The sequence below is a fragment of the Phragmites australis genome, chromosome 19 (assembly GCF_958298935.1).
Source record: "Phragmites australis chromosome 19, lpPhrAust1.1, whole genome shotgun sequence".
Lineage (NCBI taxonomy): Eukaryota > Viridiplantae > Streptophyta > Magnoliopsida > Poales > Poaceae > Phragmites > Phragmites australis.
In genome coordinates, this window is record NC_084939.1 from 24,555,263 (window position 1) to 24,616,210 (window position 60,948).

The 60,948-nt window shown below is 42.3% G+C and overlaps 4 protein-coding genes across 7 annotated transcripts; 2 read left to right on the top strand and 2 right to left on the bottom strand.

Moving 5' to 3' along the window:
* Positions 1 to 13,236: 13,236 nt before the first annotated feature.
* On the bottom strand, positions 13,237 to 16,146 carry LOC133900770 (heavy metal-associated isoprenylated plant protein 33-like). 4 transcript variants are annotated; one of them, XM_062342001.1, is made up of 4 exons: positions 15,988 to 16,146; positions 15,602 to 15,688; positions 15,323 to 15,398; positions 13,237 to 15,089 (listed from the first exon to the last, which is right to left on the bottom strand). In XM_062342001.1, the coding sequence occupies exons 2-4, from the start codon at positions 15,629 to 15,631 to the stop codon at positions 13,723 to 13,725; spliced, it is 1,473 nt and encodes a 490-aa protein (XP_062197985.1). In that variant the 5' UTR covers positions 15,632 to 15,688; positions 15,988 to 16,146; the 3' UTR covers positions 13,237 to 13,722. The 4 variants fall into 4 exon arrangements, with proteins under 4 accessions (XP_062197985.1, XP_062197986.1, XP_062197987.1 ...); XM_062342002.1 differs by having other exon boundaries at positions 15,602 to 15,769; positions 15,988 to 16,145; XM_062342003.1 differs by lacking the exon at positions 15,988 to 16,146 and adding an exon at positions 15,837 to 15,981.
* Positions 16,147 to 31,190: 15,044 nt separating this feature from the next.
* LOC133900457 (meiotic recombination protein DMC1 homolog B) lies at positions 31,191 to 36,620 on the top strand. Its single transcript, XM_062341608.1, has 16 exons — positions 31,191 to 31,267; positions 31,352 to 31,473; positions 32,595 to 32,686; positions 32,827 to 32,898; positions 32,990 to 33,028; positions 33,447 to 33,504; positions 33,599 to 33,644; positions 34,344 to 34,389; positions 34,507 to 34,568; positions 34,671 to 34,737; positions 34,830 to 34,922; positions 35,006 to 35,074; positions 35,188 to 35,266; positions 35,358 to 35,524; positions 35,742 to 36,045; positions 36,129 to 36,620. The coding sequence occupies exons 2-15, from the start codon at positions 31,374 to 31,376 to the stop codon at positions 35,784 to 35,786; spliced, it is 1,035 nt and encodes a 344-aa protein (XP_062197592.1). The 5' UTR covers positions 31,191 to 31,267; positions 31,352 to 31,373; the 3' UTR covers positions 35,787 to 36,045; positions 36,129 to 36,620.
* A 15,534-nt stretch (positions 36,621 to 52,154) lies between these two features.
* Positions 52,155 to 54,890, top strand: LOC133899979 (structure-specific endonuclease subunit slx1-like). Its single transcript, XM_062341034.1, has 3 exons — positions 52,155 to 52,425; positions 53,143 to 53,249; positions 54,307 to 54,890. Exons 1-3 carry the CDS (start codon positions 52,220 to 52,222, stop codon positions 54,498 to 54,500), a joined length of 507 nt encoding a protein of 168 aa, XP_062197018.1. The 5' UTR covers positions 52,155 to 52,219; the 3' UTR covers positions 54,501 to 54,890.
* Positions 54,891 to 55,798: 908 nt separating this feature from the next.
* Positions 55,799 to 60,366, bottom strand: LOC133900796 (protein TRAUCO-like). Its single transcript, XM_062342042.1, has 2 exons — positions 59,231 to 60,366; positions 55,799 to 56,181 (listed from the first exon to the last, which is right to left on the bottom strand). Exons 1-2 carry the CDS (start codon positions 60,231 to 60,233, stop codon positions 55,907 to 55,909), a joined length of 1,278 nt encoding a protein of 425 aa, XP_062198026.1. The 5' UTR covers positions 60,234 to 60,366; the 3' UTR covers positions 55,799 to 55,906.
* Between the last annotated feature and the right edge of the window lie 582 nt (positions 60,367 to 60,948).

Sequence of the window (60,948 nt, forward strand, 5' to 3'; positions counted from 1 at the left end):
ACTAGGACTCTTAGGTTATTGTATTGTATACCTTGTTTAGCAGAAACCAAAAGGCCCTATTTTCTGCCACCCTTGATTGCTCTTTGGGTGAAAACTTATGTCTAATTTACCGGATGTATAACGGCAGCGTGTTTGACGCCGTACTCTCTTCTCTTCAGTGGTGTCGCTTTGAAGGTTTAGCTCCGCGTCGGGAGACCGTACACTTGGGACTTGCGTGCTGGTGGTCGTGGTGACTTGCGTTTTATGGCGGCGACGTCGCCACACAGGTGGATCGATTTGCATATGTCTACCAGTGTGCTTAGGCCAACTCCAGAAAAGTCAGTATCCAGTGCTACAGTACTCCGCAAAGTACTGTAGCACTGAGACCTGAATTCCACCAGATACCTCATCCAGTACTACAGTGCCAAACAGTGACGCTACAGTGCTGCGGAGAGGACGGTACTGTAGTAACACTGCTCGCAGGGACTAACAGGGGCCCCGGAGACAGAAAAACGCGTCAGGTACTGTTGCAATACTGTAGCACACACTGTTTACAGAGGCTAACAGACGGGTCCAGAAAGAGAAAAAGAGGAATAGAAGATAGTAAATAGGGTAGCTGCTGGAGATGAAAAAATAAAGAATGCTGTAATAGTGATAGAAGATGCTGTAATAGTATTTTTGAGGATAAAAATTTAAGGTAGCTGTTGGAGATGGCCTTAGTCCCCTTTTGCAGTTGGGGTCGTTTTACGATGCTATGAGTCTAGTTAAGCTACTGTATATGTTTAAAATAGATATTATAGTAGAATACGTGCAGATGAATTTTAGAAACTTTAATTATTAATATATATAAAATTATTAGGATTTAACACATAAAAATGATAATATTAAATTTATCATGAAAAATACTTTAGCATCATCTAATTTTTATAAAAATTGGTTATCAAAATTAATAATAAAATATGTTTATTGAAGATTATGTTAATATTCTAAATGATAATTAAAAGAGAACAGAGATAGCAGGTCGTATGTCCGTCGTGGTTTTAGCTCGGTTTGAACCAAGGTATGTAAGGGTTGGCCTCATTTTCTTTTTTAAAATAAGGCATCTCTTTCTTACCCCCTCGTTTATAGTTTAAAAAAAAGCAAAAGGGTAAAGTAGTCTACTGGTAGTAGTTTGTCGTAGTTCCATGGACCAGTGCATGTCAGCGCCTTGACAACATTTGACTATTTGAGTACAACCTGTTGTTGGGGAGATTCTCCTGCTTCATGGACTTGGAGTAGCCAGCTGCATAGATGTGACGTGTACAGTCACTATGTACACCATCTTAATCATCAGATATTTTTCACAATGCACTCACATGCGCTGTCAGGAATTTACCTGCAATCCATTAAGCATGTAAGCAAGTGTAGACCTCTGTAGTTGGGAGGCTGTTGAATACTACTTTAGATTGAGCCAGTGGCGGACCTAGAATTGAATCAAAGGGAGGGAAACGAGAGTTGCTCGGTGATCGCCAATCTGTTTCTCAGTGGCTCGGTTCTTTTCTTCAGTCTTCAGCGGGTCAGCACAGCACCGGTCGCCCGGGGAGGAGGGGAGCCGCCTAGCAGGGAATAGGCGCCGGCAGCTAGGAGCCGTAGGCCGCAGCCTCAGTCCCAGCCTGCGCAGTTATGCCCTACAGGGTAAGGGCGTAAGGCCAACACTAAGTAAAAAAAACTTAAAAATAATTAGTCATAATTATAATAGACGATAGGTATTGTATATGTTATCTTCAACGTGTCACTAATGATAAGTTCTTAATACCAAGTAAAGACTCGTCACTAGTAAGATTATTATTAACGGGTCAAAACTTAATCCGTCAATTATAACTTATCGTGACTCGTTACTTATGATTTGAAGTACTTTTTTCATATTTTAAAAACGAAAAAAGTCTAAAAATTATTTTTTAAAGTCGACCCAAGCCAACACGAGCCCATCGCATTATTTTAAATACTTGCGTTCCGCGTGAATCGAACACACCAACTCTCTCACGCTCAACCTACTCACCAACTCAACTATCACGTTGTTGTAATACGAAGCATATGAAGCAGATATTTTATCCTTTTAAGCTTTACTACCGAAGGTTATAGATGATAAGTTATAACCATTATCTGTTACCTAATAAGTCATAGGTGATGAATATTGATTATGACCCATATATTATGCTTATGTTACCAATTTAAATTATAGGTTGTTCTAGAGTTTAACTGCAAAGAAAATAATAACACTTTTAATATTTCAATTCAAAGTTTTAGAATCAGAGAGTGAGATTAAAGTTCAATTGAGCTATTCACTTTGACTGAAAGCAGCTACAGAATTAAAATATGCAATATAACTAATGTTTCAAATAAATGACATGTAGCGTCCTCGATAAAATGAGCATAAATTTTACATACAGACTCCGAATTTGATATTTTTTTACTCTATGAATATCTACATAAAAAATTTCATCCGTTTCTCCCCTACTTTATCGGTTCGGCAAATTTTTTTGCCCAAAAATGGTTTGAAATATTGAGTTGTGCAGAGTCGCCACCTTTTATATCAAACTTGAGCATATATATATATACATATTTACTATATACACAAATTATTAAATGTGCATTATTTCTTTTACCACACATTTATAGTCTGCAAATAAATGCTACTAGTTGTTATTCTTAATTAATAACTAGTCCCTTATTTTTAATAAATAGTAGCCGGAGGTCGAGCAACAGTTGATCTAGAGCCTGAAGGGAGCCGTCCGCCGCCGGTCTAGTGGTCTAGAGCACTGGGCTTGGCACTAGGCTCGACCTCTGGCTCTCTGCCGCCCTCTCTAGTCTGACTCTCACGGGACACGAGCAGCTGACGAGTCTGACTCACTGGCCGATCGAGGACACTACTGCACAGGGCATTGCTGCATTGCATGGGGTACCTGAGGAGGGGGGCTATACATGGGTGCTTTGGACCAAGCCAGTGGCTCTAGCACGGGTCATAGTTCCACCCTATTGAGCATTTGCATTATCAGAAAAGATTCAAGCAATTTTTATTTTTTTAATATTCACCGCTGAATACAGCTATAATACCTAAATATAAACGCACGCACTCACTCCACACACACCTAACGTACGCATATGCTAGCCTTACAGCTACACACAGCTTGAACAAAACGTCAATCCAAAAATCACTAGATCCAACAAAAATCAAGCCCGGGTGGGTTCGTTCCAACACTCGGTCCTTACCACCGTGCCTTCGGCACGTTCGCAGATTCAAGCAAATTTGTTGTTTGTGGTGACTGGTGAGACATCAGGCATCGCTTGTAAAAAGCATTCGATCTACTTACTCCATCTTCGTCAACAGTGTCAAGTCTGAATCAAACATGTTATTCAATACAGATAGCTGCATAGAGCTATATGCTCTCTTTTTTTTGCGCGCAGGAATTTAACAGGCTTAGGGCGGGAGTCTCGCAGTGTTTGACACGATGTTCCTGCATTTTAATCAGGCACCAAGGACGGAATGAATTTTATTTTCTTTGTCTTTAAAGAATACTTTTGTGTAGTTGCATTATTCGATGAATGAATGAATGAATTCGATTGCAACCTTTTTTAGAAAATACTTTGAGATGACTTTATTGAAGAAAAACAGAAGGAACTTTTTTGAGACATTCAGACACAACTAGTTGGAATCTTGGAATGCCTAGCGGGAGCACTTTGGAGAAAATTCTTTATTTACCCTCGGAAGATAGGTAATTTTTCATTTGATATTTCACGAAATAAACTTTCTTATTTACCACTGTTTTCAATTATCATTCTTTTCTCGTCACTGTTCTCTATTTAACCCATAAAAAATGTTTTTTCTATAGTCAAACAGACAACATTAACAAGAAAATAGTAAAAATTAGAAACCGTGACAAATAAATAAGTTCATTATGTGAAATATCAAATAAGGAAATAACTTATCTTTCGATAGCAGATAATGATTTTTCTCAAGTTTTTGCCAAGATTCTCTCTGTCAAATAAGGAAGCGCGGCCCAAACACCCACACAGGAGAAGCGCGCGCGACATGGTGATGTGATCACGCACTCTACATTTGATCGACACCATCGTTTTGGCAGCACCGTGGATGATGCGATGTAGGCGCAATGGCAACGAGCACCATAGTCGAGGTCAAAGAAGGCAAAAGTCAAAAGGCAAAAGGCACCACACCAAACCCAAATTCTTGGGCCTTCTGCCTTGTTTGTCTCCCTCGCTTTTTAAAGTCTTCAACTGTTGGAGATAGCAACGTGGTGATACGTCATGCGCTGCAGACTGCAGATAGATTGTCTTGCTGGAGACAATCCATACTAGATATTACTTCCTCCTGTCAAAAGCCTCGCGTGGTTTTTTGAAAAAAGTTCGATTAAATTTTTAAAATTTTGATTAACAATAACATTAAAATATTTAGTTTAAAAATCTTAAAATCATATAGGTAGGTTTGTCTTGAAAAAAATCTTTCTTAATATCATAAATTTAATAGATTTTATAGGTATATTTTAAAAGAAAATAGCGATCAAAACAATACATTAGAGATCCATGTCTCATCTAAAATGAAATGTATTTACTAGCTTGGGATCAAAGTGAAGAGAACAGAAGCTCTCCCCGTCATCAAATCGCCCTGACGCAAGACATACAGTGGTCACTTCACATTTGCGAAGATGAACTAGCTAGTCGTAGTAAAAGCCAGTCATCGACAGGGCAAACTCATAGGATGTGGTGCGTCTGCCAGTCTGCCTTTGTAGCGTGAGTCTACTACTACGTACGTAGTACTGTACGTTTCATTCGGTGATGAGGGTTCGATTGTGTCGTGTGCACGACAGCGATACAGACACTCGTGGAGTAGGTCCGTCGCCAGATGCCTGTGGCCGTGCACACTCTACGGCCTGTACCATGCATTTTTTTGACGAACGAGGCTCACACCCTCACCTACAGAGGGCTGGTGCGTCTCGGGGATGAACATGCTCACCAGATGCAGGAACACGTTAAGAAAGGGTAGCGTCCTGCATGCAAATACCGGAGTTCGAATCCACGGTAGCAGGCAAGGCTCCTTACCGCTGGGCTACGAGCCCGTTTGCATAATATGCCATGGTTTCAGATGATCCATTCTCGCACGGTGTGCATGCGAATCCGGCCGGCCGGCCGGCCGTTCATGGTGTTTGGAGTACCCTGCAGCTTGCGCTTGGGTCTCCGTGCATGCGCCGCGCGCGTGAATTGGCCAGCGGGAGCGACGAGCCAGTGAGCGAGTGTGACTGGGGGTGAAGAATCTCGCGCCACGGAGAGCGCGGAACCGGTGCACCGGCCGGGCCGATCCTCTTCGATCTCACTGGGTGCAGTGCACAGTGCAGGCCTGCCAAGGTGAGCACGCGAGAGTCCAGATGCGACGGATTCGTGCGACGCATTCGTATTCTCTGATTTCGTCAAAGTCAGAGATACTACAGTAATGTACAGTTCGGATAATTTTTTCGTCTATCGGATTACGAATGGATGGTTAGGATTTCAGTGATATATTATTAATATAGTACCTTTTTAACAGTATTTTCACTACAGTCAGAGAATGGGAATCGAGACGTGACGCACGGGCACTGGCGTGTTCTCGAGCGAGTCACATGCTCCTCTGGCTTCCTGTCGATGCTACTCCTACTACTGGTAAGGAGCAGTATACAATAATCTCGCCGTCAGGCAGGCTTGTCCTGGCCAGCATTCCGATGCGCGTCGACCAACACTGCCCACGCCCGCCCTATACGTACGGTGCTCACTGCACGACGCCAAGCATCTCGTATGCATTTCTGTCTCTTCCTCTTTCCATTTTGCTACGCATTTCTGCATTTCCGTCGATCTCTCTCTTAGCATGTTTACACCAGGGTTTAGTTAAATTCACAGTTATCTAGCTTACCACTTAGTTATTAACTCATGTTAAAGAAAAATTTAACATACAAATATTTTTTTTATGCTACATGTTACAATAACTAATTTATAAGTTTATGTATTTTTAAAGGACATAGGATTATATAAGAAGACTAACAAAATTAGTTTTATGATTTTTGGATTAGCAAATAGTAAACTATGCATTTAACTTGGTTTCACAAATACATTTTCTCACAGATTTTTTTTTAACTTTTTTATGAGTATAAATACTTTTATCATGTGGATCATGTTGCAAGAAAATCAACAAAATTTGTTTCATTTAATTTGAAACTCAGATTAATTAATTATTGATTTTACAAGATTGAGTTAATTTTTAAATTTGTTTTGAACTTTAGACCAAAGGCAATGGTCCAGCTTTATAGAAAGCAAATATAGTCCATAAACATTAAATTTGCGAGCAGAAAAACAGAACTATCGAGTTCGAAACCACCTCTACCAAACATCTCTACAGAGAAACAACTCAAAACAACCCAAAACAGCAAGCAGCAAGGGCTTCCTCTCAGTTTTTATACAAAAGAGGACACAGACACTATTCTAGCAGAAACGAAACTAGCCGATCCCAGAGGGGATCCAAGTCAACAAAAGGTGTAAATGGATATCATCTACCTCCTTCTTCAGTTTTTGCACTACATCATCCAAGTTGACCCGAGCTCGCTCCTTGACCAGCACCATCCACCTTTTCATGAACGAAATCGCCCTATATACGATCGCCTGAGGGGAGGCGCAGATCTTGTTTTGGAAGACAATATCGTTACGAGTTAGCCAAAGGGTCCAACAAATAGATCCAAGAAGAAACATAAGAAGCAAATGATCTTTATAACTTATAGCATTAAGGAGTAACCCTCTAAAGCGCATCAGAGAATCTGGCAAATGAAGCCATTGAAGAGTATCTCGACAAACACACCAAACAAACTGAGCAGTAGGGCATTGGAACATAATGTGGTCCGCAGTCTCTTTAGCACCGCAAAGTTTGCAACAATCACCACCCTTCCACCTTTTTTAAAAAAACTTCACTGAAAATCGTGAAAACCGCTCGATAAATCGAGAAAATCGAGTAGTTACTGATAAAATCGAACGGTTACCGATAATGCGAAAAATTCAAAAAAACCGTTCGATAAATCGAGAAAATCGTTCGATAACCGGTCCGATTCGACCAGTTACCGAACGGAGAATCTGACATTTTTTTTTTAAATTTAAAATTTTATGCAAATTTTGACCGAATTTCGAACGGTTACTGTGATACCACGCATTTTTGTTACCGCTCGGGAGTGGTTACCGTTTGAAAAACGGTAAATTGAACCCTGGTTTACACTGATCGATCCAAACAGGCAAACTCGGTAGAGATATGGAGCACCGCTGGCCTATTTTCATGCCGGGATGCAGAGTGCAAGTCACGTCGCACTTTACACAAAGCCTCCGATGGTGTCATGCGAGCTTCATTTGCCAGCTTTTCTCTGCATCTTCGTGCTGGCCTGAGCACCTGCCTTTGTTGGCTGGTTGCTGTAGAGCCTTGCATGCATGGTAACCTGTGTCGTCGGTGCGACCTCTCGATCGTGTGCGCCAGGCGATCGTTTGATCGATCGGCTCAGGGACGACCTGGACCGGAGGCCAAAGAAAAGATGGCGTCACCAGAGATGCCGACGCCACCCTTGTCCGTCAGTGGGTTCGTGTGATTGCCCATATATCGTGCGTGCCCAACTCTCCATCGATCAAGAGAGGCACATGCATTCCTAATCCAAGCAGAGGAGAGCAGAGCAGATCAAAAGCAGCATCGCCATCCCTGTCACCGGCAGGTCCAGATAAACGTCTCTATCCGATGGTCCTGCATATGCAGTTTGCCTGAACAAGAATACATACATCCAGATTAAGACCGGGTTCCTGCGCTCCTCTGCACGTAATCCAATCCAGTTTTTTGCTTGCACACTTTGCATAACAGAAGCGACGTCAGTTTATTGGATCTGAAAGCTATCGCGTGCAACTGGTAGTCCATCCGTTCTACAGTAGTATGACGCTGTGCCTGAATACTGCAGCAATTTGCACTTTTCTGCGTGCGCGCACTCAAACGATGGCACTGCTTTGGTCTCTTATGCAACTTATTTTACATGTCTGTTTGGTTGCTTGAATGAATCCATTCATATATGAGTTGGTATAGGATTTGAGTATATCTTAGTGTTTGATTAGTTGAATTACATCATTCCGTTTAGGATAAAATAGTTTAGATTTTTAAAATATACCGAGAAGATGTTGTACCGAGTCGTGCGGCAAAATCGGCGAAACGATCCCATACAAGTTATGTCAACACTGCTAATCACTTGCGGTTAGTGATGATCATTAGTTATTAAGAATTTTTAGTTAAACATTAGTTACAATTAGGTGTTATTAACCATAACTAATCATTATTGTGGATATTTATCTGTAGGATCGAGATTGACGACTAGAGAAGGGTGAATAGGTAACTCACCAAATTCTTTCAAATCGGATGCCTTCTGCTTTGTTTCACCCAACGTACCTCAAAAATTCAAATGGAAGCAAATAGAGAGAAACAAAGAAAAGAACTGATAACATGTGACTCCATAGATGATATATGAATACAATATTCCATTTAAGACTACTCCATGACCCTAATAAAAAAAACTCATAACTTCGAAAGAAACTCAAAAGGATGATCATCGGGTGAAGAAAACTCTCCAAGTTGATGACTTAAAAGGCAAGGGGATATAAGACCCAAATTTATACTATTATACGCGTATTTTATGCCCCTAGCAACAAAGAGATCAACCTCACAAAGGTAAAAAAAACTGCAGTTTAAAGAGAAAAACGAAAATCACAACCGAAAATGAAAAGCTTGCAGGAGAAGCGAGAGAACCAAAAGAAGGAGACAAGAAGGAGATAAACACAAGCTCATGTGAGAAAATCAATTTATTTAAGCACAGAGATCAGCCATATTTTAGATAGATTACAAAATATTTTTCTCTCACAAAAGCTCTAACCTAATACAAACACTAAGCATATCATTTCCTATCCTCAAAAATCTATCACTAGGCTCTTAAATTGCTAGCTCAAGTCTCTTCTACGGCTCTACCTCTCTATTTATAGGCACAGAAAGGTGTATTAACCCTTAAGTTTTTTGGTTCCCAAAATATCCATCGCTTACAATGACTTACTACCTACCACTAAGGTATTTTGGTCTATTTTTTGTTTCATCCACCGAACAACCGTGACATCTTCACGATTTAGCTTCGCCTTGATGCTTGCTTCGTGATGATACCACATGCACTCCATCCCTTCACAATTTTGAGACCAAACCGTGAAACCGTCTCGTACGCTTCTCAAAGCGTAACTCACTGCTGCTTGCTTTGACCCAAGCAAACATCCCGATGTTGATACGTATACTCCATCTTGCGATCTTGAGCGCCAGCAAGTCTCTCCCGCTCCTGATCGCTCGGACCGCCTTATCACTTACTCTGGCATCTCTTTCACTTAACTTAGACACCACGTTATTTTCATTCTTCCTTCCGTGCTTTACTTGAACCTTATGTGCACAGCTAGGATCACTCTTGACTCTGCACGGTCTTCTTGATCATCCAGCAGCAAACTCCCCGCTTAGTCCTAATCATCCAACATTCGACCGCCAAGTTGTATCCATCACTTGCGTAATATTAAACAAGCAAACATGTTTCTCCAATTCAATTATGGGTTAGTCCAACACCAAAATGCTCAATGGAAAGCACATATTGCAAAAAAATATGAACACCGGATGTTTCGGTGTGTTCACCCTCTGAATATCTGACCATCCGGTGAGAGTAACACCTTCCACGCTCTGAAAAATTTGCTCTTTGCAAGAAGTAGTACGATGCAATGCTCCGATCTTCACTTCTGCACTCGTCGGACCATCCGGTGTATTATATTTCCTTCGTCCACAGATGCAACTTTCTCTAGAGGAATTGGTCCGATGAATGCTCTAGTGTTCACAAACATCAATGTCAGACCATCCAGTGTATTCATCTTCCCAATACTGACCATCTGTAATCTCTTTGCTAAATGGTCATGTGTATATTGAGCTCCAATGTAGGACCATCCGGTGGGTCGAACTCCACCTAGCACCAAAAACATACTTTTCTGAAAAATGCTCCGGTGTTCACATCCTCTGAACACCGGACCATCCGGTGCATAGTCTAAGTTTTACCTCTGTATAGAAAAAACTCTAGTGTGCACTGCATCTGATCACCGGACATCCGATGTGTACAATTTTCTACATAATGGACCACCTGGTGAGTACGTTTCTTTTCACCTTTGGCCAGATATGATTAAATTTGCAATATATAGACATGCTTATGCAGCCCAAAACTCATCAAACAAAGATTATAAATTTATCAATCACTCATCACAAATAAATAAAGGCATATTTATATTTAGTTTCTCATTAGTGATGATTATTGACAACTTAAGTTATTATTATATGAAATTAGTAATAATTAGTACTATTAGTATAGTTTGATGATAATAACAAATGTGAAAATTATTATTTTTGTAAAATAATTAAGTTATATATGAATATAATACATGGTTTTTAAGCAACTAAATACATTCTCATATCATCCAATACATACAATTAAAATCAAACAACCTCCTTACACCACCACAATCCCATCCTATTTAATTTTGTTGGACCAACCAAACCTTATCTGGATCAATCTGCCGGTGCTTCGGATGCGCATCTTGAGAGAATGAGAGGAATGTAACCGAGTTCTTTTTCGTTATGGGCTTATCACTGCCTTCGCTTTGGAAACTTCCTGCACTTGACAACTTCAATTGGCTCATTACTACAGTACCAACATGATCACACACCAGCTAATTTAGGCAGCAAGTAGGGCGGTCCACGAGCGGAGCTCGAGCGAGGTTGGCATGTCAAGCTCTATCTCGATAGAAACTCGAGCTGAGCTGAGTTATCGATTGAGCCTAGAGACTGGCTCGAGCTTGGCTCAACCGAAGCTTGATTAAGCTCGAGTAGGCTCATTGACAGTTAAAATTCATAAATTCTCTTCTCTATTTCTGATAAGCATATAAACTATCATATTATTAAATAGAATAAGAGTTTCGTGAGCATTGAACCAAGCTCGAGTTCAGCTTGTTTAGGCTTGTGACCTTTGAGCCCGGCTCAAGCTCGACTAGAATTTTAGACGAGCCAATCTCGAATATCTTTTTTTCACTGCCCTAGCAGCAAGTAGGACTGAGCAGTAAACATTCCCTAATGACTAATTAACAATCTACAAGTTGCTTTTGGGCATGCTCTCTTCTTTCGATCGACAATCATCTGACCCCAGCCTATCAGCCTATCTTCTCAAAAAATAAACTACAATATCTGCGCAAGGACTACTGACTGTTCAACATACTATTTCGGCATCCCTCCTCGTGTCCTTCCTGCCGTCTCAAAACACAGCACATAGTTCATGCCAAGCCATGGCAGGATCATGGCAGTGCATGAGACGATCGATCCATCGATCTATCGGGTCCCAAACGTTGAAGCCGAAATAATTGCGGCACACCACACCATCTGACCATCCTCCTGCCGCCATAAAGCTACTCCATTCAGCAAATGCAGACAGCTATCGTAACACAGATAGATGGCTTTGAAGCAAGAAGCAACAACTCCCCCAGCAATGATTCAGTGAACCCCCCAAAACATGGCCCGGAACTCGATCGCAGCTTATTTTCTTTTGACCTTGCTTTTGCCACTCGTAGCGTAATTGTAGCGTTCCATCCACTCCATCACTTGTCAGTCCCTTCTTTAGATTGTAGTGCCGCCTCTGAAAGCTCAGTAGTGAGAGGGCGGAGAGTAAATTAGATCATCCTCAACCATATTTCCTTTATTTCGTTTTTTTCTAGATTCTCCTTCTCATTCTTATTTACTTTATTTTCTCTCATCTCCGATAACTTACTTTAAAAGGAATTTGTGAACGGCAAGAAGAGAATCCTGTCATGGAGTAAATGAACTTGTTAATCCTTTCGTGACGGAATCGTGAAGTAAAATCATTGAAACGCTAAAGAGAACGAAAATCACTCCGTGAAAAGATTCTAAATCTGATATGAATCGGTTGGGAATGATCTTAGACGACTAGTTAGATCTGGGCTAGTAGTGTTCTTTGTTCACACGGTGTAACTTCCCCTTTCAGCATTCGTGATACTATTCACCGTGTTCTTTGTTCACACGGTGTAACCCTAAACTCTAAATCAACTCTTTTTGCTCTCCTACTCTATAAATTTTTGTAGCATCCCTCTTGCCTCAGTTAAAAAAAAGAAAAAAAAGAAAAGAAAGCTCAGCAGCAGAAGCAACGCAGACGGCAGAGGCGCAGAGCATTACAAAAGCAGCAGCAGCCTGCTCATTCCAAGCTCATGATGGCAAGCACGAGTCTTAAGTTTTCTGCCCAAAATTTCTTCTAGTTTAAGCGTGGGGTGTCCCATTTGGGGGCGTGGTTACTGATAGTAATCCACGGCACGGCATGTCTAGCTTCGATCCGTGCCTCCTGCAAATAATCTAACCCGATGGCCGATCATTGCAGCTCATGCATGCCGGTCCCAGCGATTAGGCGCCCTGACACGGAACAAAGCGTGAGGCTCCGCGCGAAATCCAGAGGAGATGGATCCTCCATTCACGACGAGCGACATCGAATCTCAAGCATCGAATATACAAATACCAGTACCATGCGTCTGAATAAACATGTACTCCCGAGATATACTTAGTACACTAAGACGCATCCAGATCCTAATCAGTCACAGTAGTATAATTCAGGAGTCAAGACTTTGCAGCGGGTGCCAAAGTTCAGAGCTTGTTTGCCCTGTTCTCTACACGACTGCATTTGTATTTTATTGTGGTTGTTGGGGCTGGGATCAATTCAAAATATATCAGCGGCATGGGACCATGCTGCCTGCTGTGAGCAACCCGAGCGGCGTTACTGTTTTCAGAGGATTGAAATGTGAGGCAATTCTGGCAGAAGCCAACCTGAATGCAGATGAATAATGCAAGTGCGGGGTGCAGGAAAAAGGCACCACCGTAGCCAAATTAAAATGCAGCAGCTGCACCACCATTGCCCTCCTCTCCTCTCACATGGACCACTACCATCACCATCACCATCGCCACCAGAACCATCATCATGATCGTCCCCTCCATTGCCGCCACAGTTATCACCCTCATCAACTCACTCTGGCACAGAGTATTGTGTATCTTCTCCCTGTTTCACGCCAAAGCAGGAACTTGAGTCGGTTGACAACATTCCATTCCACTAGTATGTATGTAAAAAGTGCATAGCTCTACCATTCATGCATCCACTACACAAGAGAACTGCTACACTGCCTTTTAACAAGATCGACACATTGTTTTGCATGCACATTGTTCTACAATCCAACATTGGAGCAAGAAGGAAAGTCACCACCAGCACCACCTTCTTGGGATATAAAAGCATCATCATCTCTTATGACAACTATAGATAGTTACTATACCTACCTTCGCCTTCAAGGAAGTTGCTTTTATGAAAGAAAAGGTGAAAATAAGCTAAGTAAGAAGAAAAGAAAGAGAAAAAAGAAAAAGGAGCAATCCTAAGCAATCCTAGCTGGGATTCATTTCGCATGTATACCGAGTTGCTACTGACTGATCCAGCCAGGGTGTTTCAGCCATGGTCACGTTGACTGATGATCACCTGTGACCTGAGTTCCTTCCGGTTGGTTCACTCCGAACAAAGCATCAGCAAGAGGAAGCAACCGGCAGCAGTCAATCTTGCCTCACATCACCAAGCAGCTGTTGGGGTTCTCGTCGCTGAAGATGTTGTCACTCGGGTGCGGCATCGGGTACGCCATCGGGTAGTGCATCGGCGGGCGGCCGTACCCGTAGCCCATCGGCGGGTACCCGCCGCCGCCGTGGCCGCCCATTAGCATCTGTTGCTGCTGCTGCTGCTGCATCAGGGCCATGTACTGCTGCTGCGCCATGGGGTTCCCGGCCGCCGCGGCAGCCTGCAGCATCTCCGGCCCGGACGGCATGCCGCCACCGCCGGCACCGCCCTGGTAGAACCCCACCCCAGGCATGCCGCCAGCCGGCATACCATGAAAGGCACCGGCACCACCCTGCTGCATGCTACCCATGTGCGGGTGGCCCTGGCCCATCGGCATGCTCATGGGCCCGCCGCCCATCTGGGCCATCCCGGGGAAACCGGCGCCGCCCATCATGTTAGGTCTCATCATGCCCGGCTGCAGCGACATGCCGCCCATCGGGCCGCCGCCGACGGGGCCTCCGGCGGCGCCGCCCTTCTTTCCCTGACCCGGGTGGTTCCCGCCACCCGGGGCGTTTCCCTTGCCGTTCTGCGGCGGCTGCCCACCGCCTCCATTTTTACCGCCGCCGTTGTTGCCGTGACCGCCTCCACCACCTTGATTCTGCTTGGCGCCTGAGTCTTTCTTGCCGCTGTTGTTGGCGTTTCCCTTGATCTGCACCGGGATCTCGTTCCCGCCGCCGCCCTTCTTGCCACCATTGCCACCCTTCTTGTCGGCCCCGCCGCCTCCCAGCGGCATGGCCACGGGCTTCATCATCATCTTGGGGTCGTCGTAAAAGTCGTCGTCGTCGAGGCCGTCATCCTCGAAATCCTCCTCGTCATCAAAGTCGTCCAACTCGTCATCGAACTCGCTGCCGTCATCCTCGAAGTCGTCCTCGGGGAGGTCGAACTTGACAGACTTGGGGTCCTTCGCCGGCGCGGCAGCCGGGAACGGCATCTTGCCGCCCATGAACTGAGGAGGAAGCTTCATTCCCTTCATCTGCATCTGTTGTTGCAGCTGTTGCAAATGCTGTAGCTGTTGCGGCGTTGGCTGCGGCATCACCATCTTTGCATCTTTCCCACCGCCTCCGCCTCCGCCTGCTCCGCCCTTCTGGCCCTTGCCGCCGGCGTCCTTGGGCTGGCCCTTGCCACCGGCATCCTTAGGCTGGCCCTTGCCACCGCCGCCAAGCTGGAGCTTTTGGAGCTGGCTCACCACGCCAGGCTTGGAGCCCCACAGCTGGGCGGGCTTGCCGGCCTTGTTCAGCTTCTTGATGACGGTGTCCGGATCCATCAAGCCGGACACCGTCACCTTCCCCTGCTCCGCATCTATGCTGCTTTGGTACACACCTGCAGATCAAGCCAACATATTTCTCTTAGAAAAAAGAGAAATTCGGGCAAAAAAAACTTTTTTCAGACTGCACAGAAGAAATGTCCATCTTTCCATCAACAGAAGGAGAAGAACGAATTGCTCAGCTGTACAGACCCCAGTGAGCAGGAAAACGATCACAGAATACGGGAAAAATAAACAGGAAGAAAAACTGAAGAAATATGCTGTTTTTTTTAATAAAAAACTTGCTTACCATCAATCTTGTGGAGGATCTTCTTGACCTTCTTCTCGCATCCATCACAGTGGATGTTCACTTTCAGCACGCAGGTCTGGGAAGTTTTGAGAAGCAGAGGAACACAGGTTACCATAATAAAGAAACAAAAGAGGTTTGAAAAAAGAAAACAGGAGACATGGAAAGAAACACATGTTGAAAACAAAAGCAAGCTGCCTGCCTCATGAAAATGGCAGCAAACACAGGAAGGATTACGGAATGCATGCTCTACTGCTTGAGTTGAGAAGAAGCAAAACTCACCTGCACTTTGAGGACATCCTCCTTACTCATCGCTGACCACCTCGAATGCTGCAGCCCCCACCACCAAAGTCTCAAGGAGCTTCAGATCTGGTACGCAGAGCACTCAAATCAGGGGGAGGAGAACAAGAACGCAGCAACTACGAAACATTTCTCTCTCAGAGAGATGGCCTGCAATATAATACTATCTCTTCACACTCGCACAGGGAATAAGTGATACAGAGAGAGAAGAGCAGACCCTTATTAGAGTTTGTGTTTGCAGAAAACCAAGAGGAAGGCTAATAACCAAGCTTGTGGTGTGGTCCAGAGAAAGAATGGAGGCAGGGAGGAAGATGAGAGCCTCCTCCTCTCTATCTACAACAAAGCTAAAGCACATGCAGTCTGTTTACCCTTATACTATCTCCTTTCGCCTTTGGCCCTGGAAGCCTTTCCTTTCTCTTCAGAAGATTGTGAAATGGAACTCTTGCAAAAGACTAGCCATAGAGGGCTTAAATAACCCTTTGTTACTTGTCAGTGAGTACAGGGAGATGTTGAACATGTGAAGTACTACGTACTACTCAGATGTTATACTACACTTAACAATGTCGGTTTCTACGTTTTTGCAAAAGTGTACATGGAGGTCCTGTTCTCCTGCCAATTTCATACACCAGTCCCATTGTGAGTTTAATAGTCTTAGTATTTTTCGGGAAATGGAAACAACTGTTCATCAAGGAATATTCCGTTAAGTATATAACGATATTTGTCCAAATGGCTTGGCTTGACATGAACAAGCTGTACGAAAAAATTGTACCACTCTAAACCTAACATACATGCTAGAGTATACACGATGGGAGATGGGTTTTATGTTTAGCGCGCAACTGAATAGGCAATTCGTGTAGAGATTATACCAATATCATTATATGTTTCGCAAACTCCACACCAATTATTTAGGCATTTAGCTAAAGATTATGTCATATCGCTTTGTGTTTCATGCGAGATGTTATATCGTGCATGAAAAAACATGTGCAAAAATATGCAACATAAAGACTACGTAATAGAGAAGTTAGCTCAGTGTAATAGACTAACACATTTCATTTACTACATTACTAATCCTATTTGATACGAGCATATGATATCTTTTGCAATCGAAAGATTTTTTTTTGCGAAAAAACAGAAAGATTAGTGGTTGTATGTGGTATGGGTGTAATGTGCTTCTAGCAATAACTCTGCATGACAAAAGCAGTGTGGTATTCCGACAAACACATTATACATGCTAGCTCTACGTTTGCAACATCGATTGCCAGAAATTGTCGAAGTAGACGTTACACGCTCTCATTGGATAACATATACAACAGTTAGTCAATGGAGGAAAAGCCATAAACGTTTACTGTCATGTGACATAGTCGTTACACTTCATCACTGAAAATGATGATTATTTTATCTAGTACACGACAATAAGCAGTCAATGTCGTGACATACCAATTTATTCAACAGAAAATAGATTGAAAAGTACTGTAAACTCATTCTCACTTATAGTCATCACTGTCTTGGTACATGTAAAAGAGTTTTTTTTTAATGGGGTACATGTAAAGGAGTATGTTTGCTTCAGCCTATTTTCGATTTCTGTTTGTTTTCTGAGGAGTAGTATGCTGAAAAGTAAAAAATATTGTAAAATTCAATAATTAAAATCCAAAAATATTTTTTAAAAAAATTAAAAACACAGTTTTTTTTAGAGAAGACAGAATTAGAAAGTGAGTTATGACGAAAAGTGGCCTCTGCGACACTACATTTAGCAGACGCCGTTACATGGACTTCATCTGTTAACCAAGGTGCTTGATTGGGAATAATCCTGTGAAGAGGGGCTTCGATGTAAAGGCTGAAGAACGGCCGCCAAATACACATGTCGATAGCACCCCAGTGCACCTCTTTAATCGTCATCGTCCTCTGGTGGCGCTGCCTGGAGACGCGCCGCGGTCACCGAGGCCGTCCTCGCCGCCCTGCGCCGCGCGGCGCCGGCGCGGGGCGGCTCGCTGCCTCGCGTGACGTGGGAGCCGTGGACTGCGCAGCCCCGTCGCGTCCGCGTCCGGCCAGGTCCAGCCGAGCTCACGCCATCGATCCTCGCCGGTGTAGTGTAGTGTAGTGTAGTGTAGTGTAGTGTAGTGGTGTAGCGAGCGTGGTGGAGCAGGCCGCGGGCGGGCGCTCTCCATGTGTGCCAGGCGGTTGGTGAGTCAGAGGAGAGGAGGGTGGTGAGCACATTAACTCACTGATGTGTCAGTCATTCATGGCCTCTTGCTTGCTGCCTAAAATCTGCTCTCTTTTTTCTGTTAGTCTGCCACTGTCTTTCGGAGTAGTAACTCTTCTTCTCCTACTCCATCAACGTTCACCTCGCACCAAATCAAACGGAGAAGAAAGAACGGATCGCACTGGCTCGCTCCAAGAACAACGTTTGAATCGTTTCGATGGCGAGGAGCATCGATCCCAGTGTTTTGACGTTGCTAACCAACACGAAAATTTCACTATACATATGGATGTATGACTTATCAGGATCACTTATGTTAAAATTCGTATTAAAAATAGTTAAAAAATTATATAGATGAAAGAATAACAGATAGATCTGAAGTGGTATTTCCCGTAGCTAACGTGTGCATGATAACTGCCACGGAAAGGGAAAGGGGCCGGGATGGTACGTGTCAGTTTGCGTGTCACTGTCGCAGGTCCAGGTTCATCCATGCACAATGCTGAAAGCAGAACAGGGATTCAGTGGACGAGCAGGACAGATAAACATCAATTGTTACTCGGAGTTATTTGTTTCTCATATATCAGAAAAGATAAACCAAGGAAGCTAGTATTAATTTGCATCTTCAAATTCAAATTCAACCGGTTCTCTTGTAAACTAGTAATGCCAGTAAATATAATCTTTGCAGATCCGGCATTCATTTGCAATTCATGCAAGGATATCAGCGAAGAACAGTTCACAAGCGAAACCACCAAATGCATTTTTCGCCTACAATTTCATTGCTGCCGCTAGAGATATGCATGCATGGTCTGCTGTAGCTAGACTGATATCATCGTGTCTTCAAGTGCTAAAAGAGAACAAAGTAGAGGTTGTGGACGGTTCACGCTTCTTATTTTTCAACTTCAGTTGCTGATACAGTACGCTGGCATCCATGCATACATTTTTTTTAAAAAAGAGAGAGCATGATGCATGCATTTGAGCTTCTTTGTATGCACCTATTAGTAATTGGAAGCACAAAATCTCGACTACAGAAATGAAATCTGCGTGACTCCTTCCATTTATCAGCCATGCAAATCAAATACATGACTCCACCGCTCCAGGATTAATACTCAAATATCATCTTATTCCAAGCATTCGCAATAGCAAAGCAGATCGACATATATACCTTGCTGTGTATCTTGTAAATTATAAACTGATGTAGTTAAGATATACGCTTGAAACAGAAAAATACACAAAGTGGCGCCGGTCTTCTTCTTCTTCTTTTGCGGTTTAAGAGAGATTTCATTAATTAAAAATCGGTAGGATTACAATCTTGGACCGCTAATTGCTCAATACAGTGTGGGATACCAGCCAATCATACTGCCGAACTTTGGACACAACGAGCATGTCGAGCCAGTTCATGAGCTTCCCTATTTTGATCTCTCTTCACCTTCATAACTTTGCCTTCGCCCAATGCAGCCATGAGCTCTCTTGAATCTTGAACAATCGCCGCATAAGGAGAGCGGTCAATGCCAGGATACCGCAACGCTGTAACACCGCTTGCACAATCAGTCTCCAAGGTAACTGGGCCTCCTGCCCATTGTTGAGCCAACCTGAGACCCTCACCTCTCACGAGTCACGACAAGCAGTTAGCTCCGCCCCTTCGGCTGAAGTACACGCCAAATTAGGCACCATCCGGATACTAGCACTTCCCCGGTAATTGATAGATCTAGGGAAAAAAAAGTAGATATCTTATACATATCATTATGACATAATTAATAATACTCTAATTATCAGATAATATTATATTTAACTAGTGTCACATGCGCGGCTACAAACGATGAATCTGAGGTGTTGACCCGAAATATTGTCACGCTAGACACACCGAGCACCTCGTGCGTAATATCCGACAAGCAGCACCCAGCATGCCCTGGTTGTGGCGCTGCGCCGTCAGACCTTCATTGTCATCCACGCTCGGGAGGGACCCCGTCGGAGTGCGGGTGACCGGTGGTTTGTTCTTGGTCGTCGATATCAAGAACAGAAAGCAATATATAGATGGGAAAAAAACGAGACTACAAGAGCTAGACAAAAGACGAAAAATATTGTAAATTGTGTTTGATCGATTGGTTGATGTCCTTAATCGGCTATGACCCTCTCATATTTAAAGGGCAGCAGGTCTTGATATCTACCCGAATACGTTTTAATGTAGTTCGGTTTTTTTAGATTTGACCAACTCTTCCATCTGTTCGGAGACCAATTACAAGAACAAACCATGATCAATGATTGTCTGGTCATTGGTCATGGCCACTGATCGTGTTCACTGGGTTGAAATTACTAATCACCGGTCTGAAATCACTGATAACTTATTTGAAATTATTGTACACTAGTCGGAGTTACTGTTTACTGATAGTGATACTGTTCATCTACTCGTGGTGCTGTTCATCTGGTCATTAAGCCGATTGTTATTGCAATAGTCACTCTAAATACTAAATATTGTCATCAATAAGAGGAAAATGAAAATTTAACCGATGTTTTATACACATGTAGTCATAACGTGGATCCACCGTCAACATTGATTTTACCAAACCAGGAGCGGGTTTACTCTACCGTGCCACGGTCTTCTTCTTCACCAACACCAAAAGAAGCCGGGCGATGACGTTAACATGTCTACTTGATTCTACAGAGGACAATACAGTTGTAGACACAGACGTACTTGAATTTGTACGCATGTAGTAAGTGCCTGCATGCAGACATACGACAAGAACTTCTTCTCCGTAGAAAACAACTCAAGTCGGATTCATGGCTTGCTCATTGGTTTGCAAGAAATCGGCTCGACGTATTTCCAGACATGGACACATGGTTGCGATTAAGCGGTGATCCAACGGCAAGCTCCAGATTCAATTCTGGCGTGCATTCCGAGTGAAGATTAATTTGGAATACTATGATGCAAAATTTTTCTCGAGCGGATGATGCGCTGCAACATGCCAAGACTCGGATCTAAATCCTCTTACTTCAGGAACAGTAATTCAATCATTTAGTAGGAGGCACTGTAGGTAACATTACTGTTCATAATACTGTTGCTTCAAATCTTATTTGTCCATCTTAGATCTAACGGCTCACAGCAATTTGAAGTCCTGAGTCAGAGCATCCCATTCCCCAAGACTCGAGAGCTGCTGATTAATTCAAGTGAAGATTAAGTCCTGAAGCTCCAGTTCTTGTGTGCATTCCAAGTGAAGATTAATTTGGAATACTATGATGCAAAAAATTTCTCGAGTGGATGATGAGCTGCAACATGTCAAGGCTCGAGAGCTGGAGGGAAAGAGATGTGCTGCTGATTGGGGGCCCGATGTGTGGGGTACTGTGGGTTTGGAGCAGTCTGGGCCATCTGGTCCAGCCTAGCTAGTAATTTCGTACAAGTTGTTTGGATCAACTTTGAAGATGATACTTGGGCGCAGGGATTTCAATTTAGCTTTATAAATTTTTTACTAGCAAAAAGATCAAAATTCATGAAATTTGATTATATTTTGTCATCTGCTCTACGAGTCTCACATGTCAGTGAATTTTTTTTTCAGAATTAGATATTTTATACCCTTTGAAATTTCCAAAATTTCAACAAAATTTTAATCCCTGCATAGGCGGGCCTGATGCATAGCTTGATGTAGAAAAAAGAGGGCACAATCACCAAATGTGACTTATCCGTTGAGACACACTTGAGAGCAACATATCATGCATTTTGGTGCTATATATTGTCTACCTGGTCCTCACATCATTTGGTCAATGCATGCCTTATGATATGTTGCCACCGCGGGAACCCCTCTCATGCTTTTCTTGCACAAGTAATGATTCTTAAGGGGTTTTTTACCATCCTCTAAGAGGCAACGGATAAAAAAGGAGATACCACTTAGAGAAATCACTCACATTCACTGAATTATACGAGGTAGGATATACTAGGATTGGTATTGGCAGCCAATGGAATTTGGTAGGTTTACAGAATCAGATGACCCCAATGGAACTTAGCAAATCCCGAGAAAGACATGAGGAGGTTGCATCGAGGATATATGTTCAGGGTCATGACGGCATGGTTGAGGAAGACAAGGTTGGTCTAGACATTTTTCCGGCGAGCGGCCGGGGTGATGGCGAGGACGTCTGAAAGGCAACATTTGAATAGAGGATGTGCGGTTTTGAGCGAGGATCTTAGAGAGATAGGCTAGGGATAGGATGGAGTTGGGAAGGAAAATTTGCACAGGGCATGCAGATGCAATGTTTATCAGGACTGTTTATTTATATTGGCATTTGTATTAGAGGGGTAGTAAAAAAATTATAGGGTGAGTGAGAAAATTATTAGATAAATAAGTATTAGGTAAGAGAGATAAACAGTCAAGATAAATTATACGTCCACAATATATTGCGAAGTTATATTTTCGGATAGAGCACGGCCGTAGTTGGAGGGAGCACTACAAGAGGTGTGCGTTGGAGGATAGGATGTTGGTGTCGGGTCGTGCCATCTCATCAAGTATCTTTCAACTATTGGTGTCTCCTCGACCACCATTGTTTGCCAAAAGTTTCTAGCCGTTAGATTTGATTGCGATGGATCGATGACTTTAATTTGGTGCCAAGAGTTTTAGTTGAGACTGCTTCTTGAGCAAATCTGAACCTTTAGACGGAGTTCAACTGGCACCGGTCAGTCATAATTTGAGCGAGCGAGCGAGCGGATCTGTACAAAATATTAGGCTAGACTGAATTATTGGGGTCTGCAGGTTCAGGCAAAGCACGGTGGAAGGCACTTCTCGAATCCCAGTGCTACCAACTGAACTCGAATGCACTCTTAGTTAAATCCAAAGTTCCAAACTCGTCGCTTGGAGCTACGACTCTCACGATGAGCAAAGCGGTCATTTGTCCCATCCCAATGGTTGGCAGCATATTTTCAACGTTCCCTAGCTACGAGAGGTAGACGACGACATGCATGTCGGCACTTCAGGTTCAGGTTCTTGCACCACCTTCCATGTAAAGATGGTAAGCCATGGCGTGAGCAATAATTCCACGGCATCGTTAATTCGTTATCTTGGGCTGCCTGTGCGCCCCGCATCTCATGAGATTCTGCTCAAGGGACCTCTAGACATGATTACATGAGCTAGAAAAACATGATGGTAATACGTGGGCCTCGTACAGGATAGCTACGTGCATAAGTGCAGAAGTCTCTCATGCGATGCAGCCATGCAGAGAAAACGTTACAGGAGACGTACGTACTACTGTTACTGTCTCTCCAACCGAACTAAGTGAGGGCAAAAATCCAAAAATATACTCGATCGTATTGATCGAAATAGATAATATGTCACTGTATTTACAAATTTAGCATTCGTATTTGTTACATTATTTACCGAAAATAGTGAATAGTATCATATTCGGCATCTCAGTTGCCGAATACAGTCAACCTCCATCAACTCCGTTTGCCATGAACAGTAACCGCGTTGATTAAATTTTATTTCCACTCTCCTTCAAAACGGTGGTCTTCTGTTACTCTAAAAATTTTATAACTTTTTGTACGTGTTTCATAATCCATATACAACATATTTTAATTAGATTCAACTAAAATCCTTTGTATATTTTAAATTAAATTCTCAAAAAAACTACTTTTATAACTTCTAACAATTGTTAGGGCCTCAAATAAAATTTTAAAAATCTAGGAAAATTTACTAATATTTTTCTTATGTGATGGGCTAATTTCTAAAATTATTTCTAGCCCTAGAGTATATGATGAAAAAATGAATTCTTTTGTAATGCTCCATTTATATGTATTTTTATCATTTCATGTGATATTCTTCTTTTAATTCAATTTGAATTTAAACAAAAAAGTAACTATCTCATTATTTTTATCCCATTGACATGCTAACCATTTAACTACATTTCTGAAGAACGGTGGGCGAGCTGGCGTGTCTCTCGAATGGTGTAAGCAGTAGTTGCTTAAAATATGATTATATTATACTTTAAACAGTAACATGATTTTCCAAACACAATTTAACTACTATTTTCAGTATAATATATTTATAAAAATATAATTATATCAATTATGAAAGTAAATTTAATGGCGAATCTAAGCATAAATTATCGTGTTTCCATCTGAATATTTATAAAAATAACAATATATATAGTAAGTTTTAAATGTTTGACTACATATACATACGTCTAAAATGATAGTGGAAGTGGTCAAAATAAATAGCTCTCCCTTCTTATATAGTCTATAGAAATACCGTGATTGTATTGCACTGTTCAAGAGACACGCCAGCTCACCCATCGTTCTTCAGAAATGTAGTTAAAATGTTAGCATGTCAACGGAATAAAAATAATAAGATAGTTGAATTTTGTTTGAATTCAAATTAAATTAAAAGAAGAATATCACATCAAACGATGAAAATACATATAAAAAAAGCATTATAAAGGAACTCATTTTTTTATCATCTAACCTAGGGTTGGAAATAATTTTAGAAGTTATTCCATCACATAAGAAGAATATTAATGAATTTTTCCAAATTTTTGGGAATTTATTTGAGGCACTAAAAATTGTTAGAAGTTATAAAAATAGTTTTGTTTGGAGAATTTTAGTTTAAAATATACCAAGAATTTTTAGGTTAATTCAATTAAAATAGGTTAGACATGAATTATAGAATACGTATAAAAAAATTTAAATTTTTTAGAGTAACAAAAGATCACTATTTTGAAAGAGAATGAAAACAAAATTTAATCAATATCGATACTGTCTATGTCATTGGGAGTTGACAAAGGGTTGTCTGTATTCGTAGGGTGCCGGATATAGCACTGTTTATCATATTCGATATCTTAGATATTAATATTAGCATCTTAGATGTCAAAAATTATAAACAATATCATATTCAGCACTTGAAGTGTCAAATATATCATTATTTATCATTTTCGATAAATAAAATATCAAATACACATACTAAATTTATAAATACGATAATATATTATTTATTTCGATAAATATTGCCCCACCGATTGGTCAACGATGAACAAGAAGATACCAATACTAGCATCATACCGTACGAAAAGGGGCTCGATGGAGATTGATTTGAAGTATGGCATCACATCAGTAAGTAGGTTCAAGGACTAGCCTATACAGGCATGAGATGATGTGCAAGCTTACGGATAATAAGGAAAGCAACAGGCTCGTGAAAGATGTCCGTGTCAATATGTGCAGATTTAAGAAGAGTGATCGATCTGCATCTCACGTGGACCACAAGCTCATAAACTTGTGACTTTGTGAGCAGTGGTGGTGGTCGATCGATTACAGAACTACTACTGATCGATGCGATGTGCGTGCTGCCGCCGTGCCCGTGCAACGTGCATGCACAACCTTCATGCGCTCTTTTGGAAAAAGGATTCTCAAAATAAAAGGAATTAAAAGTATATGATTAAAATATTCTAGCATCTTGAATCCTAGGAAATAGAAAAAGCATAGGAAAATTACAGAAATGACTGTTTGAATAGAACATAGAAAAACATAAAAATCAGATGAGAGATAGACATAAAGAAAATTTTACATGAGGTTGGACCTCATGTTACAATTCTTCTGAAATTCTTATGAAAAAAACCTTTCCATAAAATTTTATAGAAATTCGACAAGTCTGTTCTTTTGTTCCGAAGAACCCTTATAAAAAAATTCCTAACGATCGAAATCCTCTAAATATACCGTCCAAAGAGGTCTCGAACTTTGACATCACAATTAGGGTTCCAAAATGCGATGAAATGCGGTCGCATTTCACGAGATTCGAAGAATACAAGCGACTCGATTTCTTAATGCGACCGAATTTCAATTTTGAATTCAAAAAATCCAAAAAATTAAAATTAAATAAATAAATTCACAAAAATTTCTAAGAATACTAAAGACAATTCTAAGTCTTCTGTGATTTTATTTTAAATAATGTTGTTGCATCATATTTTATATGAATGAAGTTTGAAAAAAAGAAAGAAAAATGCTGAAATGGGCCGTATGAATAGGATGATTGGCTCATCACGTTAAGACAAAAATTAACATGTAAACACATATTTTTTTTGTGTAGGACGTATCTTAAGAGGATATTTAAAATTAGTTTCACTTCATTTAGAGTTTTATTAAATTTTTTCATGATTTTTACAAAGTTTACAAGCATAAAGTGAACATGTTAAGAAACAACACTGTAACTAATTTTTTATGTTTACTATTATTTTTTCTATATAAAACATAGTATAAGTAAACTAATAAAGGTGGTTTCGCTAATGTTGGAGGTGTGATGGGTTAGTAATGAATTAATCTAGTTGCAATACATTTATACAATACTGCATGTTACAATAACTATTTCATGAGTTTATGTATTTTTAAAAGACAAAGGATCATGTAAGAAGAATAAAAAATTGGTTTAATAATTTTTGGATCAGCAAAGAATTAACTATGTATTTAACTAGATTTAGCAAATACATTTTCTCACAGAAGATATACAATTTTTCATGAGTATAAATACTTTTACCAAGTCGATCATGTTACCAGGAGAAAAAAAAATTGTTTCGCTTATTCGAAGCTCATATGAATTAGTTATCAATTTTACAAGATTAAGCTATTTTTTGAGTTTTTACAAATGCTCTCGACATATGGCATAATTTGACCAAATTTTGACGCAATTCGACCGAAATGTGAGGAGTGCGTGAAATGCATGAAATGTGAAGAATGCGACCACGTATCGGTGTGATGTGGTCGAATTAGCGTTGAATGCGGTTGAATATCGGTTGGTCGATTCGAGCAACCAGTTTGATTGCATGAATTTGTTCAATTTTTTCGAATTTTAGGTTGCATTTATCGATATTCACGATATTTATAAATTTGGCAACCCTCGTATTTTTACTGACCTCGCATTTGTAAGCCCTGATCACAGCAGCTCGTCACTCTATCAACTCCTTCAATTTCTAGGCCGGCCTGGTTCTCCGCTGAGCGGCGGAATGCTGCCGAGCCGGCGTGTGCTCCCTTCATTGGGTTGGGGGTAAGTAACTCGACGCCGACACGAGTGAATGAATGATGGAACGTTTCACTCGCTGCGAAGTTTCCCAGTTTGGTCGGCGCGGATGTCTGACAACAAGTCGGCGCGGCGAAAAGTTGAGACTCGCCAGGGCGCGGCTCGTTCTCTGACCATCGATCCGTCTAGTCACAGGAGCGTAGCTGCTGCAGCACTGCGTGCAGTGCGTACCAGATCATCACTCTGTGTTTCCGGCAGTACGTGCACCCACGGGTAGCAGCGGAACGGGTCGATCTGCGTGACGCCCAAGGGAGTCACAGATGCACTGCACTGCACTGCGCATTGTGCGAGCAGCAGCTAGACCGCTGGGCAATACATGTGCGTTGGGTTGCCCGCGTATGGTCCAGCCAGACCCGTCAGAATGCAGAGGCAGGGATTAAGTTAGTGTTTGGTTCGTGGGATGGGGTGGGACAGAGCGGATCTATTCTGTTTTTGAGCTGTTTGGTTGAAGTTCAGTGGGATGGAATGGTTCTGAATCAGAGAATATTCTTCAAAGATTCGGGACAGATCCGTTCCAGAAAAAAGACTGAACGCAGCCATCCCACTTGAGACGAGTCACTGACGGTGGGCCCGAAATCTAAAATGGAGTCGTTCCATCCCACCCACCAAACAAACATCTGATTCCGGACCATCCCATCCCATCCCTAAAAATATGAATGGAATCATCCTATCCCACCTCGCTCTCCAACCAAACACTACCTAAGATTTCATGGAAAGTTCTGTGAAATTTCATGAATTTCGAGAATTTTGAAAGGGAATGAAATATTTAATTTTAATTTTTTTATTGATATATAGGACCCACATAGAAGATGACGAAACATTTCGTGAATTTCAGTCTTTTTGCTTGTTAAAAAAATGTAAAACAAAATTGAAATCCCTGGCAATGAGAACTATTTGGTCGGTTGCATGCTGTCCTGGTCTGTTTTACGAGATGCAACAAGGGCTTCTTAGTCTGGCTGAGTGAAAACGTAAAAGTATGTCGTTTCTCCGAAGCTAGGTTCTCGAGATGCAAGCATGCGCTCAGTTAATAATGATATTAGTAAGTGATTAGTGCACATCAAGTAATATTAGTATATTTTAAAGTGGATTAATGGTTAATATGATAAATTAAATATCGTATAAAGTATTTATGCAAAACAAATATCATGTTAACAAATATTTTTTATTTTAATATCATGCAGAACGTAGTTATATAGATAACAAAATAACATCTCTTCTCGATGAGATTAACAAACAAAATAGCATTACATACGTATAGTTTGGCTCAGACAAACCAAGCTCAATAATACAACCACGCTAGGGCCATAGAGGCAACCAAACCAAAGGATCTTTGGGTGTGTTTGGTTGTTCGTATGAGGTTTTGTAGAGCTGCATCGTATATTCTGGATGAGTGGAAGCAGGCTGAGGGGATCCGTATTCTGGAAAAGAAGTGTGTTTGGTTGGTTGGATGAGCAGATGCAGGTAGAATTTGAGTTTGTGTTTGGTAGGTTGAATCTGAGACTGCATGAAATAGTTCGTTGTTGCTGACGAGTGGGTCCAGCTCCACAGCACTGCATCCGGCAAGCCTGGATGAGAGCTACGATCGATTTCAGCGCACGGGCGGATGCAGCGTCGGACCGTATTCGCGCATGAGCGGATGCAGCCTCGGTCTGCTCGTCACGGCATCCAAACATTCGTCTTCATCCGCATATACGCATGAGGCGGGCTTGCACGAGCAGAGCAGGCCACCGTCACGGCAACCAAACACGTCCTTTGTGTTTGTCAGGATGGCCGTTGGCCGCGCAAGTCCTCCAACACTCCAAAGTTCTGGCCCTGCCGTCGGCCAGCTGCTAGTGCTGTGGAACGCATGCATGCGTCTCCAAGTCCTTTTTTTTAAAGCTCAATACTGGGATACAAGCAGTGGCGGATCCAGCCGGTCAAAATAAGTGGGACGAATTTTAAGATAAAATTAAAGAAAAATACCTTAATTAAGATAATAATTAAGTGAAGAGAACAAGTCCCTAACATAAATCGATAAAACCATATGAACCAACAAAATGAAAAATAACCGAAGGTAAATATATTTGTAATTAAGCAAAGTAACCAAATGTAACAAAAAATAATAGAATTAATTAAGTAAAGAAACTTTCGGAACCACAACCACTATTATATCTAGAACTAGAAGGCTTAGATAAATTCATCTTCCGTTTTTTCATATCTTGAAACCGGTTCTTAATAGCATTAGAATTAAGTCATCTGAATAAATCCTGCTCAATATAATACAACATCAAGTCATTAAGCCAATCGTCACATATCCTCTTTCGCAAATCAATCTTGATGATGTTTATGACCGAGAAGACTCTTTCAACAGATGCTGTTGCAACTGGTAGTATCTATGCTAACTCAATAAGTTGTTACACAAATGGAAACACAATATGTCTTTGGATTTCTACCATCTTTATTGCTAGACTTGCAAGATCGTGAAAAACAATAAAATCTTTAACTCTTCAAACCTGAAGAATGAATGTTTCAAGTTGATCTTTTATAATAGCACAATCGTTGATAGAGAAATCTATGTCATATATCTTCGTAAGTCTAGCAATCTTGTGCACACAAAACTTAGAGAATCTGTCTCTTAGATCAAGACAAGAAAAACATATAAGTAACTCTGAAGATAGCTCACTGAAACAATGAGTCATCTCTGTGTTAATATCATCAAGAACTGCATAAAAGGTGTCAACACGATAATGATAGTCTTGAGTGATATTGATCTTACAAATACGAATCAATAACTGAAGGGTGAGCAAATCTGAAATGAAATTCACCTCAATGGCTCAAGTCAACCAATACTAAACATGTAAAGCAGTGAACGGAAGTAGCCAGTCTGCTACCCTAGCAATCAGTAATGGCAACCAATTGATATCCTGTAGGCTACAGTTGCAGTCCTACACTCCTGCTTTGCCCGGTTGGCCGCCTGCCCTAACCAATCAAATGAGCCAGACACCCAGTGCGTCGAGCGGCCAAGGGAGAGTAGCGCTTGGCCGGCTGCCCAGTTACAGGTTGCCCTTGCTGGCTGTTGCCTAGAGCTAGCCGCCGCCCGCCGGTGCTAGGCCGCCTGCTTAGGCAATCCATTGATGCAATGCCGCCTGGTGCTGCCCGCCGCCGCAGGCCACCACCGCTGCTCGCCCGCCGTAGGGAGCTGGGGAGCTAAGGTTGCACTTGTGCATGGTAGATTGGAGATTTGGAGTTGTGGTGGACTTGTGGAGATTTGGAATTTGATCTGGGGGATCTGGTCGGTTGAAGATTTACTTGTGGGCTGTGGGCCATTGGGCTCTGCGTGTGTCAGGCTCACATCCCAATTGCTCAAATGGTGAAATAGGTCTTCTTCTTCAGTTCTTCCTTAGTCGTTGGTGGATTGATGCTTCTTCAGTTCTTCCTTAGCTCTTAGCTCGGTGAATCACCAAAATCCATAGGAAGGAGGGGTTCTAGCCGACAGGAGCTCGGACAGCCACCTATGCTCGCCCTAGTGGTGAATCCACCCGTGCAAACAACCAAACGAACCCTTACTCTCTTGCGACAATTTAGAATCATGACGAATAAGTGAGTGGTGGCATGATTTGGGTGTGGGTCCAAGATATGTTTTCTCAGAGTAAGAAAAAGAAAATGCGATGGACTACAGGCGAGATGGGCGTTGATGTGTTTGGCAGCTATGCTCCCGATTGCAGTTTAGGCCTGATTTATCAGATCGGCCCGTTAAGTCCACGAAGGCCCGTTTGGCCTACACGGAGTTTTTTTTATACTTCAAAAATAAAAAATAAAAAAAATATACGTATGTTGAAAAAATTGTAGAACTTCCATCGGGCCACATGTTTAAAAATAAAAAATATTTCATTCTATTGCTTCAAAAATCAAAACACTATCGAAATAGTTATGAAAAATTCTAATTTTTTTTGTGAGATAGAGGATACTATGATCTAGCTCTCTAAAAAATCTCAGACAAAAATATAATATGTAAAATAAGAAAAAAAAGACAAATCCTATTGTACAGAGCTTATTATACAAATTTTAATAGTGTTTCGATTTTTAAAAGTATATTAGAATATTTTATTTTTATTTTTTAACCTGTCGCCTGTTGGAAGTGCGACGGTCACTTCCAGCGGACGATAGTAGCTTAGTTCTACAATTTTTTAAAACAAACTCCTATTTTTGCATTTTCTTTATTTTCGAAATACAAAAATAAAAAAACGCCATCAACCCACAGTATCGGCCCAATTAGAAAACGAGCCCAACTCGCCCCAGAGTCAGTCGCAGTGATCCATCCACGCACCGGCACACGAAACACCATCACACGAGACGGCCACTTCTCTCGACCCCGCTTCCTTCTCCTCCAAGCACCATCGCCAGTTCGCGGCCTCTGCCTCCTACTGCTCTGCTCAGGTGCTCGCCGCCGCTCCTCCCCCTTCTAGCCGCCGCTCTTGCATCTCGCACTGCCTGCGCTTAACATCTCCGATCGCAACGCAGGCGCGCGGGTTCGCGGCGAGCTATGGCGCCGTCCAGGCACGCCGACGAGGGCGGGCAGCTCCAGCTCATGGAGGCCGACAGGATCGAGGAGGAGGAGGAGTGCTTCGAGTCCATCGACAAGCGTACGCAGCCCCGCCCTCTCCCCATCTCGTCTCACCTCCCGCATTACTTGTTCGTGCTCGCGAGCGCGCGCGCGTTGCCACCCTACCAACCTGGTCGGTACTCCTATCTCCGACCACGGTGGATCGCTTCCGTGAGCATGCGGTGTTCCGCCTTGCATTTTTTTCGGTCCCGATTTCGCGCTTTTCCGTCCGAATTGGCGTTGTTTCCAAGTGAAGTTGATGCGATTTAAGCGTAGTCTCAACATTTGTTTGGTTTGTGTTGCGTGCGTGGTTGTGTTTTGCGCTGCTTTTGGGCTTTCCCAAAATTCGAGCGTTTTTGGGTTAAGCTACTGTTATTTCGTGGCCTAAATTGGTGGGGTTTTAGTCTTCCCCACGTTTGATCTACGAGTTGCGGGTATTTCGTTCTAATCCGTGCGTGCTACCTCTGCTTCTCCGTTGATTGATTTGAATTTAACTTTAGTTTGATCAGTAAAACCTAGTGAAATTTGCAATTAGAACGTTCGATCCTATGTGTTTATTGTGGATATTGGTACCACTTACCAAGTGGATTTTCGCTCTGGTTTCGTGCGTTTCCATCCAAATTGGTGTTGTTTCCAAGTGAAGGTGATGCAATTTAAGTGTAGTCTCAACATTTTCCCCAAAATTTCGAACGTTGGGCTCAACTAGTATTGCTTCGTGGCAAAAATTTCGAACGTTGGGCTCAACTACTATTGCTTCGTGGCCAAAATTTGTGGGGTTTGAGTCTTCCCCACGTTTGATCGTCATGTTGTGGGTAGTTCGTTCTGATTGGCGTGTGCTACTGCTGTTTTTGGTCGGATTGATTTTCATTTATTTTCATTAGTTTATTCTGTCATAGTGATCAGAAAATTTCAGTGGGATTCGCAATTAGCTCGTTTGATCCTGTGTGTTTTATGTGGATATTATTAGTTTGTTTACTAGCTGAGAAGGTAATTTAGTGCACTTCAGGCACTCGAGTTTAAGATAGAGTTCATCTTTTGTTTCACAATTAACAGGATTCTCGTTGTGTTATATTCTCCAGTTAGTTATCCCAGCATTTTGAATTTGTGTTCTCAGCATAATTCCTTCAGTTTAGCTAATCTGTCGTGCATTTGTCCGTACAGTGATCTCCCAAGGGATAAACGCAGGAGATGTGAAGAAGCTGCAGGATGCGGGGATCTACACATGCAATGGTCTCATGATGCATACCAAGAAGGTTCTGATTTCTGAACTTGGCATCCCAAACTCACGGCGTGCTTATGTTGATTTCCTGTTTATGGCACCTGCCTGCTTTCATTTGTTCAGTATTCTGAACACATGGCTGATATTGTTCTAATATATGGATGCATCTTGCAGAGCCTTACAGGAATCAAGGGTTTATCTGAAGCAAAAGTTGATAAGATCTGCGAGGCAGCCGAAAAACTTCTGGTTTGATCATCTGCGTTGATTTGGTTTGAGACTTCACCGTACTCAGTTCTGTATGATATGGTCTTCTGAAATTGCTTTGTCGTTGTCACAGAGCCAGGGTTTCATGACAGGAAGTGATCTCCTTCTTAAGGTAAGAAAGTTGGATTGAAGCTACTAATCGGTGCTTTCTGATTACCGATATTGGTAGTATGGTAAATTAACTGGCTAGGGTTGATGGCTTAGTGAGTTCTGTAAATACTCCCTCCGTTCAGAAATAGTAGCCGTATTTCTTTTTGAAAAAGTCAAATTCTGTGTACTTTGACTAACATTAAATCAAATTATAAGAATGTCTAGTGTATAAAAATTATACAATTAGGCTCACAATTCAAAATGATTTCACACTATAGGTTTTGTAGCTATAAATGATATATTTTGTGAGAAAAACTTAGTCAAAATCCAACTTCAAAGACCGAGTAAAAAAAATACGTCTACTATTTCTGAACGGAGGGAGTACTTCACATGTGTATTGTCTTATAAGGCTGTTTGATTTATTTATTTTTACTTTGAAGCGGAAGTCTGTTGTTCGGATTACCACTGGGAGCCAGGCGCTTGACGATCTGCTTGGTGGTAATATATCTCCTGTTCTCAGTTCTGTTGTGTGCTCACTGCTCAGTCGTTCCTTTATATTAGTCTAATCTATGGACATTGTTCAAATTTGAAGGAGGGATTGAAACACTTTGCATCACAGAGGCATTTGGAGAGTTCAGGTACGTAGATGTTCTTGTTCCTGTTTTTCCCCCCCTCTGGAGCACTACTGCAGGTGCCCGTATTAGTTGTATGGTTGAAATTTATGATGTGGGTCATATTTGTAAATAAATGTAGTTAGACCTAGCTCGGTCATGTTATTAGTATGCAGGTTGATGAAAATATGATATGCAGGTTGATGAAAATATGATAAATCCTTTCCATGCCTCTTGTACCTCCTTTTCTGTTGTCTAATCTTTAAATGTATTGCTAGCAGTGCATCTAGCAATTCCTAAACATGCTTTCTGCTTTGTTAACATAGCCATTGAGCACTAAGTTCTTCTTACCTGCCAGTCTGCCATACTCTGAACAAAACCACATCAATATTATTTCTCACCATTTTCCTGATGATATACTGAACTGATTATTTTACTTAACGATCAAATTGATCTGAGAGCTCATGTTTTTTCCTAGAGTCAATAGTGTATATAACATGTTTCCTAGTACTTTGTTGCTGGGAGCAATCTGCTGTTGAGAGACATAATCACGCACAAACATCCTCTTACTGGGTCTTCATTATTTAATTGAGAATAGTCATAACAATAATGTTGACCCTTGATTCACTTTTGTTTAACTCTTCTGAGTTCAGTTCCAGCTTTCTAATTTGAATTATATATCATTTACTTGCTCTTGTTCGTTAAAAAAATTACTTGCTCTTGCAGGTCAGGGAAGACCCAGTTGGCTCATACTCTATGTGTCTCCACTCAGGTTCATCCCCCACATCAAATTTTGTCAATAGCACCCTACTGCCATAGAAGCAATAGAATTTGAGGAACCATAGAAGCAACAAAATAGCTTTCTTATTTCTGATTAATGAAAATGCAGCTCCCAATCAGCATGCATGGGGGGAATGGGAAGGTTGCCTACATTGACACTGAGGGGACATTGTATCTTTGGATTGGCCTGAGTAATATGTCAAGATGATTCTCTCAATGGATTTATGTTCATTCCTATTCTCTCCAAACTGTTTCCTTAATGAAGTTTTTCAGCCGGCCTGAACGCATTGTGCCAATTGCGGAGAGATTTGGGATGGATGCCAACGCTGTTCTTGACAATGTATGAATTCTGTGCATTTAGCGTTTCTGTAAACCCATTTCAGGACTAATAAACCAAGCTATTTGTTTAATTTTACGTCTGTTTCTGGTTAGATCATATATGCTCGTGCATACACCTATGAGCACCAGTACAATTTGCTCCTGGGCCTTGCTGCCAAGATGGCTGAAGAGCCTTTCAGGCTTCTGGTAGGCATGAAACTGTATAGTGCATTGATCTTTTCATGTATCTCAGTTGTGCTCATGTGGTATTATTTTTGTCCTGGAAATAGATTGTGGATTCTGTGATTGCACTATTCCGTGTTGATTTCAGTGGCAGGGGTGAACTTGCAGAGCGTCAGGTATTCTCATTTGTTAATTTTGTTGAAAGTTGTAACTAGGCAACTCATAGAGAAGTTAAAGGGTTCCGTTTTATCAGCTTAATTGTTTAAGGGTATGTGCTATGGCATTGCAGCAAAAATTAGCACAGATGCTGTCCCGCCTTACTAAGATTGCTGAGGAGTTCAATGTTGCAGTGTACATCACCAACCAAGGTGCGCTTTCAAATTTAGTCCTGTCTATTCCAAGAAAGAGTTATCTAGGTTAATGGATTTCAAATTGTAAGCTGGCTCCTTGTTGTTCCAGTGATTGCTGATCCAGGTGGTGGTATGTTCATAACTGATCCAAAGAAACCAGCAGGCGGCCACGTGTTGGCGCATGCAGCCACCATCAGATTGATGCTGAGGAAAGGCAAAGGCGAACAGCGTGTCTGCAAGATCTTTGATGCCCCTAACCTTCCTGAGGGAGAAGCTATATCCTTTTGGCTTTTATCCATTCTTTAATGCATGTGCTTCAGATTGATTTGATTTGGCAGGTTGCTAAAATCTAGATAATTTGCTTTGCTTAGACTTGCACAGCAAACTCTTGTGATTAGTGAAATGTACCTGGTAACTGCTGTGACTAAAAGCTTCAGATGATACAAATTAGCAATCTGATGTCTAGAAATTTGTTTCCCTTGACCAACAACACGTTTTCCAGGTCACATCAGGTGGAATAATGGATGCAAAAGACTGATGATCCACTCAGGGCGCTTCCTGTCCTAAGATTGTTCAGTTTTCTTAGAAAATTCACAACATACATCGGTACATTGGCAAAAGCTACTGTACTGTTACTCTGTTTTGTTCTTGTCCAACATTGAAAAAGTAGGCAACCTCTATGTTGCTTAGGCCTCCTATTGGGTATTTTTGCACGGTCTTTCAGATCAAACCAGTTGTACTGAGACGAAGTGTTTTCTTGTTCAGTGAGATCAAACAAATGACTGCATCGGTTAAAAGTAAGTTCCTGTTTAATGCTCATGTTACTCCAAGCGTAAATTTTTGGGGCTGATTATACAGAATATACCATGTTTCTCTTCAGGTTACAACTGTGCTTCTTGCACCAATCATAGGTTTCTGGTGGTTGCTCATGACCATGTACACACTCGATCATCCTGTTGCCTCCACGTCTAGGCCTGCTCTGGCACCGGCATGCACAACACAACTGCTAATAACTTTCGTCATCCTCGTCCTCCTGCCGCTGCGTGGGCAGTGCGTGGCGGCAGAGAGAGGGCAGGTGCGGTGGTTAACCCGGAGCCATCCCAAGATGCAGCTCTGATGGAAGGCATGTGTGCACGGCATCGCCCTGAGTTTGTCCTCGGCGTTGAGACCCTGCAGGCACACGGCGCACTCCACCTGCAGCCTCGCGTCGCCGGCCCTCACCTCCTGCAGGCCCAGGATTATGGTTGTCACTGGGCACCCAGCATCCATACCCGCTATGTTTGGGGAGGGTACGGGTTACCCATTTTTACCCGTACCTGTTCAGAAACAATATATCTAATTTACCTGTACCTGTTCAGAAATAATATATCCCCCTGCCTTGCTTCTCTCTGCCATAAATTTTTTGGTGAACTGCTTAATAACTCTAACAATCCCCTTTCTCCCCCTTCCACTCTCTCTTGGTCTCTCCCAAGAACTCTCTCTTCACCGGCGATCTCTCTTTCTCTCTTCTCTCTCTCCCTTCACCGTAGATCTACCTGACTTAGAATTTGCGTGCCTAGACTCTAACCTGCTCAGTGAGCTAGCCCATTGGCACCTTACGGAGGGCGGCGAGCGTGCTCTCGAGCTTGTACTCCTCCTTAAGCAACTCGGCCAGCTCAGGGATGAGGCTGCCCATCGCCCTATCACCAAATCCATGCTGGATCGGTCACTCCTGCTAGCTTGCTCTCAAAATTAATTACTCCATGAATCCATCATCTTACTTGTTGTGTGGATAGCAGCAGGTGTTAATGGTTCTTCCACCTCTCGACTCGGCCGCGCGTGCTTGGAATGTTGCCATCACCGACTGGACAACCATTGCTGTCACCTCCACAACCCGCATGAACCAACCAGGTAACCCCCTCGCCATCACCTCCCTAGCTCGTTGACATTGCTTCCCAAGCCGTAGAGTTGTCCGCACGCGGCCGATCCATCACACGCAGCGCATAGGTGGCCAAGCTCGCATGCCCGCACGCTAAGTTCCCCTCTACCCATTACCCATTGGGCATACCTAGATTTTATTGGGTATGGCAAACATTCTCTCAAATGGGCACGGGTAGTTTTGGGTTTGGGCATGGGCTACCCAAACCCTCCCCAACGGCATCCATACCTAGAATGGGCTTGCTTTGCTAGAGGCGGGGACGCTTGTAGCTAGGGATAATTAATTATTTACCATCCATTCGACGGCCTTTCAGGATTTACCATCATATATGATAGCCTTCTAGGATTCACCATTGTGCATGCGAATTGATCTATTTCATACCATTCTTGCATATTTCTCCCTTTTCTTCTCATTTTCTTTTCCCAACCCATCTCAACTGACCAAATTGCCCCTCTTAGCTAGCATGGACATATCCCTCAGCTCGGTCTCTCCCGACTCAGACTACCTAACCCGCCCACACTGTTGCCTCCAGACCTAGGGTTAGGGCTGTTTGTGGCAGCGACAAGGACTGGGACAACGACGACGAGCACTAGATCCGACCAATGAGTGAGGATGACAACGACAGAAGGGCTCCATGGAGCCCAGCGAGATCCCTCCTGGGTAAGTTGCCCATCCCTCCCATGCATTTCGATAGGTGTAGTCCAGATTTGGGGGAATGCTCGTGGAGCGTGAAGAACCCAATATACCAGAACGTAACTGCGAATTTGTTGTTCTTTTTCGGTAGGATTGATCCCAGCTCAGCCTTTAAGTTGTGTGTTAGATTCGATCAATTCGTTGCTAAGCTCAATGACGATACTTGCGAGGAAATGCCGTGCAAAGATGAGGATTGGATTGTAGACTACTGTGGATACACTCTAGAGAAGTTGCATCGTGATGTTTCTACAAGGCTGATGCTAGGTACCAACCAAGAGCCAGTTGTGTATGGAGTTGAGAAGGGCACATGTGCTGAAGTCATGTTCAGAAACACTATGGGCCTATTTGTTGCATTCTCTGAGAGGTCTGCTGAGAGGAGGCTATTTTTGTTTGCTAAGAGGTCAGCAAGTTAGTCAGTCAAGTATTACAGATGTCAGTAAAACCATTCAAATTTCAATCCCATGTTGTTGTTATAGAGAAGGCTATTGCACAAGTATTAACAAGCAGTCAACAAGGTGGTGCATATTATGTAGCAGATCATACAAATGTTGTAAATGCTCCTGTTGCCCCAGCTGAGATTGACTGGGAAAGGCTAGAGATTGCACCTATTGCAGCTGATGACATAGGTAGTGCATTGCCAGTGGTTGGGGATGACCAGCTGTATGTATTGCTTGGACTCAGGGCTGAGGATGAGAGAGCAGAGAAAACTGCAAATGAAAGTCGTGCTGTTGCTGTTGCCCCTCCTCCTCCTCCTCCTCCTTCAATTGTTGTGGAACTTGAAGGTGTAGCAATACCTGTCGATGATGTGATTCCTTGTGAGGTAGTTGTGCATTTTATGATAGGGAGAATCCACCAATGATTGTTGGTAGCATATATCCTAATATGAATGAGTTCAGGATGGCTGTGAGATAGCATGCTATCAAGGGGGAGTTTGAACTAGGTACAGAGAAGTCTGAGCCAGATAGGTTCAGGAGTTTCTACAAGGCTGAAAGGTGCAAATGGGCAATAGTGGCTGAGTGAAGACCAAAATGGCATCTCAAGCATGGAGTGCAGAAAAGGTAGCTCCTACACTTAGACTTCATCCAAATCGTGGAGCCAAGCAACTCCAGGAAGAACTTGAGCAGAAATACAGTGTGAAGTTGTCATATCCAACAATATGGGCTGGTAGAAAGAGGGCTCTTGAACATATTTTTGGAAACTGGGAAGAAAGTTTTGAGATGTTGTACAGGTTCAAGGCAGAGGTTGAGCTCAAAAGTCTTGACAGTGTTGTAGAGATTGATGTTAGACAGGAAGGAGATGAAATTTATTTTTATAGATTCTTCTGCTACTTGAAACCATGTATTGATGGTTTCTTGAATGGTTGTAGACCATATTTGAGCATTGATTCCACTGCCCTCAATGACAGGTAGAATGGACATTTAGCTTTAGCAACAGCATTGGATGGACACAACTGGATGTTTCCAGTTGCATTTGGGTTTTTTGAGAGTGAGACGACTGAAAATTAGACTTGGTTTTTGCAGCAACTGGAGAAAGCTATAGGCAATCCACCTGATTTAGCAATAAGTTCTGATGCTTGCAAAGGGCTAGAGAAAGCTGTGAAGAAGGTCTACCCTTGGGCAGAGCACATAGAGTGTTTCAGACATTTGATGCAGAATTTTATTAAGAAATTCCAGTTTATGATAACATGTATCCTGCAGCTAGGGCTTACAATATAGATAGGTTCAACCATTACATGAACAAGTTAAATGCAACGTCTCCAGAATTTGCCCCATATCTGGCTAAGCATCACAGCCTGCTTTGGATGAGATGTATGTTTTCAGAAGAGATCAAATGTGACTGCATAAACAACAATCTTGCTGAGTCATGGAACAAGTGGGTGAAGGACATAAAAGACATTCTAGTGGCGGATCTTGCTAACACTTTGAGAGCAATAATCATGCAACTATTTGAGAAGAGGAGAAGGATATGTGAGAGATTAGAATGAGTTATGCTTCTTGCTCTGGTTTATCAACTAAAGGCTTGACTAGGGGCTTAGGTCACTTGAGGGTCACTAAAGGTGGTAGAAATATAGCAGAAGTGGCTGAGATCAATGATGAGTTGGAAGTGGTTAGGTATGTAGTGGACCTTCAAAAGCATGAGTGCACATGCAAGGAATGACAACTTTCTCGAAAACCATGCCCACATGCCTTGACAATAATTATCACAATTAGAAACCACAAAATAGATGACTACCTAGATCCTTGCTATTCAGCGACCAAATTTAGACTAACATATGCAAGAATCATCTCACCACTTCCAGATGAGTCACAATGGCCACATGTGGACCTTGGGTTTAATGTGTTGCCACCTCTACAGAAAAGAACTGCAGGGAGGCAGAGAAAGAACAGAATATTAGGATGCCTTGAGAAAGCAAAGGCTAAAGGCAAAGGCAAGTGGAAGGTCACATGCAAGAGATGTGGTACCTTGGGCCATAGGCAGACATTTGCAAAATGCCCTTATAATGGTTAAAAAAAGAGGTAACCAAAACTGCAAGTTGCAACTTTTATTTAGTTTTCCATTATCATTTGAAGTGCAACTTCCATTTTTGCATGTACAGGAAGAGCCGGACAAAAAAGAGGCCACCAGGTCCAAGTACTAGTTCACCACAGCCTTCAGGTGCTAGAACACCCAAGAGGCAGAATGTTTCAACACAAGATTCAATCACTAATAGTCTTGGGCATGTCACAAGAAGGTACAAACTACCTAGAACAACCATGTTAATGCTACTCCTAATATGAATCATGACATATACTTTTTGTGCCAAACAATTGGCTTTGACATTGAGTGTTGGAGATGGACTAAGCCAGAATCAGCAGATAGCCACCTCTTCCAGGGTGCCAAAGTCATCAGCAAAGAATCCAACATGCCAAGCACCAAGGAAGAAGCTCACTCCAAGGAAAGAAAAAAATTGATCTGTTTGGGGCCTGTTTGTGGTGAAATATCTAATGTAATATTTTGATGTTCTAGGAAACTTCAAGCCTAGATGATATTTAGTTCCTTTTGTAATCATAATGTGCCAGCAAATTGTTGTAATGCTAGTGTGCCAAGAATCTATGAACCTGAATGACATTATCATGTTTCCGTGTTAAATTGCAATAGTCATGCGATGTTAGTTCTATGCAATGAAAATTGAACCACTGAGTGCTTGAGTGCTAGAGCTAGATGAAACGACATGTGCCATCAAAACTGTCATGTTTCTATATTTGTCCAACCTTTCTGTGTAAGGAGTCCATCATTCAGTCCATAGGCAACAAAAATATATTACCTTGCATCCAAAAATATACATCAGTTGCATACATCACTTGGATACATTAATTTTCATAGAATTATTATACAGCTACTGCAAAGCATTACATTTGGACATTTTCCAGCCTACTACATCAACTAGGCTAATTTTTCATCTACTTGACCAGATGCACAATGATAGCCACTAAAACAAGCACAACATTCATGAATCCCAGAATCAGCAAAGCTTTGCCCCATCCTAGCAGCTAGGATTGAAGACAATTCTTCTTAGCAGCCTTTGCTTTGTTCTTCATTACAGCAAGCCCCTTCTTCAGTGAACTAATTTCTTCCCTCAAGTTGTCACTTGCTTCCAGTGCAACAGGAGTGGCATCTTTAGTTGTGGTCGATTCCACACCAATCTCCCTAATCTCAGCAAGTAAATCTACATAGTCCTTTTGCCACTTGTAAAAGGTGCAACAATTTTTCCTCTACAACCAAATGGGAACCAAATCGATGAACCCTAATTGGTAATTGAATCCCAAATTTGAGCAAAATACTTACATATGGCTCATTACGGGGACATTTGAAGAACTTCTTCAAGTAGTTAGATGGCGTTTTTGAGGTTAGGTCAACTACCTTCTCCATGTTGCAAATACGGCAATGTATCAGTGACAGTCCCGTTGGTGACAACTCCACCTATGTCGTCAACCTTGAATACCGGTTGCGGCTACTTGATGTGGACTGCGACATCTTCTACTACCGTCTACAGCGGCGAGCTGCCGTGAGGGCTGGTAGAAAGAGGGCTCTTTAACTTCAGGACGGAGACTAGGCTGAGCTGCCGTGAGGAGACGGAGAGGGAACACTGGCAGGAGGAAGAAGACAACTTGCATAGGACCAGACTCCAGGTGTTTAGTCATGTCAGCCGAGGGCATTTTTGTCCATTCACTTGGGCTGGAAAAAGAAAATGAGGGGAAATGTGAGAGGAAATGGCAACAATGGCACCAGATAAATTAATTCTCATGTTCGATGGCAAAGAAGAGAAGGCAAACAAAAGTAATAGCGATTCCCAGAAGGCGTTTTAATTGAGTGGTTAATAATTAATTATCCCTTGTAGCTATGGTTGTTGTCCTCCGCTTCATGCTCCTCTGGTATGACCCAGTAAACTGTGGTGCCGAAGAAGATATGACTATGCCCCTGCACCAACAACACCGTTGGGCTCCAGAGGAAAGCCCTACGCTCCTCCTCCTCCCCGTCGTAGTTGTCATCGGGTATTATCAAGTGCCCTAGCGGCGGGTCGCTTCCACTAACCTCGGCTAGTTATGTACGCCTAGCCACCCGGATGGCAGCTACAGTTGCCTTGCCCATTGGAAGTAGCAAGCGGTGCTGCTCTTGCGGCATCCATCTGCAGCCTGCTGCAGCCACTGCTCGGAGAAGACATGACTGAGAATTGGATCAAACATGACAGAGAATCGGATCAATACGCTAATGGGGATCGAACAACGAGCAGATCTAAGTGTCTGAAGAAATATTGAGTAATGTTGCAACTCTTTATTGTAGAGTTATTGTGGTTTGCAAAACAGCAAATCAAATTTTTGGAATTAGAATGAGCTGGTGGGGCCTATTTTCTTGCAGACTAACCCTTGTAGTTATGTAGTCGGATTCCTGCAATATGCAGACTTAACTGCAAGGATGAATGTTGTACTTATATGTAGATAAATTGAAAAAACTGCATAGCCTCCATTATCAGTGTATATGTAATATACTATTCTTCTTTGTGATGTTCTCGTTTATAAACATGCTGTGAGATGGTGCGGCATCAGAAACACATTTAAATAGCTATAGTTTGGACCAATTTCATAGATTCATATTCTACCAACTCTTTGTGGAATTGTGGTCGCTGGTACTCAGGCCTCTGTTAGCCACCTTAGGCATATTTTAACTGCTTTTTGTGGTTGTGCATGAGAATGTCTGGGATGTATAATCATATGAAATAAAAGGAGGTGATTATGAACCTTTGATTTCTCCATGAAGGGAGGAGAAAAAGGAAGAACCGGAAGCTCCCAAGTATCGTGATCGTGCTAAGCAGCGCCGTGAGGATCAAAACCCAGACTATGAACCTACAAATCTTGGTTCATTTCATGCTGTTGCACCTCCTAGAATAGATTTGCTGTGACATATCACATGATTCATACATCTGACAGTTTCATTTGTAACACATCACATGATTCATATATCTTAACTTTGAGCTTACGCAGATTAATGACGAAAAGTGCAAAGCGACTAAGCAAATGAACATCAGAGCAAAACCAAAGGAAACTCCAAGATGAAAGAAGAACGACGGAGAAAACGACAAAGCTAACCTAGTGGAAAGACGACGACAACACTAAGCTTAGTGAAACCAACATATATAGACTAACGAGATCAGCTTAGTGAAGATAGGTCAAGTTGTTCATCTATTTATTTTATCGATTTAAGAGAAAGCCTAAATAAGTTATCAATGACTAGATGAACGTTTATTAGCCTAACTGTCGAAAAGCGATAGTTAGGGTTTCTATGTGTAAGTAAGTGCACGTGTACAGATATAAACATATGTGTGATACTTACATCTATATGTATGTGAGCATGTATACATATATACATAAGTATCTAGGTGATTAAAGCTATAAGTGCTTAAGTGTCGGATTAAGAATTCTAATATATAGTACTAAAACATGATTATCTAGTATTTAATCGTAATAACCTAGTATTACTTAATTGCTACTCTAATTAGGCTATATATTATTGCTATAGTAAAAACATGCATGCAATTAATTAACTAGGTTAATTAATTGCATTAATCTAATTAATTAATTATTAATCAGGTAATTAATTAATTAATTACCAAAGTTAAATTATTGTTTCATATTCTAATGACTGATATTTAATTAATATCTACGCTGATTAATCTTACTATATTAGTTAAACCAAAATTAATCTATAAACTATCGCATAAATGACAATCTATTTCTAAACATTTATTAAAACCAAACTCTTTAGTTTATTCTAAAAACTATTCTTTAATTAACATTCGAATTAAACATATAGTTAAGTTAGATTAACATAAACGACTAATCTATGATTATAACCTAAATATGGTTATTGAATTATCTAACTCACATTTAATTAATAAAAGATGAAACTATTTCTGGTTAAATGCCACGACACCAAAGTAAATACCGGACGAGAAAATTAAACAAACTCTAAAAATTACAAGTTTTTTGTGGAGATATAGATTATGATTTTAGAGGAATATTGACGAAAGAATCACTAAAATCGGAGTTGAAACAGAGGAGTTATGACCGTCGGAAGTTTTACCGAAAAGATAATTTTCTGAAAAAAGAAAAAGGGCACTATGTTGTGAACTCGGTTTATGGGTCTGTGAACCGGAAGGAAGCTTGTGACCGAACTTGTGGGCTGCTGGTGGGCACGGCTTATGGGCATGGACCGGTGGGGAGTTTGACAGGCCGGTCCACCATGGACCAATGGCCATGGACTGGGGCCCGCGTGTAGGAGATAAGGAGGGGCCGACTGTTCCACGGGCGGCTCATAGGGAACAAGGAGAGACTAAGGGAAAGAGGCATCATTGGGATGGAGGTGCGCCAGAGAGAGAGGGAGGGAGTAGCAAGAGAGGGGGGAGGCTAGGCCCACCGGCGGCTTCCATGCGCTTGGAGCTTGTCGGCGGCATGGAGATGCACAACTGAGAGGGAAGGCGAGCTCGGCAGCACACATGCGGAGTTGGCTAGCGGCGAGCACAACCGAGCGGCGTGTGGCGTGAGCCGATGGCGCAGACGGCACGGAGCAGGGAGAGCTTGTTGGTCGGGGAGGAAGGAGGCTGGCGACACGTGCATGATGGTGTGGTGGCGGAGCTCGTGGGCGAGCGACGATGCACGATAAAGAAAGAGGATTAAGGGAGAAAGGGGAGTGGGGTTCTCACTGTGGTGGAACGCGACGGGCAGAGCGGCTGCGTGATGGTGCAGCCGAGCGACGATGTGGGCATGGCGCCACAGCGATGGGCGCGGCACGGCTTGCCGTGACAAGCGCATGGGTGGCCATACAGGACGACAACGCGCACAAAGGCCACAGCACGGCGACATGTGCATGGTGGCTGCACGGTATGGCGGGCTAGTCTGAGCACAGGTCGGCGGCGATGTAGACCGGGCAATGGAGCACGCAAGAAGAAGTGTGGGTGGTTGCTTGTGTGTTTGTAGGGGCGCAAAGAGGAGCATAGGGTGGCGGCGCTGCTGCTGCTTTGTTGTGCGTGTGTGCTCTGTGTGTATGCATGGTGTGCGACGTGGGGAAGCTTGCATGTGAAGGAAAGGGAGGAGAGCAAATGGCTTTTGCCTCCTGATGAAAAGAAAAGCGAGGGAGAGAGAGAGGAAGGCAAAATGGCTTTGGTTGCTCCAGTGAAGATCAAAGAGTGGACAGAGAACAGTGAGATGAGAGAGTGAGATATTTATGTGAAAAACCAAATTGATGTATTTGAATTGTAAATAGAATGTGTGATAATTCGAATAAAGGTATTCGAATTTGAATTAGATTGTATGATGATTCGATGAATGACTTGAAATTGTAATTGGATTTGGAATAATTCAAATAAATATATTTGAATTAGAAATTGGATGTACGATGATTTGAATTATGAGATTCAAATTTAGAACTTGATTCGAATCTATTTGAATTTAATTTGTGAAGCAATTGAATTGGGAAGGTATTTTAAATCAGAGATTGATTCGTAAAGAATATTTGGAGTTGGATTCAAAAGAAATGAATTCAATTAGATCTCTAGATGAAAGAATCTAAGAATTAGATTTGAATTTGAGAGATGTTCAAATTCGAGTCGATCAAAGTTAAATGGAGATAATTCAATTGAATAATTAAATTATATATTTGAGCTGGATTGGAAGATCAATTTTCACGGATTAATTTGGAAAAAGAAATCACCGAAAGGAACTAAAACGGATTCGAATTTCGAATAGCCACAGAAGAACCATAAGAACAATTAAACTAAAATGTATATGACCAATTTATTGCAATGATTAATTTAGAAATTAATTTAGTGATCTCTGGAATACTTAGCCAAAATAATATATTTGAATGCACATATTCAAGCATATACATATTCAAATATATATTTTCTCGATTTTATACTGGTTTAATAATTAGATTTTTTTTTTAATTTAGAGTGAATTTTACTATTTTTTCAAAATACTAAAACTCAGGATGTTACATGAAGGTTGGACATTGTGGATGTCATGCAATCTTTTTCTTGCACAATCATGACCTTCCCATTCCAATACCTGGACTTGCCGCTCAACACAAAAAAGCTAACCAAAAGAGAGATCCAGCCATTGATCCAAAAGGTTTTGACAAAGCTGCTAGGTTGGAAAGGACGACTGCTCAACAAAGCAGGCCATCTCACACTAGTTAATAGTGTAATGCCCTTTATCCTAGTATATCACCTGACGGTGTTTGCGATTAAGAAGTGGGTCATAAAGAAAATTGACTGCATCAGATGAAATTTCCTATGGAGATTAACAAAGGAAGCAAATGGTGATCATTGTCTGGTGAACTAGAAAATGGTCTATAGGCCGAAGAAAAAAAAAGGAGGCCTTGGAATCAACAATCTTGATTTCTTCAATAGAGCACTGCGCCTGCGTTGGCTATGGTACGAATGGGCTGATGCTGAAAGACCATGGGTGGGCACAGACGTGCCGTGCGACAACGCAGACAAGCAGTTGTTCAGGTTGAGCACACATGTCCACCTTGGGGATGACCGAACTACAAAATTCTGGCACTCCAGCTGGATTGATGGGCGAGCACCAATGGACATAGCACCAAGATTGTACAAACTTGCATGGAGAAAGAATATGTCAGTTCACGAAGACCTTCAAGGAAACAGGTGGACAAGAGGACTCATGAGAATGACAACAATGAAGGTAATGGCTGAATTCATTAAGCTATAGGACTGGTAGAGCAAGCGCGTCTTGTGGAACAGTCGGATACCATCACATAGAAGTGGACTACTAACGGCCAATATAGTGCTCGTTCAACATATCTTGTTCAATTTCAGGGATTCTACACAACCTTTGATGCCCAAGCAGTCTGGTGAGCAAATATGGAAAGGAAACACAAGTTCTTTGCTTGACTGATGATACAGGAAAAGCTTTTGACGACAGACAAGTTTGCACGACGAAATTTGCCCTGTAACCCGATATGCCAACTATGTGATCAAGAGAAAGAAACAGAGGAACATCTATGTTTACTCTGTAGCTATGCTAAAGAGGTCTGCGAGCTAGTTCGTGTGTATGGACTGAAGATATGATTGAGGCCTCAACATCAAACCAAACTATTAGTTAATGGTGGAATGTGAACATGGAAAAAACATTAAAATAATCGAAGGCATTCGGTAGTGACGGTCATCACATACATAGCTTGGAATATTTGGAATGAGAGAAACCGACGAATTGTTGAACACAAGTCAACTCTGCCGATACATGTGCTTCACATGATCAAGGAGGAGATGAGTGTGAAGAGATTGGTCTATGATCAACTAGTGTTCGGATAGTTTCTGTTATGGAATTCACTCTGAGACGTTATTCTATTTTCATATGTAATCACAACATATGTAATTTGTCAAACTTTTTTTTGTTCTTAAATGAAAGAAGAGTGCTCCTGCTTATTGTTCGAAAAAACAATGCGGAGCACCTTGCCGCCGCTCTCCTCCAGCCTGCGCCGGAACGCCGCGTTGCGCACGCGCGGGCCGCCGAATGACACGGCGGTGACCATCGGCGCGTCGTCCTCGCCGCATTGATGCGCGACCGCGGTCGTGATCTCTTAGGCTGAGAGCACCGCGAGTGCCGCGCCGAGGCTGTGGCCGGTGACCGTGATGCTCAGCGGCGGCATGCCTTTGCCACCGTACTCGTGGACGATTCTCTTCACCTCGCCGCGCACCTGCTCCTGTTTCTCTTGCCCACTCATGCTTGTGTGAAGAGCCAAAACTAGCAATGATTGCCTCGTGCCTCGTCGAGCCTTACGGCTAAGCAAGGAGACCAATTATTCTCAAAATTATTAACAGGTGAAAGTGAGGCTATGAACATATATAATGTCGTGTACGATGCATAATTGCGTATACCCTCCATTTCGATTTCGGCCATAAAGTACTTCGATAAAACGGAAGAAGTTGCAAATACGGTGCTATTTTGTTTCATCCCAACAGGAGCCGAAGTTTGCGTTACCAAGCTTTGAAAATTTTGACCAAATTTTGCCACCATTTGGTTTAAAGTTAGAATTGGTAGCAGATCTTTGGCACTCCAGCAAGAGGCAATTAGCGCCTGATTATCCTCTACTGAATGAGCTTGCATTCTAAACATGGAAAGCCTATCCAGGGCTGCACTGCCTAATTGCTCTCCCTACTGCCTAATACTTTACTTCTTCTACCCTCTTTCCCTTTTCCGATCCGAACCACGTCCAGGCAGAAATCTTGCTGCAAATGCATATGCCCGGTGCTCAACAATGCACTAGCCTTGCTTGGTCGTTTTACACGTGCAACAAGGTGCAGAATAATCTGGTCTGGCACGTGCGGGTCATGCCCAGTTCATTCATACACAAGTTTTCCGTTTCCAACCTCGTGCATAGCAGGGCATGTAATCAAACTCGTGGGTTCTGCGCTCAATGGCTCCGGGTTCGGATTCCATTTTTCGCACACAGGTCCATCGGATCAGGTACTGAACTAGGTCGTGTCAGGTTCGGATTTCAATTTTTGTCAACGGGTGCCCATCAGGTCACCCGAAATAGTAAATTGTAGCCCTTTTTGAGAGGCCCAATCGGCCCAGACAAACAATATATCGGATAGTCGGCCCAGTAGCCCACTCAAAATCCTAATTGCCCCAGGCAACAAGGCTCTCGACCCTTAGTTCGACCAGAGCGATTCCTCCATGTGTCGTCGTCACTCGTCAGGCACTGCTGCCGCAGTCACCAAGCATCGTTGCCATGTGCCCAAGTTGTCGCCACTGCCGTCGCCAACCGCCGCCGCCACGCGCCGTTGCCACACGCCGCTGCCGCCAGGTGTCGCCGCCATCATCACCATGCACACAAGTCACTGCCACACGCCCAAGCTGCCACCGCCACGCGCCCAAGTTGTTGTCGGTCCATCCCCCGGTGACCTCTTCCGGTCCTTCTGAAAGGATAATGATATCGTCTAAAGAGGGGTGAATAGGCGATTTTACAAAAAAAAAATCATCCCTCTTTACCGTTGATCTAAACTTACAGCTGAAAATAAAATAACGGATTTTTCACAAGTAAAAATCTTAAATATGTTAGCCTCAACTAGTGCACAAACACCCTAAATAAGTGTGAAGATTACAATTCTATCGTGTGCCAAAGATTATACAAATCTAGCAAGATATGCAAAAAAAAACTCTAATTGAAAATCCTAAAAATATTGTTCATCCAGAAGTTTCGGGTTAAATCTAGAAGTTCTGGAATTACTGTTCACCGAAAGTTCCGGATTAAGTTCAGACAGTGAAAGAGCTCAAAACTGAAATTAAAGTACGCATAAAGAGTTCTAGCTCAAACCAAATGAAGTCGTATGTTACAAGTGATAATTCCAAGCAAATCTACGGAGAACCTATAATCAATTTCACACAAGCAAGTAGATCGAGTAATATGCACAAATATTGAGCAAGAACTCAAGAACAAGAAAATAAGAGAGGAGACACACAATTTGTTTCCCGAAGTTCGGACACCTCATCTAGAGGTTCCTATATCTCCATAGAGGAGCTCGGTCACGCTTGAGCCAGGTCTCTCTCAACACTTTTCCTCTCCAAGCTCGGTCACACTTGAGCTTGCTTCCACTCTTGATTTTTTCCCCTTGCGGAGGCGAAATCGAAGCATTCACAAACTTTCTGCGGCACACCACAACCTTGATGCTCGCCGGCGACGCCTAGCCACCTAGGAGCTCCAAGAGTAACAAACGCAACGACGAACTTCTTGTGATGAACTCGAGTGCTCAAGAACAGAGTTTAGCTCACTTGCACTCAATCTCTCAACCCAACTTACTTCACTTCTCAAATCTCACACTAGATTAGAGTGGGGAGAGATCTATTTGGCTTTGGCTTTGAATATTTTGTGGGGAGCACTAGCAACAAAAGAAGAGAGGGGGTGAGAGGGTATTTATACCCAATCCAAAAAAACTAGCCGTTATACAACTTTTTGGTTTAACTCGGAACTTCTGGGTTGCTCAAGTTAGACCTAATTGAGACCCTATCCGGATCAAGTCTGGAACCTCTGAACTGACCACGGAATCCGGAACTTCCGAGTTCAACCCAGAACTTCCAGATTGAAACTTCAAACTAAAACCGAGAACCCAACTTGAATTTAACCTGGAACTTCCGAGTTCAGCACAATAGGTCCTTTGAAAAAAGTGATAACTTTTGATCTCGATGTCCGATTTCGATGATTTTGGACTTTACAAAAAGCTTATTCAGAGGGCTACACATCATACTGAATTCATGATCTCAAACATATAGGATCAAACTAGGAATACTCTGAAAGCCGATTCGGATACTTCCACACTTTCCTCATTGGATTCCTAAAGCGAACTCTCACTTTGGGTTGGTTAGATACTCTTGAGCACTGAGATATGACAAATAGCTCTACATTGCATCCCTCTTAATAGTGCGGTATACCTATAATCAAATTCAAATGTAAAACTCGTTTAAACCAATTTGAGCTTTTGAATACCTTCAAGTACTGCTTACTTCATTCAAACTTAGAGGGTTACCAACTTTTATGTCATCTTCACTCTATTTCTTCTTGATTCTTCATATGATTGATGCAAATCACCCATAGCTTTACATGGTCTTGCACTGTATTGCTGCAAAGCCTTCACTCGCTCTACCACCGTCTTGGTCTTTCGGTGCTAAGCCATTTGCTTACTCTTCACCACCGGATGGTCCATCGCAGCCGAGTCTTGCTTGTCCTTCAACGTCTTATCATAGAAAACAACTTTGTATCCGACATCTTTAATGAATTCACTTTATCATATATGGAGTACAATATTGTTCTTCACTCTTGGTATATATGATTTCAATTCAACTTATGCCTTCTTATGAATCCTAACCCCAACTCACCAAGCATCACCTAGAGCTCATTCATCTTGATGCATATTTCTCTTCTCTATGCATCACCTATGAAGCAACCTATTAACAATTCTCACCATTATTATTAGTCCATATGTATTGTCATTAATTACTAAAACCACACATAAGAAATAGATACACTTTCACCTCCCTCTCTTGTGCTTCGTTAGGTCGCCGGCCGATCCAGGAACCGCAAGGTGAGCATTGGCCGATCTAAATTCGATGGGCACCGGGCACCCAACGGGTGCGGGTTCTGGTGCCAGTTTCCGCATGTTTGCTATTTCGAGTTTAGATTGGGCTGAGGCTAATGGGTTTCAGGTTGAGCATAGTTTTGCTCCACCCAGACTTGATTCGATCCATTGCCAGCCTAATGCATAGGATGATCTAAAAAAACTCTTATATGGATCAACGTGCCATTAACTCAAACAATTACTTTACAATGAGAAAAAAAAGACAAATTCCAGGATTCTTGAATTTTTTTCTTCTCATTGCATAAGTCATATTTTTATTTGATTTTTTTAGCTAGATGATAGTATCCTCTACATCACATAATTTTTTTTAGAATTTTTCATGTCTATTTTGATAGTATTTTGAATTTTGAGAGCATTGGAATGTAATATTTTCTTGATTTTCATATTTCTCGACATGAATCTAGATTTGCATTGTTTTTAAATGGATGCAAATATTCGCAATTTTTTTTAAAAATAAAAAAATCGATAATAGACAATAGTGATGGGATGATAGGTCATGGGCTATTGCGTATTAGGCCCATTACTAAACTATGGGCCGGCACACGAGGCCCATGACTATGAGTCCATAACGGCCCATTTAACACATGACCTCATCAATTTCCTTCCCCAAATCGTAATTTCTTTCGTCCATTGATGCGAGGCCTCCACCCCGCCGGCGAGGTGAGCGATGAGCCTCACGGCGGCCTTCCGAGCCGCTAAAATCCCCCGCATTCTTCCTTCCAAACCCGACAAGGCCCCCGCCGCCTCCGTGTCCGGAGATCCATCGGCGGATCCCGCGAACAAGAAGGCGGCGCCACCGTGGTGCGTCTACCTTATAGCCTCCTCCCGGATCCCCCGCACCTACGTCGGCGTCACCACCGACTTCCCTCGCCGGTGGGTCCCTCACTCTTCCTACCATGTTCCAGGTTTGTCTCGGATAGTTTTGGCGGCCAGGTTATGTGTAGCGTTCGGAGGAACCATTTGGATTTAGTTAATGACTGAGACCACTAGGATTGTTCCTTGCAGACAGAACCAGGATTGAGTTACTTTGGTGCCAATTTTTGCTGGAGACCGCGATTCAATTATATAGGACTGAAATTCTGCTGCTTTGAATAATTTTTGTACTGCTTACTGACTTTTAGTCGTTGTTGGGAGAACAAAAGGAAGCTCGAGTTAGCGTGCGTTTAGAAATTGAAGTAGGAGCTACACCCAAGTTTCCTTCTAACTAAATATGTTACATGCACAGTTGGGATGCACCCTCCTAATCAAGATGTTATATGCTTTTGTTTCTGCTTAGCCTCACGATGCACGTTGCATTAATTTCCATTTGTGTCAGTCTGGTCGATAGCACAATTGGATTACTGTATATCAGCTGGTGATTTTGTCACTGAATTACATTGCGGTTGCCTTGAAATGTTTGAGCTGCCTTGCTCAGGCTTCTAGGATATACATGCTTGGATCTGTAAAATTTTAATGTGTTTCTTGTTGGTATATATATTGGTAGTCAACAATTTAAGAAAGTATGCTGTTGAGAATGATTTTTAAAAAACTTTGGTCACACCACGCAGAAGTTTTATTTTTGTGTTAATGAAAAGGGGCTTTCATTTGTAGCTTGCGACAACATAATGGCGAGTTGAAAGGTGGTGCAAAAGCTACCTGTGCTGGAAGCCCATGGAATCTCGCATGCCTTATTGAAGGCTTTGCTAGCAGAAGTGAAGGTTAGTAGTAACTGTCATTGTCACTTTGATGACTAGATGTTACTGGAATCAAACAGTCACACACCATGCTCTAGTTTGTGTATACAACTTTCCTTTGTACCTATTTACCTTGGAAAAAGAGTTACTTCCTCCATTCAGAAATAGTAGCCGTATTTCTTTTGGATTAGTGACGGATCCAGAATCAAATTTTAGGGGGCTCAACTTCTTCCTCCTTCATCCTCTTTTTCCTCTTCTTTTTCCTCCTTCTCTTCTTCCTCTTCCATACCAAAAAATAGAGGGGGGAGGGGGGGGGGGGGGGGTTGGGGGGTTCTCGAGTGTTTCAAGGCCCCCTTTGAATCCGCCCTGTTTTGGACTCGGTTTTCTTCTCACAAAATATATTATTTATAGCTACAAAACATATATAGTGTATATGCGTGAAATCATTTTGAATTGTGAATCTCGTTGTATAATTTTAATATACTAGATATTCTTATAATTTGATTAAATGTTAGTGAAAGTACACAAAGTTTGATTTTTCTAAAAAGAAATACATCTACTATTTCTAAACGGAGGGAGTACTAAGTTAATTTATATTGGAAGTTGGAACTCTTTTGGTAGTTGGTACTCATCTCTTTCTGTTAGCTCAAACTTCCAGTTGTACTATGATGATATGTTTATCTTACCAAACAGAACGTGCGTCTTGATGTAATTGAGTAGTTCACCTACCTTCTGTACAAGTCTTCTTATTTATTCAGTGTAATGGTAATTTATCAACCATCTCTGGAGAGGCGAGGACCTTGTAATTTATTAAAATGGTAATTTATTTAATAATTCTAGGTAAATAATCCTTTCGCACCTTGCGTTCAGTTTTTGTTCCACTCTTTCCACACAGAAACCTTGTGTTAATATCATCAAGAAGTTGGAACGTTTGAACCCATATATGTTTCTGAATATAATATACAGCTTATTGTACTTACTAGCATCCATAATATCTGCATCACCAAGGAAATGATCGTTTCGCTATTAAGTTTGAACCAATACGCAAGATATCACATTTATCAGATTGTCCTTTTTGCAGCCTGTGAGTTTGAATCGAAATGGAAGAACATCTCAAAGAAAATGGCACGGAAAAGGAACGAGCCTAGCATGAAGTCAGTGTTGCAGCATCGAGAAGCGGCGTTGAGCAGAGTGGAGACCTCCATAGATTTTAGCCAACTAAAATCAAATGGCACTCAAGTTGAGGTTATTTATCCGTACTGTACAGGAATCTAACTGTGCGAAAAATCAACACCTAACCATAAATGTTATTGTATTTGTTCTCTAAAACATGAACAAGATATGATCAAGACGGCTATTGTATTTGTTCTCTAAAACATGAAGACGCCAGAAGAGGCAGCTGCGGGTTGCAATTTTATGTTTTGTTGATTTGTATGGGCATTGTTTCAGAATGTAGAAGGACAGGCAGAGTCTTCCATTACAGCAGCTATATCTCGTGTGATGGACCTCTGTCTAAATGTAAATGACACATGTGTACTGTAATCACTTATATTTCATTTGGCATGTTTGGATAGAGGGAAAATGAACTAATTTTCTTGCCGATCCAAAGGTGGATTAGGCCAAATCCCTGTCTATCCAAACAGCTCCCTAAGTTATTTCGCTTTATACTTCACCTTTTAGTGCCTTCAGTCGACTCCTGACGAATGAAACTAGCATTATTTTGTGCTAAGATGAAGATTTATCTGTCTATTTCAAGATTTAGTTTTTGCAGTCAAGAATGAAACACTTCCAGCATGTTGGTTTTTCTTTGCCTTCTCTTTGATTTTGCCTTTTGGTGTTGCTACGTTCTTTCTTTATTGCCATTTGTGATACTACTTTTCGGTGATTCTCTTATTCTAAAAGAAAATTGACTATGTTTTACAAGTAAACTACTAGAATGAGATTGGTTCCATCAGAATTGGCATAGGAATAGTAGATATTATGTGTTATGTTCCTGTATTCTGACCTCAACATTTCCTTCCATTTTTCGCTTCAGCTTATGTAACTGCCTGACCAGTTTCTGTTAATCGGTGCACATCTTTATTAGCAAATAAATGTTAACACTCCCCACAATCGAAGAGCTTATTCAACATTATAAGCAGATTGCATATAGTAAATTAAAGGAACATCTAAGTAATTCTAATAATCACATTGCTTGCACTTCAAAAGGAAACCAGCTAGATTTCACAGTTAATAGAGAAATATTGGCAAAAGCCATTTGGATTACTTGATCGTTGTAGTGAACAAAAGATACAAATTTACAAGCAAATACTTTTCAGACTATCCATATCCTTCCTGAACAGGTGAAAAAACCCCAAGCATAAACCACACCTGCCTCTCCACCAGAACACCTCCCATCACTCGTCTCCTCGTCCCCTACCACCAGCATGCCACATGACACCGGCTAGTTGCCCACAAAACCATCACTACTACCATCTACAATAAGCAGCACCACAATAACTTTATCACCCCGCCAAGGATGGGGAGGATTGAACCCATTTGGTAACAAGATAAGCATACAGTCTAGTCAGGGATAATAACTCCAGCAGTGAACATCACCATGATCATTAGCCATTGATCTTTTTGCTGTTTAGCCAGTGCATTCGACATAGCTAAAACAGTGTGTTAACTACACTAAGTCGCTAACTAGTTTTTTCAGCAATACCATTTTCAGCAGGTTGCTCGTTCTTCAGTTCGTACGCCTGATGAGGCACCTCGCTCATTGGTTGAGGTATTGGCAGGCCACCAAAATCTTGTGGAAAGAACTCGAAATCTGGCCCAAAGTTGAATTTGACTACACAGTTTGGCTCGTTAGGTAGCGTATACATTGACGCAGCTGGGTAGTACCTCCCTCCAGGAACGTCCTTGAACGCAGTGCCTTGGCATTCGCCATTCTTGAAGTAACATATCTCACTCCCTGCATATGCAAGAAACAAGAAAATTTTCAAGCTGTCTGAACAAATAAAACATGATAGAAACTACAAATCCATAAGTGTAATGATTTCTGTATACAGAAACAATAATAAAATACCTTTTTTAATTCACGCATGAAGAACATAGTGTAATCTAACGAAAGGTAAAGAGGTGCACCAATTACACATTGAACACCTGACATTGGAACGTTTTAGCACCGATGGGGTAATTAAAAGTTTTAAACCTCTCAATCGTAACCAATTGGAATTTCTCACTCCTGTATACAAAAATAAATATTGAAGATGCACCTTAATCATGTATGGAAGCTACTGCAACCATAGTTATCATGGTGTCGTTATGTCGTCGCCATAACGACAATATGGCAACATTGCGGTGTTCTGGGCCTCGCCACGGTGTCAGCATCTATGGCGTCCGCCATATCAACATGGCATCGCCATGGTGCCCATAAGGCGCCGTGTGGCATCTGTTTCCATGTGGCGGGCGCCATACCGGTTAAGCCGAGGGGATTAGAAGGGGGAGGGGAGATCGAGTGGGTCAAAGACCGAGAGGCGCCATACCATCTTTTCCTTGACCTAGCGACTAGCGAGTCGCGGATCCCCGCCACGGTGCGCCGTGCTCCTCGCCCGCCACCGAGGCCGTAGATTCGTCCACCACGGCGCCGCCCTTAGATCCGTCCGCCTGCCCGTTTCCATCCACCACCCCCGCTCTCGCCGTGTGCCTATGTTCCGAGCCGGCCGCCCCCGCCCTCGCTGTCTCCCCAGCGGCAAGAGACAGCAGCCCAACGCCTCTGCTCTCGCCTCTTGATTCTCTCTGCTCTCTGCAGGCCAGTGCCCAGCAGCAAGGTATGCTCTCTCTTCTCTCTGCTCTCTCTTAGTCTCTCTGCGCTGTGTCTCTGTTAGTCTGTTAGGCTAGTAGCTGAAATAGCAGTATAGCACATATGTTATTGGTAGCTGAAATAGCACATCTGTTAGGCACTTAGGCACGCATGTTAGGCACTTAGGCACATCTGTTAGCACATATGTGATGTTAGGCACAAACCAATGGATGCTACTGAAGATGGTGCGGAGAACGTGGATGCTTCTAACGATCTCGATGAGTTTGTATTGGATGACTTTCGAGAGATGAGAGATTTAAAACTTCGAGAGATGAGAGAGTTCTATCTTTTGTGCTACATTTACATTGCTATTTGTCTTTTGTGCTACATTTACATTTACATTTCCTAATATCCTAGACTATAACTTTTGTGCTACATTTACATTGCCATTTGCTAATATCCTATACAAACATGTGTGTATTCGCCACGCCTATGTGTGTATGGCGTCACCACGCCACGCGCCATAGGCGCTATAAAGTTGTGAAGGTGGTGGGTCACCGCGCCGCCGTAACAACTAAGACTATAACATGCTACAAGACAAGAAAAAAAAAAATTGAAGATGCACCTTCTTATTCATGTACTGAAGCAACTACAAGATACACTGGTGCTATGATGACAAGACATACAATCCCAAATGAAAAGTTACACCACAATATCATAACTTTTCAATTAGCATTCCAGCACCAAAAGAGCAATAAAGTCATACTCCCCTCGATAACCAGGAATATCAAGATACACTGGTGCTGCGATGACAAGACATACAATCCCAAATGAAAAAGTTACACCACAATATCATAACTTTTCAATTAGCATTCCAGCACCAAAAGAGCAATAAAGTCATACTCCTCTCGATAACCAGGAATATCACTAGTCACTACTACTATTATCGTACAAAACAGGCTGGACACAAGCAAGCCCCAAGCAGCTTTGATGTTGTGGGAAGGGAGATGTCAACTTGGGGAATGCAGAACAGAGGAAGAAAGGGTGTGTTGCAAAACTGCAACAGGATCATTTCAGACAATACAATAGATATTGTGTATTTCATTCCTTACACTCCACTTTCACAATGCCTCCCTGCCATCCTTTCTTAGTAGTGTATAAAATTTTGATAACTTAATGTTCCAGAAATAGAATGTTGGAGGGATTTCTTTTTGTCAGTTCTTTTTTCTTGACTTGTCAATCTTGGCAGCTATCTAACCTGATGCTCAGTGCACACAATCATGAACAATATACATATGCTCACTCTCCTCTCAATGAAAAATATATATATGCATGCTCTACTCTAAAAAACAAAAGTACAAACTACTGAAGAGAAAACAATGAGGTCTATTTAGTTACGTGATAGAGCTGTTACTTGTCTTCAATTGAGTGGAAAATTAATTAAGTCGTATCCTAACAAAAGCATCTATATAAGAAGCTTTTATGAGCTTAACATGCTGCTTTCAGGAGAGCATAAGTTGACGACATCCTTTTATATTTTCACTTATGAACGATTGAGTGTGCCTTGGTACTAAAACACCTACATAATTCAGACGAAAATAAATGACTGGTTGGATTTATTTATGCAAGGCACTTTAGTTTAAGATTTGGAATCATTGCAAGATGAACAAATGGAAACTACTATCTAGTGTGTGCCATGGAGATATGATGATTTCAAACACATTTAGGTACCCTATATATAGTGTCTAAACAGGGATAAAAAATTTGCATAAGGGGTGAAAAGGGAAACACCACGCTAGCCCCAAACCAAAGAAGGACAAGGATATCTACCAACACACTCGTGAAGCCTGAGCAATATAAGGATGTACAAATAACTGGTGACAACTTGATAAACAAAGCATTTTTAATTTCCTATCCCAGCATAAATAAACAATTTCTGCATATGATTTATAAACTTTCCTTAGTCCTAATTATTTATTGTATAAATAACAATTGTAAAAGCAAGTATCTACATGATCACTTATTTCATTAGACAATTTTTTTTCCTGAATTTGTTATCCTGAAAACTAATTACTTCATTTATTTACAATTCTGCTGGTAGTCGTCTACACCATATCAAGTACTTTTTTTTTTACCAAAACCATATCAAGTATTGCATAAGATATATTGCACCGCAATCTCCCACTACACACATGAACCACTGAAGTAATGTAATCACCTGGAACGGGATCTTGCGTCTTCTGCTCCTCCTTTGGAACTTGCACATGAAAAGGCATTCCCTTGTACTGAATCAGGTCAGGTTGCTTGGGCTCATACTGATCCCCATCAGGCAGAGAAATATAGAACCCAAGGACATCTCCTTCGCCGTACCCTTCATCAGCGTACTTGTCCCTCCAAGCCTTATGCACCTTGGCACCATCGATGTCGCGGTACCCAAAACCATAGGCATCATACCCCACGGGAGTCTGGAGGTCAGCCCTGTTAGTCGCCCAGCCAAGGCGGGTGTGCCCAGTGGCGCCGAGGTGCGTGACCTTGATCTCAAAGTACCAGGCGCCAGCCGCGACCCCGCGCGTGGCGCGCACCATGCGGTACCCCTTGGTGCTGCCGGCAGTGAGGCGGTCGTCCGAAAGCTCGATTTTTTCGGACTTGAAGACGCGGGAGAGGAGCACGGGCAGGCCGGCCGCGTCGTCGGAGCGCTCGGCCGCGAGGCGGGGCGCGGGGACGAGAAAGAACTCCTCCTCGCCGCCGACTTTGGGCCTGGGGTGGTTGCCGGTCGCGGCGCCGCCGCCGGGGGCGTGGCCGCTCGGCTGCCTGGCCTTCTTCTTGCCCTTGCGAGAGGTGGGCCGGGTCCAGACGCTGTTGCCACCCTTCTTCTTCGATTTCTTGCTGTGCGGAGCCGGCGGCGCGAGCGTCATGTGCTTCCTGGCGCCCGCGGGGTTGATCCCATCGTCCTCGCCGTCGCCGGGGGCGTCCGAGGCGAGGGCGTCGGGTGGTGCAAGGGTGGGAGCGTCAGCGTCGGTGGCGTCGGAGAAGGGGGTGTCAGGATCTGCGGAGGCGGGGGTGTCGGGGAGGCTAGGGGTTTGGGCAGCGGGGGTGGCGGCGGAGGCTGGGGTATCGGCCGGTGGAGAGGAGGGTTGGGACGGGGAGAGATCGGAGGGGGGCTGCATTGCAGGCGAGGGCGGCGAGGGAGGGGACGCGAACGGCGCGGCGTCGTCGGCCATTGGGATGGGAGGGGATTATTAGGGGTTCAGAGGGGGAGCAGGAGGTTCCGGAATTCGTAGGGAGGGTTGGGTGTAGTGAGATTTGGGGCTTGTTCTTCTTTGCCTCGTCCTGTGGGTGGAGGTGGGTTTCCTTGATACGTGAGGTCTGCAGCCTATGTATTAGTGGATATGTTACAGTACAGTTACGTTAGATGAAGTGTAATTGTATGGGTGTGATGTCGTTGCTGATATGCAGAACTCACTTGTGGCTTTTAGGGTTTGCGAGGAGGTATCGCGCATGCTTTCTGTTCCTCATCTATCTACGTTGCGCAGCCAAATAGGCTGTCCGATCACGTGAAGTCGTAACGATGCTACATTGCTTTGTGTCACCTTTCCCTGTTCCCAACATGAGTTGAGTTTCAGAGCAACTCTGACGAGATTTTACTTGTCTTAGGACATATTTGGTTACCTCCATATAGCTCAGTGCCACACCGATTTTCAAAAGAATAAATCAGATACATTCTACATATATGCTACGATCAAATTTTCATATATACAATGATTTTATAAGTGATAATATAACGGTATCGTTATATAAAGGTTTATTACAAAATGACCCACATGTCTTAAAGAAAACACTACAATAACTTCCAGCGATAGCATGTCTTCCATCTATCCACAGACATTGTCCGGGGGAGCACCAGTCTACGATATGGTCTTCAGGTCGACATCTTTT

Excerpts from the sequence above, each read along its gene's own strand:
- LOC133900770 (XM_062342001.1), bottom strand. The coding sequence starts at position 15,631 with ATGAGTAAGGAGGATGTCCTCAAAGTGCAG. Across the intron at positions 15,399-15,601 it reads AGGATGTCCTCAAAGTGCAG|ACCTGCGTGCTGAAAGTGAA; the intron begins GTGAGTTTTGCT and ends AAAACTTCCCAG. Across the intron at positions 15,090-15,322 it reads GATCCTCCACAAGATTGATG|GTGTGTACCAAAGCAGCATA; the intron begins GTAAGCAAGTTT and ends CTTGATCTGCAG.
- LOC133900457 (XM_062341608.1), top strand. The coding sequence starts at position 31,374 with ATGGCGCCGTCCAGGCACGCCGACGAGGGCGGGCAGCTCCAGCTCATG. Across the intron at positions 32,687-32,826 it reads TCATGATGCATACCAAGAAG|AGCCTTACAGGAATCAAGGG; the intron begins GTTCTGATTTCT and ends TGCATCTTGCAG. Across the intron at positions 34,923-35,005 it reads AAGAGCCTTTCAGGCTTCTG|ATTGTGGATTCTGTGATTGC; the intron begins GTAGGCATGAAA and ends TCCTGGAAATAG.
- LOC133899979 (XM_062341034.1), top strand. The coding sequence starts at position 52,220 with ATGAGCCTCACGGCGGCCTTCCGAGCCGCTAAAATCCCCCGCATTCTT. Across the intron at positions 52,426-53,142 it reads ACCACCGACTTCCCTCGCCG|CTTGCGACAACATAATGGCG; the intron begins GTGGGTCCCTCA and ends TTTCATTTGTAG. Across the intron at positions 53,250-54,306 it reads CTTTGCTAGCAGAAGTGAAG|CCTGTGAGTTTGAATCGAAA; the intron begins GTTAGTAGTAAC and ends TCCTTTTTGCAG.
- LOC133900796 (XM_062342042.1), bottom strand. The coding sequence starts at position 60,233 with ATGGCCGACGACGCCGCGCCGTTCGCGTCCCCTCCCTCGCCGCCCTCG. Across the intron at positions 56,182-59,230 it reads GACGCAAGATCCCGTTCCAG|GGAGTGAGATATGTTACTTC; the intron begins GTGATTACATTA and ends TTGCATATGCAG.